Source organism: Equus caballus, chromosome 5 (assembly GCF_041296265.1).
Source record: "Equus caballus isolate H_3958 breed thoroughbred chromosome 5, TB-T2T, whole genome shotgun sequence".
NCBI classification, from domain to species: Eukaryota; Metazoa; Chordata; class Mammalia; order Perissodactyla; family Equidae; genus Equus; species Equus caballus.
This window is the reverse complement of record NC_091688.1, coordinates 39,623,821-39,695,909: the sequence shown is the minus strand read 5'-3', so window position 1 is coordinate 39,695,909 and position 72,089 is coordinate 39,623,821. Positions and strand designations below refer to the sequence as shown.

Sequence of the window (72,089 nt, the reverse complement as noted above, 5' to 3'; positions counted from 1 at the left end):
GAACCCAGCACAGAGAGCATCTAATACCTTCTGAGACAGAACAGGGCAGGCCCCCAGGGAGGCCATTTGAGCTGCTTCTGGAAGGGTCAGCAGACATGTGTCAGGAGACGGGAGGGAAGGGTGTTACTTGAGGGAGAAGGAGCAGGAGCACAGGCTGGAGGCTGACAGGGCATCCTTTCTTAGGTCCACAGGGGATGGGGATTGACTCCTATAAATGGGAGGCCTTTTCCCGGTTCACTGTCCTGCTGAGGGGACAGGGCTCTCCCTCTCCTCTGTTCCTCCTCAGGAGTGAGTCTCCAAGATCCCAGGGCATGTTCTCAGCAGCTGTGCGTGGGGTCTGCAGAGCCCACCTGCTGCCCTGTGGGGAGGAGTTGTGTGGCCTGAGCCCCTGGGTGGGGAGAAGGTTGTGCTGGGTGTTGTGGTCTGTCCTCCCCTACTAGGTGGACGAAAGATGCTGGGAACCCATCCAGCCTAGACCCGTGAGGGAAACCTTGTGATAAAGGAAGTCCTGCAGAAAGGGGCTGACTGATGTGGTTGGGATGAATGTCACTGACAATCTGAGGTTAGACGGGAGCCCTTCAGAGGAGCTGGGCCCAGGCCAGGGATGGAGGTAGTTCCCACCAGTGGGGCTTCTCCAGCTTTAATGGTAATGTAGTTGGCGAGACTGATGGGATGGTTAAGACTAAATGAAAAGACCTTGTGAAAGGCAAACTGAGACACTCCCTAGGATGACAGTGCTACCTGCCCCAGGAAGGTGGGAGGGTTCATCAGCCTCCAGCTCAGAGACCTGAGGGTCCCAGGCCCTGCTGGAGACCAGCTGAGGCTCCTCAGGCCAGCAGGCTTTGCAGGCGTGGGCTGGGCTGGAGGCGCAGGCCCATTTGTGATGCACTGAGTGCAGAGGGAGGTGGCTGTGGTTGGCCAGGGGCCGCCTTGGTTCTCAGAGCTGTGAGATGCAGCCACAGGCCTTGGTTCCCCTGCCTGGGGGTGATGTGAGGGAGGTGAGAGGCTGCTGTGGGACAGGCCTCCCCCCCACCTCCGTGTGGCTTCTCAAGCTCTGAAGCCGTCTTAAGTGTGGGAGATTCATTTCCCTGAGAGAGACCTGGACCCGGAAAGACCATGGGTCTGACAGGCTGACCACCTGGTTCTAGGCCTGGCTCTGCCACCTGCTGGCTCCTAGACCTTGGGTTTATGCATGAAACTCCTTTGATCCTCAGTTTCCTTATCTGTGAAATCTGAAGGTAATCCTAATGGTTCCTGACTCTCACAGATGGCAGTGCTTATAAACTGGAATGTGCTAGACAAGAGGGTTATGGTGATGGTTTAGCTCTGGGTGCCCCTCACAGACTTGAGACCATGGGAATATCTGTTGTGCAGATTCAGCAAGAACAGATTAAGCAGTGTCCCCATTTATCCATCAGTCGGACTTCTCCCATCTGTAACCCTTTAGAACTTAGCTCAGGGCAGAGCTCCCACCTCATTGCCATGGGCACAGGGACCTGTTTCAGTGACCTGAGCACAGGAGCCCCCATTGGAGGTCCCTCACCTCCAGAATAGTGTTTCTTAGGCTGCTCAGCCTCACAAAATAGAGATAATTCAAAACTGTCTCACACAGAACAGTGCAAGTATTTTTGATATTACATATTGTTTGTGTCAAGTGTTTAGTTGTAGACTCAGTATTCTCTTCAGCTACTCCAAGAAGAAAAATGTTTAATAAAGGGTATATATCAAGTCCACAGTGTTCTAATAGGACTGAAGAAACTCAGGTCAGATCCCAGAAATGACTTCCAGAACCACACTGCAGAATTTGGCTGCTAAGAGGGCTGCTGCCTCTGCTGTGAACAGGAAACTGCAGGATTGGGAGCTGTTAGCCTGTGCCCATTCTCTCTCTGCCAGCGTTCCATGCCAACAAAACAGGTGCCCTGCGTCCTGCCTGGACCCAGTGTAACTCAATCTCAAATAAAAGTCTTGTGTGTGTAAAAATGATTGCTGGGACCTTACTCATAATGAATCTGGAAAACATAATTCTTAGCTTGCATCCCCTGCAGCACAGGGAGGATCCTCGATCAGGGACTAAATGGGTGTTGGATGAGCCAGGCCATGGGATCTGCCAATCTTGTCCTCAAAAAGCTGATTGAACTTGGTTTGACCACTTACAGGGTTTGACACAATACAAGTCCCCCTGTGACTTCTGAAATACACCACCTTACCAGCTCATATTCCCCCCCACTTCCTTTCCCTCCCACATTAACCGCATCTTGCCTGCATTCACACCCGCTCTCTTGGTTCTCTTCTACCCTGGTTTCCACAAAAAAAAAACCCAGTTGAGCCAAGAACGCGTTTGTTTGTGGACATTACTGTAGATTCTGGTCTATCACAGGGAGGTGTTATCAGTCTCATTGGCAGCACACGGGCTTTCCACTCTTTGCCATCACCTCCATCACAGCCTCCCTCTAAAGCCTGAGGTCCTCACACATGACCACTCTCTGGCCTGTAGTGTCCTGTGGGGTGTAGAATCCACTGCCCCTCACTCTAATTCGTTCTCTGAGAGAGCGACCTTGTCAGCTTCCAGCCCTCACCAGCACTCCCCTGGGGAATTCTTGTGAGTGAGACTTTCTTGTCTCCTTACACCAGTGAGCACAGTGAGAGCCAGGGAGAGATGTGGGAAAGAACTGAAGAAGTGGAACAAAAAATGTAGACTTTTCTTCCAGGAACGTTGCCTGTGATGAGCAAGAAAGAGATGGATCAGGAGGGAGGTCATAAGATTTAGTAAGTCTTTGACTTTTTTAGTGGAAGAGGTTCAGTCATATTTTTAGGATGAGAGAACAGATTCAGGAGAGAGGGAGAAGTTGACACAAGACTGGGGAGGGAATAATGGATGAAACAATGTGTCTCAGGGGACGAGAGGCTGGAGCAGAGCAGGTTTTGTGGGACTTAATATGTTCAACCTTTTATACCTCGAAGCAGGAAAGAGAGTGAGTATTTATGCTGAGAACTGTCTCTCCAGGGAGTTTGCGCCTCTAGTGTCCTGAGGCGTCCCTCGTCTGCTCTTGGCCTGGACTGTCAGTGACTATCCTGCTATGTGGACCATGGCTGTTGGTGGATGCTTGTCCCTATTTGACATTCTTTCTCTCCTCTCACCTTTGTCCCCTTGACTAATTTTTTATAGCATTTTGTTTTTTTAATTCATGAAAGAGAAATGGGCTCTGACAAGAGACACTAGTATAAATCGTTGTCATTATTCTTGTCCTTACAACCTCTGCAGGGGCTGACGTGGTGAGAGGAACCTTCTAGTTCTCTCCTCATGGTGCCTTCCTGACATCTTTCTTCCCCCTTGGGTCCAGTTCTGGAACTTTAGCCCAAAGGAAACCTTTATCATTGTCGTAAACTAAATGCAGCCCCACTGGGGCATGGAGATAGGAGTGGGTGGGGCCCTGGCAATCATCTTAGGCTGCATGATCCCTGTGATAGCAAAAAAAAGTGATACTCCGTGTGACAGTAAGTGAGAATGGAGAGAAGCCAGGAAGAAAAGAGGGTTGAGAGAGAGGATCTCAGAAAAATCAGCAGTCAGGAAAACCAGGGGGCCTGTGTGGATAGGGCGGTGGTGCAATTTGTGTGGGGCTTTTAACAAGGATCCTGGAAGAGAGGAATAAGAAGAGGCAGAGGATGGACAAAGGGACACCTCAGCCAGGGCAGCAGGCAACAGGACCCCGGACTATAGGGCCCTGTTCAGTCAGTAACCATCTGACATGGCCTTAACATTAATGGTACACACAGGTTAACAGTAAGAGGAGAGAAAACATATGCCAAGCAAACACTAATTCAAAGAAAGGTGGAATTGCTAATTAATATCAGAGAAGGTTGGCTTCAGAGCACAAAAATTACCAGAAATGGTGATGGATATGTAATCAGGTTCTGGTACTGACTTAAATGTATGTAGTGTTTCTCCATACAACAAACAATTCTTGGACATTAGGTTTGTGTTCTACAGTTTAATTCAATTCTGACACTATCCACAAGGAGATAGCATCAGATTCCACTGTCTAAGAGTTCAGTCCTACCAGGTTCTCTCTGCTCCATTTCAAATGCCATCACAAGCCCAGGTTGTTACCTGTACTGCTGACTGGCTGTATATCAGTGATTCCCATGACCCCTTCCTTGAGTTTGATGAATTTTCTAGAGCAGCTCACAGAACTCACAGAAACACTTTACTAGATTACCAGTTATTATAAAGGGATATAATTCAGGAACAGGCAGATGGAAGAGATGCATAGGGCAAGGTATGGGGAAAGGGTACAGAGCTTCCATGCTCTCTCTGAGTGCTTCACTCTCCCCAGTATCACCTGTTCACCAACCTGGAAGTTCCTTGAACCCTGTCTTCCATGGGGACAGGAGAGGAAGTTAGGACAGACACAAGCAGTGCAGGTCAGTTAAGAGTTTGGTGGTAGGAAGTTGAAAGCATCCTTTTCTGCCGTCCATTTTTCCCTGAGAAATAGGAGGCCCTGTCATTTGACAAGAGTGATAAGGTAGCATGGTGTCTTAGTCTACTCATCTGCCATGACAAAGTAAGCCAAATAATTTGGATGGTGCCTTAACTAACAGAAATTAATTTGCCCACAGTTCCGAAGGCTGGAGATCTCAGATCAGAGTGCCAGCATTGTTGGGTTCTGGTGAGAGATCATGTCCTCATTTGCAATCACTTCCTGGCTTAGAAACGGTGTCTTCACATGGCAGAGAGAGATTGAGAGAGAGAGAGAGAGAGAAAGAGAGCGAGTGAGTCTGTCTCATGGCAGTAATCTCACCGTGAAGGCTCAACCCTCAGGGACCTCCTCTAAACCTAACATCCTCACAAAGGCCCCATCTCCACATACCATCACATTGGCAGTTAGGGCTTCAATATGTGAATTTTGGGGGAACATTATTTAGTCCATAGCTGATGGATGTTTTTGAATGTAAGAGACAGCCAGCAGAATGATGAAAGAAGGGGAACATTGGAGCCAAACAACTTGTATTTGAATCCTGGTTCTGATACTTCCCAGCTATGTGGACTTGAACAAATAGCTTAGTCTTTCCATGTCTCAGTTTTCTAATCTGGAAAGTGGGCATAATGATACCTATTTCACTGAGCATTTATGAGGATTAAGTGAATTAAAGCACTCAGAATGATTATAACTGTATGTCACATAGCAAGAACACAAGTGCTAGATATTACAAATTTATATTATTTATATAAAAGTAAATATTTTAGCTATTATAAATTTATATTATTTATATTTAAATAGCTGTCATGCACATGACTGATTACTGAGTGGGCTTAAAGATTGTTTGAGGCTGGATATTGTGAGTTTATGATGGTGTTGTCTGGGAGGTTAGTGATTTTGTGGGGAGCATGAGTGTTGAGCAGAGGTGGAGGACAGTTAGATTGATCCAAGGTTTATCATTTATTGAGTAAGTGCAACTGAGTGGCAAGGGGAAAAGTACATTTAGGAGACTGACCAGAGTGTTTATGAGTCCATCCATGGAATTTTAGCAGGGTGGTGAAGAAATGGTGGTGGATTTGGTATGCAGGCGCTCAGTGGGATTCCTGTACTGCAGAGTCAGGAGAGGTAACCCACATTTCCCATGTTCTCTTGCAGCTAGGGTTCTGGTTGTGACGTCAGGGTGATTTTCAGAGGTGGGCTTGAAAGGTAGAAGTGAGACAGAAGCCACCCCTTTGCTGTTTCTGCGGTTTCTGTGTTAAGGCCAGTCATGGAGTCACCGGATTTTCTGCAGCATCATATCCACAGGTATTGGGGGACAGATTGTTGGATATTGATTTTTTACTAAAGCGTATCTAACAGGTTAGACATGGCTCTGCAGCGAACAGTGCCGGTGGTAGCTCTTGACTGCTGTGTCACAGCTGAGGCATTCTTTTTGCTTGAAGCCAAGCATTCTAATTGATACACACATAGGTACTCATGCCATGCTGAGTGCAGGAATTTGGCTGAAGAAAATATCTGATCCTGTCTTTGATGAGAGGTGATCAGGAGAATGGTTGATGGATGACTGTGATGTGGCAGTTAGGGTGTAATATAGTCAGATGTATCCTCAAAGGATGGAGGAATTGACATGTAGTGGAGGAATTGTGACCTGGCTATAACAGGGAGAAGCAAGGAAGTCTTGACCACCTCTCTCTACTAAGGTATGTGGGTGTGATAAAGAGATCATCCTCTTCTTGAGAGGTTCTGGGGCACAGGGGGAGATAATGATCTGCAATGGGAGAAGCAGATTTCAGTTAAGGCAAAATGTTTATTACATTTAACAACGGGTATCATTTTACTTTTGTGAATTATAACTTTTTTCCTTCAATTTTATGTCTATTTGGTTACAACCGATGTATTATGGCCTATTAATTTCGATACATTGATCCTGAATTCAGCCTATTTAATTGAATTCTCCTATATAAATATTATATATGTTAAAATACTATTAATATTTATTTAAAGTTGGTATTAATACACACTAGATATTTATAAATAAATATGTAAATTGTAATCTGTAGAACAAGCAGTTAGAACATAATGGAAAAATACATAGTAAAAGAAATGACAAGAAAACATAATAGTACAATAGAAAATAACTGTTTAACATGAAGAAGTTAGCAATAGCAGAATAAGGAAACAAAAAATACATGAGACATACAGACATTTTAGAAAAATGGCAGATGTAAACCTTACAAATGGCAGAGCTAAATTTTATGTTAATAATTACATTAAATGTAAATGGATTAATAGTTCTAATTAAAAGACAGAGATTGGCAGAATAAATAAAATAAAACACATGATCCATGTATATGCTGCCAAAAGGGGACATGCTTTAGATTCAAAGATACAACTAGGCTGAAAATAAAAAGATGGGAAATGATATGCCATACAAATAATAACTAAAAGTATTAGAGTGGATATACTAACTTCAGACAAAACAGACGGTAGGACAAAAATTGTTACTAGAGACAAAGAAGTAGATTTTATAATGACAATATGCTCTATCCATCAAGAAGATATAACTATTATAAACCTATATGACCCTACAAACAGAGCCCCAAAATACAGGAGGCAAAAAATGACAGAATGGAAGATAGAATTACACAATTCAATAATAATATTAGGAGACTTCAATACCCCAATTTTAGTAATGTACAGAAAATCTAGAGAGAAGATCATCAAGGAAATAGAAGACAATAGATTATATAAAACAATTAGTGTAGAGTTACATGCAAAAGAACGAAACTAGACCACTGTGTTACACCATACGTAAAAATTAAATCAAGGGAGCCAGCCCCATGACTGAGTGGTTAAGTTCATGTGCTCCGCTTTGGTGGCCTGGGGTTTCACTGGTTGGAATCCTGGGCAAGAACATGGCACCACTCATCAAGCCATGCTCAGGCAGCATCCCACATGGCACAACTGGAAGGACCCACAACTAAAAATACACAGCTATGTACCAGGGGGCTTTGGGGGAGAAAAAGCAAAGAAAAATTCAATCAAATTGAATTAAAGACTTGAATGCAAGACCTGAAAACATGAAAGTTCTGGAAGAAAACATAGGCAGTGCGCCCTTTGACATTGGTCTTAGCAGTATGTTTTTGAATATGTCTCCTCAGGCAAGGGAAACAAAAGCAAAAATAAACAAATGAGACTACATCAAACTAAAAAGCTTCTGTACAGCAAAGGAAACCATCAACAAAATGAAAAGGCAACCTACAGATGGGGAGAATATATTTACAAATCATACATCTGATAAGGGGTTAATATCCAAAATACATAAAGAACTCATACAACTCAACAACAACAAAACAAACAACCTGATTAGAAAATGGGCAGTGGGTCTGAATAGACATTTTTCCAAAGAAGACATACAAGTAACCAACAGGCACATGAAAAGTCATTGACTATCACTAATTTTTAGAGAAATGCAAATGAAAACCACAGTGAGATACCACCTCATGCCTGTTGGAATGGCTATTATTAAAGACAAGAAATAACCAGTTCTGGAGAAGATGCGAAGAAAAGGGAACCCTCATACACTGTTGGTGGGAATGTAAATTGGTGCAGCCACTATGGAAAACAGTATGGAGATTCTTCAAAAAATTAAGAATAGAATTAACGTATGATCCAGCTATGCCACATCTGGGCATTTATCCAAAGAATATGAAAACACTAATTCAAAAAATATATTTACACGCTCACGTTCATTTAAGCATTATTTACAATAACCAATACACGGAAACAACCTAAATGCCCATCAATGGATGAATAGTTAAAGAAGATGTGGTACAGGGCCTGGCCCTGTTGCTGAGTGATTAAGCTCTTGCGCTCCTCTTCAGTGGCCCAAGGTTTCACCGGTTCAGATCCTGGGCACAGGCATGGCGATGCTCATCAGGCCATGCTGAGGCAGCGTCCCACATAGCACAACCAGAGGCACTCACAACTAGAATATACAACTATGTACAGATGTTAGATCAGGTGCCAATCTTAAAAAAAAAGAAGATGTGGTCCAGAATTGAATACTACTCAGCCATAAAAAAGATGAAATCTTGACATTTGTGACAACATGGATGGACCTCGAGGGTATTATGCTCAGCAAAATAAGTCAGACAAAGACAAATACCATATGATTTCACTCATATGTGGAAGATGAAAACAACAACAAACACATAGGTACAGAGAACAGATTGGTGGTAACTGGAGGGGAGGAGTTTGAGGGGAGGACGAAGTGGGTAAAGGGGGACATTTGTACAGAGCCAGATGGAGACTAGACTTTTGGTGGTGAACACAATGTGGCATATACAAAACTCTAATTATAATGATGTACATCTGAAATCTATGATATAAACCAATGTTACCTCAACAAAACAAATACAAAACCAATTAGATCTAACAGACATCATTGAACACACTACGCTCCATCTATAGAACTGATCACTATTCAGTGATTTACACATTCTTCTCAAGTATATGTGGAACATTCTCCAGAGACACCATATGTTAGGCCGCAAAACAAGCTTCATTAAACTTAAAAAGATTGAAATTGTACAAAGCATGTTCTCCAACCTCAATGAAATGAAATTAGAAATCAACAACAACAGGAAATTTGGCAAACTCACTAATACATGGAGAATACACAACACGCTCTTCAACAACCAAAGAGTAAGAGAAAACATCACAAGGGAATTAGAATCTACTTTGAGCTGGAAAAAATGAAACACAGCACACCAAAGCTTGTGGGATATACTGAAAGCAGCACCTAAAGGAAAATGTATAGCTATAAGTTCCTACATTAAAAGAGAAGAAAGACCTTAAATCAATAACCTGAACTTCCAACTTCAGAAACTAGAAAAAGAAGAGCAAACTAAACTCAACACAAGCAGGAAATAGAAAATAATTAAGATGAAGTATTTGACTGTATGGATATATCACATTTGATTATCCACTTATCAGTTGAACATTTCAGTCATTCACACTTTTTGACTATCATAAACAATGTTAAGTTCTTGTCTGAATATGTTTTCAGTTTTCTTGGGAGTATACCTAGGAGTGGGGTGCTCGGTCATACGGCAGCTGTGTGATGAACATTTTTCAGGACTGATAAACTGTTTGCCAAATCAGCTGCACCATTTTACATTCCCAGCAGCATTGAGTGAGGGTTCCAGTGTCTCCACATCCTTGTCAACACTTGTTATTTCCAACTTTTTGATTCAAAAATACAAGTAGACTGTGTCAAGTGGCTATGAAGAGTTGCCTCAGCGTAGTTTTGATTTGCATTTCTCTAGTGACTAATGATGTGGGACATCTTTCCATGTGTTTATGGGCCATTTGGATATTTTCTTTGGAGAAGTGTTTACTTGGACCCTTTCATAATCTTTAAAAGTTGAGTTGTCTTTTTATTGTTAAGGTGCAAGAGTCCTTTATGTAATCTGGATTTCTTGTTAGTGCTGTTGAGTCGATTCTGATTCCTAGCGACCCTGTGTACAAGGAAGTGGAACCCTGCTCGTTCTTTTTGCACCATCCTCTCATCTTCCAGCCTTATGTCAGACAATGCTCTGCCACTATTCATAGGGTTTTCATGGCCAAGTATTTCAGAAGTGGGTGGCCAGGTTTGTCCTCTAGTCTATCTTAGTCTGGAAGCTTCTCTGAATCCTGTCCACCATGGGTGACCCTGCTGGTATTTGAAATACTGGTGGCATAGCTTTCAGCATCACAGCAACACGCAACCACCAGAGAATGACTACAGTTTGATGGAGGGTGTGGTTCCCTGACACGGAAATGAAACTGGGCTGCAGAAGTGAGAGCGCTGAGTCTTAACCACTAGATCACCAGGACTGGCTATGTATTCTGGATATCAGACCTTTAGCAGATACATGATTTGCAAATATTTTGTCCCATTCTCTAGATTGTATTTCACTTTTTTGACAGTGTCCTTTGAAGCACAAAACATTTTATTTTTACTGGAGTCCAATTTATCTATTCTTAATTTGGTTGCTTGTACTCGAGGTGTCATATCTAAGAAACTATTGCCTAATCTAACATCATGAATATTTTCACCTGTTTCTTTAAAGAATTTAGCTCCCATAATTAGGTCTTTGATTAGCTTAGAGTTAATTTTTGTGTATGGTCTGAGGTAAGGGTGCAGCTTCACTCTTTTCCACGTGGCTATCCCATCTTCCCAGCACCGTTTATTGGAAATTGTTCTTTCTCCCATTGACTTGTCTTGGCATCCTTGCTGAAAATCAATTGACCATTGACGTGTGGGTTTATTTCCATTCTTTTGAGTTTTATTCCAATGATTTATTCTCATGTCAATGCTACATTGTCTTGAGTACTTTGGCTTTGTAGTAAATTTTGAATCCATGAAGTGTGAATCTTCTACTTTTATTCCTCTTTTTCAAGATTGTTTTGGTTCTTCTGAGTCCCTTTTATTCCCAAAGGCGTTTTATCACTGGCTTATCAATTTTGGCCAAAGAAATCAGAATGGAATTTTGATGGGGATTGCATTGAATATCTAGTTCAATTTGGGGAATATTGCCAACTTTGCAATATTAAATCACTAATTCATAATCATGGTATGCCTTTCCTTTTACTTACGTACTTTTTAATTTCTTTCAACAATGTTTTGCAATTTTCAGTACACTAGACTTGCATTTCTTTTGTTAAATTTATTCCTAAGTTTTTCCTTTTTTCTATTGTAATGAAATTAGTTTCCTAATTTACTTCTGGATTGTTTGTTGCTAGTGTATACAAATATAACTAATTTGTGTGTATTCATCTTGTGTCTTGAAACCTTACTGAACTTACTTATTAGGTCTAACAGTTTCTTATGGATTCCCTTGGATGTTCTCTATATGAAAACATGTCATTTTCAAATAGAGATAGTTTTAAATCTTCCTTTGTAATACGGGCACATTTTATTCTTTCCCTTACCTAAATTGCTCTGGCTAGAAACTCTGGTATAATGTTGAGTACAAGTGATGAGATCAGACACTCTTTTTTTCATCTTACGGAGAAAGCTTTCAGTTTTTCACCATTAAATAAGATGTTTAGACAAGGATCTTTTGTAAATAACCTCTGCAAGTTTTCCTCAATTCCTACTTGTTGAGTGGCTTTTCTCATGAGACAGTGTTGAATTTTGTCAAATACTCTTTTTTTTCTTTACTGAGGTGATCATGTGGATTTTTCCCCTTTAATATCCTGATATCTCATATTACACCACTTAATTTTCTTACGTTGAATGAATCTTGCATGTCTGAGATGAATCCCACTTGGTCATGTTGTAGAATCCTTTTTTATATGCTGATGATTTCAATTTGCTAGTAATTTGTGGAGGATTTTTGCATGTATAGTCATAAGGATATTTGTCTGTAGTTTTCTTGTGATATCGTTGTCTTGTTGGATATCAGGGTAATTCTGGCTTCATAGACTGAGTTGGTCACTGCCTAAGTGTCATTTCCTATTCCATATTTTGGAAGTATTTGTGAAGGATTCACATTATTTCTCTTTTAAATGTCTGGTACAATTCAAGGTGAAGCCATTCTGGCTTTACTTTGAGGGAGCATTTGGATTACAAACTTATTCTCTTTACTTGTCATAGGTTTATCTAGATTTTCAATTTATTCTTGTCACCTTTTTTCCATTAATTTTATTGAGATAATAATGGTTTAAAATTATGTGTAATTTTGGGCTTACATTATTAATTATCAATTTCTGAATAGACTTCATCATGCTCACCACCAGCAGTCTAATTTTTGTCTGTCACTGAACATATGTGCTCCCTTATCCTTTTCGCCCACCCCTCAAACTACTTCCCGTCTGGCAAGCACTAATCTGTTCTCTTTATCCGTGCATTTGTCATCTTCCACATATGAATGAAATCATGCAGTATTTGTCTTTCTCTGTGTGGCTTATTTTGTTTAAGATCACACCCTCAAGTCCTATCCATGTTGTTGCAAATGGGATGATTTTGTCTTTTTTATGGCTGAGTAGTATTCCATTGTATATATATGCTACATCTTTATCCATTCATCTGTAGAAGGACACTTGGGTTGCTTCCAAGTCTTGTCTATTGTGAATAATGCTGCAATGAACATAGGGGTGCACAAATCTCTTTGGATCATTGATTTCAAGGTCTTTGGATACATTATCCTGTAATGGGATAGCTGGATCATATGGTATTTCTATTTTTAATTTTTTGAGAAATCTCCATACTGTTTTCCATAGGGGCTGCACCAGTTTGCATTCCCACTAGCAGTGGATTGGCATTCCCTTTTCTCCACATCCTCTCCAGCATTTGTTGTTTTTTGTCTTGGTAACCATAGCCATACTGACCAGTGTAAGGTGATATCTCATTGTACTTTTGATTTGCATTTGCCTAATAATTAGTGATGTTGAACATCATTTCATGTGTCTGTTGGCCATCTGTATGTCTTCTTTGGAAAAATGTCTGTTCATATCCTCTGCTCATTTTTTTGATTGGGGTGTTTGTTTTTTCTTGTTGAGTTGTATGAGTTCTTTATATATTTTGGAGATCTACCCCTGGTTGGATAAATGATTTGCAAATATTTGCTCCCTGTTAGTGAGTTGTCTTTTTGTTTTGCTCATGGTTGCCTTTGCTTTGCAGAAGCTTTTCACTCTGGTGTAGTCCCATATGTTAACTTTTTCATATTTTTCCCTGCTGGAGTAGACATGGTATTCAGAATGATACTGCTAAGACCAATGTCAAATAGTGTACTGCCTATATTTTTTTCTAGGAGTTTTATGGTTTCAGGTCTTACATTCAAGTCTTTAATCCATTTTGAGTTAATTTTTGTGCATGGTGCAAGATAATGTTGTACCTTCATTCTTTCACATGTGGCTGTCCAGTTTTCCCAAGGCCATGTATTGAAGAGACTTTCCTTTCTCCCTTGTATGTTCTCAGCTCCTTTGTAAAGATTAACTGTCCATAGATGTGTGATTTTATTTCTGGGCTTTCAATTCTGTTCCATTGATCTGTGTGTCTGTTTTTGTGCCAGTACCATGCTGTCCTGATTACAGTAGCTTTGTAGTATATTTTGAAGTCTGAGATTGTGATGCCTCGAGCTTTATTCTTTTTTCTCAGGCTTGCTTTGGCTATTTGTGGTCTTTTGTTGTTCCATATAAATTTTAGGATTCTTTGTTCTATTTCCATGAAGAATGTCATTGGGATTCTGACTGGGATTGCATTGAATGTGCAGATTGCTTTAGGTAGTATAGATCTTTTAACTGTGTTGATTCTTCTGACTCATGAGCATGGAATATTTTTCCATTTCTTTATGTATTCTTCAGTTCCTTTCAACAACGTATTCTACTTTTCAGTGTATAGGTCTTTCACCATTTTTGTTAGGTTTATTCCTAGATACTTTGTTCTTTTTGTTGCAATTGTAAATGAAATTGTATTCTTGATTTCTCTTTCTTCTAGTTTGTTGTTAATGTATAGAAATGCAACTGACATTTATAAGTTGATTTTGCACCCTGCAACTTTGCCATAGTTGTTGATTATTTCTAATGGTTTTCTGTAGGGTTTTCTATATGTAGAATCATATCATCGGCAAACAGTGAGAGTTTCAACTCTTCCTTTCCAATTTAGATTCCTTTTATTTCTTTTTCTTTCTTAGTTGCTCTGCCCAAAACCTCCCATTCTATGTTGAATAGTAGTGGTGAGAGTGGGCACCCTTGTCTTGTACCTGTTCTTGAAGAGGTGGTTTTTAGTTTTGCACAGTTAAGTAGGTGATGTTGGTTGTGGGTTTGCCATATATGGCCTTCATTATGTTGAGGTTCTTTCCTTCTATACCCGTTTTATTGAGAGATTTTTACCATAAATGGATGTTGGATCTTGTCAAATGCTTTCCCTGCATCTATTGAGATGATTATATGATTCATATTCCTCATTTTGCTAATGTGGCATATCACTTGGATTGATCTGCAGATGTTGAAGCATTCCTGCATCCGTGGAATAAATTCCACTTGATCATGGTGCGTGATCTGTTTAGTGTATGTCTGTATTTGGTTTGCTAGTATTTTGTTGAGGATTTTTTGCATCTATGTTCATCAGTGACATTGGCTTGTAATTTTTCTTCTTTGTATTGTCTTTGTCTGGTTTTGGTATTAGGGTAATGTTGGCATCATAGAATGAGTTAGGAAGCACATCATCTTCAATTTTTTGGAATAGTTCGAAAAGGATAGGTATTAAATCTTCTTTGAATGTTTGATAGAATTCTCCAGGGAAGCCCTCTGGTCTTAGACTTCTGATTTTTGGGAGGTTTTTGATTACTGCTTCAATCTCTTTTCTTGTGATTGGTCTATTCAGATTCTCTATTTCTTCTTGCTTCAGTTTTGGGCAGTTGTATGAGTTTAAGAATTTATCCGTTTCTTCTAGGTTATCCAATTTGTGGGCATATCATTTTTCATAGTATTCTCTTATAATCCTTTGTATTTCTGCAATATGTGTTGTAATTTCTCCTCTTTAGTTTCTGATTTTATGTGAGCCTCCTCTCTTTTTTTCTCAGTGAGTCTGGTCAAGGGGTTGTCAATTTTGTTTATCTTCTCAAAGAACCAGGTGTTAGTTTCATTAATCCTTTCTACTGATCTTTTAGTCTCTATTTCATTTATTTCTGCTCTGATTTTTTTTTTTTTGAGGAAGATTAGCCCTGAGCTAACTACTGCCAGTCATCCTCTCTTTTGCTGAGGAAGCCTGGCCCTGAGCTAACATCCATGGCCATCTTCTTCTGCTTTATGTGTGGGACACTGACCACAGCATGGCAGGCCAAGCAGTGCCATGTCCACACCCAGGATTCAAACCAGCGAAACCCGGGCCACCGAGAAGTGGAACATGCGAACTTAACCACTGCACCACCGGGCTGGCCCCTCTGCTCTGATTTTCATTATTTCCCTCCCTCTGCTGACTTTGGGCTTTGTTTGTTCTTCTTTTTCTAGTTCTGTTAGGCGCAGTTTAAGATTACTTATTTTAGATTTTTCTTCTTTATTGAGGTGGATATATATTGCTATGAATTTCCCTCTTATGATCACTTTTGGTGCATCCTACGAGAGTTGGTATGTTGTATTTTCATTTTCATTTGTGTCCAGGTATTTTTAAATTCCTCCTTTGATTTCTTCATTGATCCAATGAATGTTCGGTAGCATGTTGTTTAGTTTCCACGTATTTCTGACTTTCCCAGTTTTTTTCTTGTAGTTGATTTCTAGTTTCATAGCATTGTGTTTGGAAAAGATGCTTGAGATGATTTGAATCTTCTCAAGTTTCTTGAGCTTTGCTTTGTTTCCTAACATATGGTCTATCTTCGAGAATGAATCATGTGCACTTGAGAACAATGTGAATTGTTGAAATCTTTTATTTCATTCTTGACTTTTTGTCTGGATGATCTGTCCATTGATGTAAGTGGGATGTTGAGGTCCCATACTGTTATTGTGCTTCTGTTAATTTCTCCCTTTATGTCTGTTATTAGTTGCTTTATGGACTTTGGTGCCCCTGTGTGAGGTGTGTGTATACTAATAAGTGTTATGTCCTCTTGGTGGAATGTCCCTTTTATCATTATATACTGCCCCCTTTGTCTCTCATTGTCTTTTTTGACTTGAAGTCTGCTTTGTCTGATATAAGTATGGCAACACCTGCTTCTTTTGTTTGCCATTAGCTTGGAGTATCAACTTCCATCCCTTCACTTTGAGCCTATATTTGTCTTTAGGGCTGAGATGTGTTTCCTGGCAGGAGCATTTTGTTGGGTCTTGTTTTTTAATACATCCAGCTACTGTGTGTCTTTTGATTGAAGAATTCAATCCATTTCATTTTGAGTGATTATTGATATGTGAGGACTTAATCCTGCAATTTTATCTCTTGGTTGGTTTTTCTGTTTCCATTGTTTCTCTTCTTTTGTATTTCTGAGTGCCATTTCATTTTGGAAGTTTTCTGAGGAGATTTTCTCTCTTTTTGTGAATTGTGGCTCTGCTCTGATTTTTTGTTTAGTGGTTACTTTGAGGTTTGTATAAAAGATCTCATAGAAGAAATAGTCCATTTTCTCATAGCCTCTTGTCTGCATTAACCTAAGCAGATTCCACCTCTTTGCTCTTTCCCTTCTAAGTTATTGTTGATACAAATTGTTCTGTTTTTAATGTTGTGAGTTTGTGACTAAATTGAAGTTTTTATAGTTACTTCTGATACTTTCTTTCCCTTTATCTTTTAAGATATAATTGAGTATTTTTTCCACTGTTCTGATAGAGAGCTTCAGCTTTCTGATTTTGTCTGTCTATTTATATCCTTGCTCAAAGCCTTTTTGTTTCTGGTATGAGGGCATCTTTAATAATTTCTCAAAGGGGAGGTTTAGTGGCAATGAACTCCCTCAGTTTTTTTTTTTTTCTTGTCTTGGAAATCTTTTATTTCTCTGTTGTATCTGAAGGAAAGTTTTGCCAGATAGAGTATTCTTGGCTGAAATCTTTTGCTTTCAGTACTTTGAATATATCATTCCATTCTCTCCTATCCTGTAGGGTTTCTGCTGAGAAATCTGTTGACAGCCTGATGGGGTTCCCTTGTAGGTTATTTTCCTCTGTCTTTCAGCCCTTAGTATTTTTCCTCTGTTGTTGACTTTTGCCAGTTTTACTATTATATACCTTGGAGAGGGTCTTTTGCATTGATGTAATTGTAAGTTCTATTAGCTTCACCTATTTGTAAATCCAATCCCTTCTCCAGATTTGAGAAGTTCTCAGTTATCATTTCTTTGAACAAACTCTCTGCTCTTTTCTCCCTCCCTTCTCCCTCTGGAATACCTATAATCCTCATGTTGCTTTTCCTAATTGAGTCAGATATTTCTTGAAGAATTTCTTCATTTAAAAAAAAATCTTAGTTTTGTCTCCTCCTACAAGTGTAGCATTTCTATATTTTTATCCTCCAAATCACTAATTCTTTCCTTCATAACATCAGCTCTATTTCTTAAGGATTTTAGATTATTTTTTATTTCATTAAATGTGTTTTTCACATCCAGAATTTCTTTGACTTTTTTATAGTTTCAATCTATTTGGTGAAATATTCCTTCTACCGATAACTTTGTTTTTGCAGGCCCAGCCCCGTGGCCTAGTGGTTAAGTTCGTGCACTCTGCTTCAGCGACCCAGGATTTCACCAGTTCAGATCCCGGGTGTGGACATGGCACTGCTCATCAGGCCATGCTGAGGTGGCATCCCACATGCCACAACTAGAAGTACTCACAAGTAAATAAAATATACAAATATATACTGGGGGGATTTGGGGAGAAAAAGCAGAAAAAAACATGACTGGCAACGTTGTTACCTCAGGTGCCAATATTAAAAAATAAAAATTTTGTTTCTGAGCTCATTGAACTGTCTTTCTGTGTTCTCTTGTAACCTGAGTTTCTTTATGATGGCTATTTTGAATTTTCTGTCATTTCAATTATAAATTTCTGTGCCTTCAGGATTGGTTTCTGGTGAATTGTCATCTTCTCTCTCTTCTGAGCTGTAGTTTCTCATGGTGTTTGATGAACTAATCTTTGTTGGTGCATTTGTGGTAGCTCAGGTCACAGATTCCACCTGTTACTGCTGAGGGGAAGCAGGAGCTGTGTTTCTGTCCCCACCCTACCTGCAGGAAGTTGTGTGGGTACTATGGATGCCTGCACTGGCCTGGAGAGTTTCAGGTGCGTGTGTAGCCTGTGCTCGGTGGGTGTGGCTTCCTAGTGGGGAGTGAGCCAGGGCCACTCCTTGGGGCTGCAGGGGCATGGTGAGCTCCCCCACCTCCAGGAAAGTGATCACGAGTGGGCTAAGGGCTGCCACTGCCTCTTCCCACAGTTGTCCTGGGGCGCATTCCCTCTTTAAGGGCTCAGTGGTAATATAGGTGCTTGCATGGGCCAGGAGTGCACATGCTCCCATGTAGGTCTGCCACTGTCTTTGCTCGTTCACCTGTTAGGCCTCTGTGCTTTGTGGGTGGAGCTTACTCATGGGGCCCAGGTCAGGGCCACTCCCTGGGGCTACAGGGGCATGGTGGGCTGCCCCAGCACCAGGAAAGTGTTCATGAGTGGGCTAAGGACTGCTACTGCCTCTTCCTACAGTCACCCTGTGGTGCATTCCCACTTTTGAGATGCTTGTGCCAGGCTGGAAAGCACAGGGCTGCTGGTGGAGGGCATGGAGTGCTCGCCTATCTCTACCACTTCTTGGAGGCCAGTCAACCCCCCCTCAGATGTATAGCTGTGTGTCTCTCAGGCACCCTGCTGTGCTGTGTGGGGTTCCTCCATTGGTCAATGCATGCCCGTCAGGTTGTAGTTCAAAGGGGGAGAGACAAAGGGAACAGCTCACTCTGCCATGTTGCTGACGTCACTCTCCTTAAGTCACTTTTGACAATTGTGTCCTTCTAGACATTGGCCCATAATCTATGTAATTTTTTTCCATACAACTGTTCACAGTATTTCCTCATAATACTTTTTATTTGTGTGGATTAAATTAGTTCCCTAATTTCTACAATCATAACGTAATTAATACCAACTTCCTTTAAATAGTAAACAAAACTTTGATCCTATAGAGCTATATTCCATCCTGCTTTGTGCTGTTAATCTTATACAAATTCTGTCTTTACCATTGTGTGCCCATTAATGAAGCTTTATGATTTTTGCATTATGCATGTTTCTTTTAAGTCATTAGGAGAAAACCCTGTAACAAGGAAAACAACAAAAATTCCATTCTTATTTTCTTTATTCTTCATCTATTTAATGATCTTTACTGGTGCTATTTATTTGTTCATATGCATTCTATTTACTGATTAGTGTCTTTTCATTTCAGTCTGAATGAATTCCTTTAGTATTTGTCATAGGACAGGTCTGCTAGTGACAACTTCTCAATTTTTGATTGTCTGGGTATGTCTTAATTTCCCCTTCACTTTTGCAGAATAGGTTTGCTGGATAGTAAATTTAAGTTTGACAGGTTTTTTTCTCTGAAGACTTCAAATATGTCATCCCAGTGCCTTCTTATGTCCATGGTTTCTGAAATCAGCTGTTAATCTCATTGGAGATCCCTTGTATGTGATGAGTAACTTCTCTATTTCTGCTTTCAACAATCTCTGTTTGTCTTTGTCTTTTTTTAGATTGAGATTTAATTGACATATAATATTAGTTTCAGGTGTACAACATATGATACATTATTTGTATAAATTGTGAAATGATCACACAATAAATCTAGTTAATATCCATCACCACACATAGTTACAAATTTTTTGTGTGTGATGTAAACTTTAAACATCTTCTCTCTTAGCAACTTTCAAATATCCAATGTTTTATTAACTATATTCACCATGCTATACATTGCATCCCCAGACTTATTTGCTTTATACCTAGTTTGTACCTTTTGACCACATTTACCTATTCCACCCACCCCCAACCCTTGCCTCTGTCTGGGAACCACCCATCTGTTCTTTGTATTGATGAGTTCTTTTTATTTGTTTTACATTCTACATATAAGTAAGGTCATATGATATTGCCTTTCTCCCTCGGAGTTATTTTACTTGGCATAATGCCCTCAAGGTTCAACTACGTTGTCGCATATGGTAAGACTTCCCTCTTTTTTATGGTTAAATAACATTCCTTAGTATATACACCACATCTTCTTTGTCCCTTTACCGTTCATGGAAACTTAGGCTGCTTCCATGTCTTGGTTATTGTAAATAATACTGCAATGAACATGGAAGTTCATATATCTTTTTGAATTAGTGTTTTCTTTTCCCGTGGATAAATACCCAAAAGTGAAATTGCTGGATCATATGGTTGTTTTGTTTCTAAGTTTATAGGCACCCCAGACTATTTTCCTCTACATGTTTGCCAACACTTGTTATTGTTTTTTTTGATAATAGGCATTTTAATAGATGTGAGATGATATCTCATTGTGGTTTTGATGTGCGTTTCCTTAATAATTAGTGATACTGAACACTTTTCCATGTACCTATTGCCTTTTTGCATATCTTCTTTGGAAAAATGTCTCTTTAGTTCCACTGACCATTTTTTAATCAAATTGTTTGTGGGGTTTTTTTTGCTATTGAGTTGTATGAGTTCTGTACATATTTTGCATATTAACCCCTTATCAGATATATGATTTGCAAAATTTTCTCCCATTCTGTAGGTTCCGTTTTCACTTTGTTGATGGTTTCCTTTGTTGTGCAGAAGCTTTTTATTTTGATGTAGTCCCACTTGTTTATTGTTGCTTTTGTTGCCTTTGCTTTTGGTGTCAAACCCGAATCACAATGTGATGAACTTTATCATTCAACCCTGTCTTATCTCTTGGTTGTCTCTCCAACCCTTGTGTTCAACCAAATAACCTACTCCATTTTTAGTGATTCCCAGTAGTAGAGTCTGTGCCAAGTCCTGTCAGGGTCCCAAAGGGAAGGATCTCAGTCAGCACCTAGATTTAGGCTGATTGGAAGCTCAACTCTCAGGCAACCACTTTTTTTATTTTGCTGAGGAATAGTCTAACCCTGTTGCCAATCTTCCTCTTTTTGCTTGAGGAAGATTTTCCCTGAGCTAACATCTGTGCCAATCTTCCTCTATTTTGTATGTGGCTCGCTGCCACAGCATGGCCACCAATGAGTGGTGTAGGTCTGTGGCCAGGAACCAAACCCAGGCCCTTGGTGTGGAGCATTCTGAACTTTAACCACTGGGCCAAGTGGTGGGCCCCTAGCAACCACTTTTAATGTATACAAATGTGCCTTTGTCAGGAGAAAACTGAGAGTTGGACATTTCTGTCTGCTCTTTCTGTGCTGAGCCCTGGAGTGATAGCCAGTTAAGAATTATTTCTTTCTTTGCTACTGTCCCATTAAACCTTTGAACACAAGCCACTGGCCACCAGAGCCAGGCTATGAATATATCCTCTGGTCAGCAGACACAAAAGCTGGGGTTTCGGACATGTACCCAAGCTCCTATCTTGGAGACACTGACAAACTGGGGTGGGGCAGAGGGAGTTAATAAAGATGGCACCCACAAGCCTCCTTGGTCTCTGGAAAGGTTAGTAGTCCACCCCTAGATGTGTGTTTAATTAGAAGAGTGCCCCTCAGGTCACAGCTATGATGATCAGCTAATAGACCTCTTTCACAGACATACTGGGGCTGCATTTCAATCTGCTGTCTCTGTGCTGTGTCCTGGGGTGGATACTGGTTTAAGAATTGTTTTTCCATTTTTAATAGTCCTGCAGGACTCATAAGTGTAAGGCCCACTAGCCACCAGAGCCAGGTATTCAAGAGGCATCCCCTGGGTGGCAGCTGTAAAAATCAGGGTGCCAGACAAATGCATAAGCTCCCCACCAGGAGATAATAGAGACCTGGAGTGAGGCAGAGGGAGAGTGCAAAGATGGTACCACCCATCCTCCATCCCTGGAGAGCACCTTAGTAGGCCTCTAGACGTATGCCAAACCCAAAGCCCACTCCTCTGGCTGAAGTTCCAAGAATAGCAAATAGGTGTCTTTCACAGAAAGACTGGGATGTCTTTCAGTCTGCTATTTCTGTGCTGTCCTCTAAGATTGATAGTAGGGCAAGAACTATCTCTTCCTTTGTTATGGTCCTATGTGACCCACAAATGCAATCCCCACTTGCCAGCAGAGCCAGGTAATCAAGGAGCGTACCCTGGGCAGCAGCCAAACATACTAGGTACCAGATGTAAAAATTGGGAACAGAACGCATGTACAGGCTCCTCTCCCGGAGCTCTGGATCACGGTAGAGGTGACTGCAAAGATAACAGCTGCCCTCTAAGCTGTCTGGAGAAGATTATAGTTGGCACTTAAATGTGTGTCTAATTGGAAGCCTGCCCCTCAGGCTGCAGCTGTGAAGATAAGCTAATAGGCTTCTTTCACAGAAAGACTGCAGGCCTCCGTCTCTATAGCTTCTCACTGTGCCCTGATAGTGGTAGCTGGTTAAGAACTCTTTCTACATTTGTCACAGTCCCGTGGGACCCACAAGCATGTCTCACTTGCCATGAGAGCCAGGTGATCTAGAGGTATCCCGTGGGTGGCAGCTGCAAAAATCGGGGTGCCAGATGAGTGTACAAGCTTCTTTCTGGGGGATACTGACAACCTTGAGTGAGGCAGATGGAGAGTGTAAAGATGGCACCTGCTGGCCTCTGTCTTTGAAGAGTGTTTCAGAAGCCTCTAGATGTGTGTTAAATTAGATACATGCTCCTCAGGGCAAGGCTTTAAGATAAGCAAATAAGCCTCTTTCATAGAAAGTCTGGGCACTTGGCTGTCTCTGTACTGGTCCCTGGTGGGATGTGAGTCCTCACGCATGAGCCCTTTAAGAACTGTTCCTCAGTTCACTGCGGCCTTGTGAGTCTCATGTGTGCACGCCCTGTTGGTTCCATGTTAGATATTGTATGGCTTGTTTGTCAGACGAAAGTCTTAAAAGCTAGGGTTCCAGATATGAGGTTGAAACCTTTCACTCCTCAGGGAGAAGCTAGGGATTGTGAGTTCCCTCTTGATCATGGGTTTGCTTGCCAAGGGTGGGGTTTATGTGCGATTGTGCCTCAGCCTCTCCTACCCACTTCTATGTGGACTTTGTCTCCTTTCCCCAACGTGTAGGAGCCAATCAACCAGTTTTTTATATTTTCCAGAGGAAATTGTTTCATAAGTAGATGTAGATTTGGTGTGTCCATGGGAGGATGTGATTTCAGCATCCTCCTACATCTATCTTGAACCAGACCTATCTGTTTCTTTTGAGAATCTGATTCTGATATGCCTCAATGTGGATCTCTTTGAGTTTAACCTACTTGGAGTTCATTGAGTTTCTTGACTGCAGTTTACCGGGCTTTTAAAAAATAAAATTTGGGAAATTTGCTGCCAACATTTCTCCATTTTTTTCTGCTCCTTACTTTTTCTCCTCTATTACTAGAAGTCCATTAGATATTTGGTGCTATGCTTGGTGATGTCCAACAGGTCTCTGAGAGTCTTTTCATTGTTCTTTATTTTTTCTTTGTAGTCTTCAGATTGGGATATCTAAATTTACATGCTTTCAAGTTCACTGATTGTTTTTCTGTCAACTCATACCTGCTACTGAGCTCTTCCAGCGTATTTTTCACTTCAGTTATTGTATTCTTCAACCTCCGAATTTCTATATGGTCCTTTCTTACAATTTCTATATCTTTATTGATATTCCCCATTTGATACATTGATCTTATACTTTTCTTTCGTTCTTCCTACATGATTTCCTTTAGTTCTTGGAATATATTTAAAACACCTGACTTAAATTCTTTGTCAAGTAAGTCTTATGATTATGCTTCTCTAGAGATATTGTTTTTTTCCCCCTTGTGAATGTATCATATATTCCTGTTTCTTGGTAAATCTTATTTTTTTGTTGAAAGCTGGTCATTTAAAAGGATGTAATGTGGCAACTCTGAAAAGCAGATTTTTTTCCCTTTCCAGGGCTCCTTGTTGTTACTATTTGTTGTAGTTTTTCTTGTTTGTTTAGTTGCATTTCTGAACGAATTCTGCTCATTTGCATTCTTTGTTGTGTGTGGCTACTAATGTTTCTGCTCATTTAGCCTAATTGTCAGCTAATGTTGTGCAGAGATTTCCTTAAATTCCCAGGCCCAATAAGTCTCCTAGTCTTTTCTGAGGGAAGGTTTCTGTGGGCATGTTGGACTTGTCTTCCATACTCATCCAGGCATTTGACAACTGTGCCTTTAGACTTCAATTTCAGCTTGCACAGAGCCCCAGTGTTAACTATAGGTAAGGTTGAAGGCCTTCTCATGCATTTTCTGACATGCCGACAGCCACATGCATGTGCTTAGACTTCTAAATTCCAGGAGTATGTCAAAGCTTTTCAAATCTTCTATGGATATCTCATTCTCCAGGTTTCCCTTATAAAGTTTAATTAGTCTATTTGCATCAATTGTTATCCACTACCTCAGGCAGCCCTGAAGTTAGACAATTGCCTGTAATTGTTCTTGTCAAATTCTGCTGGGTAAAGGACTGTTCACAGTGGAAGAGATCCAAGTTAAGTTTTGCAAGTGGCGTCTTCAGGGATACCCCCAGACCTGTCAAATCATAACAATTTACTGGGAATGGGGCTTTGAAAGGGCTCTCTCTGGTGGCTGCAAGGCTGCTGGTGTTTGCCAAGAATGCAGACATTTATTTTTCATGTATACAGTGCTGCTAAGGGCAGAGAATAGATCAAGGAAAGTTAAAACACCGCAAAACTCCCCATTCTTATTGCACTTAAGCCATATTGCAAGTCATTAATTAATTTCCGGTGTTCTGAAAAAGTTCTCTAAAAAGTAGGACAGTTTTCTCAGTGCCTTTATGAAGAAGAGAATTTTTGAAGGTCCTTACTCTGACTTTTTTCTACCCTTCACATTTTAACATACATTGTAAATTATTAATGTTTTCTAATTATGGCTAAAGTTGTTCAGCATTAAATATGTCTCCCTGAATGACCCATTAAATCCAAACATTATTGTGTTATTACTTTCTAAAGATTTAGCTCTATATAATTTAAATAAAAATATTAATTTAAACTTTTTTTTTATCAGCGAATAGTTAGTTGGATTATAGAGGAAGCAGGAAGGAAGAAGAAAAAGACAGTGATGACCAATCTGTACCAACTGCTGTATGGCCATCTCCAGTCCACCTCTGGGGCTGCCCTGCTGCTCCACTGCAAGTCTCTCATGGCTGGGCAGGGGCTCTTCTCTTTCAGCCAGGAAGGGCGGTCAGGCAAAAGCATAATTCAGACTCTCTCCTCCAAACTCTCCTTTACCTAAACACCCAGCCCTCCTCCTGGGGATACAGGTTCCCCTCACATCGTAAAACGGCCAATCTCTGTTTCCCAGGGTCTTTCACAGTGGTGACTTGAATTTCTCAGAATCTACATGTTCCTTGTCCTCTAGAGCATCTTCACGGCTGGGATGATGTTGTCAGCTTGTGAGCACACTGCCATTTATTTAAAATGTGACCTTGGACAAGTTATTTAATCTCCTTGGACTTTCGCTGTTCACTTTTCACCTTTCACTTTTCATAGTGTGTGTAATGCCTAGATAATGTGGTGTTTTGAGGATTTAATTAAACATACATTGTGGATTAGTTGAAAGAACACATGGAAAGCCTCTGGCATAGAGTAGATATGCAATAAATGTATTTTTCACATGACCCTCTCTCAACTCGGTGTCCTACCCTTTGGAATTCAAGTAAAATAGACATGACCATCCACCAACTCCCTTGGAGGTCCAAAGAATTCCCTACAATTCCTGTGAATTTGTAGGAACTTCTGATTCCTACGAATCAGAGAATAACCTCATTCTCCTGGTCACCTCTCAGGTCTCTCATTCTTCCTGTGTGCTCAGCTCACTGAACTCTACATTTTTCTCCTACCTGGCCCTTCCTGACACACACATCATGCTGCTGTAGATCCAGGTGTGCCCTCCTTTAATTCCCAAAACGTTCCTGGCATCAGGTAGTTGTGTGTGCACACTCTTACCAAAGCTTCTGCGGCTGGCATGTGTGCTTGTTTGTGTGTTAGACCTTGGCACAGGATGGCTGGGATGTAGAAATGAGGTTAGATATCTGGATTTTTAAAAACTCCCTGATGTTTTGCCAGCATGAAAAAATCTACTGTCTGGCTCTCTGCAGTGTCCCTGGCCTGCACCTGCATTGCTGGTTCCCTGTCTCTAGGCTCCTCCTCTCCATGCCCCTTAAACAATTGGTTTTTATAACCCAACAGTTCTCACACGAAGAGTGCTGTCACAAGAGATGTAGGGACATGGGGGAGGGGCACCTAAAAGACTTGCTCCCCATCACCCTGAGAGTGACCAGTGGAGGAGCTGCCCAGATTTTGTCTCCATATAAGAAGTTTCTGACCACAGGACTCATGCATAGCCTTTGAAGTAATGTCCTCATTACTAGGTGGGGGTGGGGGAATCAAGCCAGCGTTGAATGCTCTCTTGTCTGGGATGCTGAAGAGTAGTTTAGGAGACACATGGACTGGAATCAAGTGACTTGCTTCAGGCCACATAGTAGGATTGAACAGCAACTGTAATCTTAGGGTCTTTTTTCCAGAGTTTGTTGTTAAGAGTCCAGACCCTCATCCTTGATTTGCAACCTCTTGAGTCTTGAGTTTCACATCCGAAAAATGGGTTACTACACAGTGCCCTGACTACCTTGAGTGCATGGTCATGGGGCCAGTGCTGTAGCTGCAGCCTTGGGGTGTTCTACCTGGGCAGCTTAGGGGGAAGCCTCGGTGGGGAGGAGAAGGAGGCACCGCCCGGGAGTCAGGAAGATGGCGCGGGTCCCCTAAGGTAGGGGAGGCAAGAGTTCTTGGATGTTGCAAGTCTCCAGTCTGGGGGAAGAGTCCGGGGCCTGACCGTCAGTAGGGGCAGTGAGTCTGAGGCAGCTGGGGCTGTGGCCAGGAGGAGTGTGCAGGTCTCTGTCCCTGCTGCTCCGTGATGGCGGGAGCAGGGCTGGCAGAGGCTTAGAGGAAAAGCCTGGTTGGGATGCAGCTAAGAGCCTGTCAGTTTCTGTAGAGGTTAGTCTACGCTCTGTGTGGGGAGCATCACTAGCACTAGTGGCTGCTGAGAAAGCCATGTAGGTGCAAGCAACAGGCAAACGGCAATATGTGCATTGGGGGTGTAGGGATTTGACACTTCACACAAAGAGCTTTGCTTTTTTGCTCAGAGCTTCTTACTTAGGTGACTGACAGTTGAAATTTGTGGAAAATCCTAATGGAAATTTGACTCATTAAGGTGAGGCTTAGCCCAGCCTGGCTGTAACAGAGTGACCTCTGAGCTGACCACACTGACACTGGTGGCCAGGGCTGCCTGGGGCAGGCTGTTGAATGGAGAAGCAGGGGAGGGCTTCCAGTGGGTATAGGGCTGGAAAGTGTGAGACCATGGGACTGATTTTGCCACAGGGAGGGGTCTCTCCAACACAGTGCCAGGCGTATCACAGAGTGAGGCTGTTTATAATTGATTCTGCACTCATGATCGAGGTCCTACTGTAGGTGCTGGGGATGATATGAAAGAGCAGAATGAGTTACTCTAACTATTGGGCTGCGATCCCAGAACTAATACTTTGCTCCGCCCCTGGGGAGGGAAGAGCATAAGCGGCTTGTCTGAGTGAAGCTTCTCCTCTGCTTTTGTCTCTGCCTCCTGGATGCTTCCTTTGCAGCGGGACAGGCTGGCAGGCAGCCTGCGATGGGGCCCTGCTCAGAAGACCCCCCCCTCTGCTGGGCCTCCTGGATCCTGGGCTTCAGCAGCCTCCTCCTCAGTGAGTGGTCCGGGCTCCTGGGAGGGAGGGCAGTGGGGTGGAGCAGGGGGGCAGGTTCTCCCTTCCCTGTCTGCTGTCTTTGGTGAACAAAAGACCAAACAACTCTTATAATTTAGCAAATGCACTGTCCATGGGTGAACAGAAGGAACAAATGGCTTTTTGGTTGTGGAGAGTCTGGGAGCCCTGAGCTAGGGCGGCCTTGACCGTATTAAGGGGACCATTAACAGGGAGGTGAGGCCACTTCTGCTGCAATGACAGGGAAGCCAGGGCAGCCTGGAGCTGCCTGAGGAGAGGGATGGAGACATAGAAAGAAGCTGCTCCTGGGGACAGAGGGCGCGGGAACGGGGTACCCCTGGTGTGGAACTCAGAGGGGCCCTGCCAGCCTCTGCAGCTGTCCTGTGGAGTAGGGGCTGACTACTCCTGAACTGGAGGAATCAACTCCAATCTGGACTTGTTGGACTTCTCTTCTGAAAAGGGAGAGTGAACGAGCACTCCGTGCCTGGGTTTGGGGCTTAGCCCCAAGCACCAAGGAGAGAGTCCCTGGGAGTCTCACCTTTAACTTCAAATTGCTTGTGAATTTTGAGTTCCAGTACAGTGTTAGTTTTCATCTTAAATGTTAGGAAGCATTTATCTTAGTGTAAAGTGAATCCTCTAGGACGATGCCTTTTTCCTGCCTGTGAGTTGCATCTTCCTCCCCTGACAAATGTGGCTCAGGTCCTGGAGACCCCAGACTGAAAGCAGTTCTTTAGAGAAAAATCATGGAAACACAGGAGGCACCTGCAGTTTGGGAATCATTGTACAAACTGAGGACTATCTGTACCATGGGATAACACGGAGGATAAAAACCAAATGTACCAGTTGTCCGGGAGGGATTTCCAATTTCCATGAGTTCAGAGGCATGGATTTCCACGAGCAAGATGCAGGAGGATGAATACCATGAAATCTAATTTTGTAAATGAACAGGAGCCTTCAAAATTTAAGGGTGTCTGTGTACCCACATGTTTACAAATGGAGAAAATGTGGAAGGAAACAGCAGACTGCTAAGGTGGGTTTCCAGAGAGAGCGAACTTGAGGAGGAGAGAAAGGAGGGAGAGGGAGAGAGGGGGAGGTTAAGCAAAAAGGAAACTGAAAAAAAGGCTGTCCTAAGGAAGCCCGAGTATCTCATGTATGACTTTATCGGAGATTTTATGTTTTATGTTATGTATACGTTATGTTACGTATAATGAAATTAAAGAAAGAACTAATGGGAAAATAATAATAACTAGTGAATTATGAATTCAGGTTAAAGCTGTGAAAGGTTTACTATATTTTCTTGTTGTAATATCCCAGCCACATCCGAATTTGTAGGGAATTATATTAAATTTAGTGGATTAGAGAGCATTTGGACACAGGCTGTCTTGAATTCGTGATGAGCTTTGCATTAGACCCCTTTACCTAGGTAACGTAGTGTCAACAGTAAAATGTCGGTTTTCTCCACCTCTTCAATTTATTTAAATGGAGAAATATGTTGAATTACATACAGCTTTCTCCATAAGCCCTGGGTTTGGAAGATTATAGAAGGAAGAGAAAGAGAGATGGAGAGAGAGTGAGGGAGGAAGGAAGAAAGGAGGAAGGGTCAGAAAAATGGACAGCATTTTATGGTGATTTTTCAGTGTTAAATTTTATATTATTTCACTGGATTTGAACTCTAGCCTGTTTATTACCATGCCCTCCCCAGGCTTGATTTTCTTCTTCAGGATTAGATCCTTTGTGGCCCAGAGAGCTCTTGCTGCCTTCCTCCTCTTTCTAAGTCTTCATCCATCTTCCTCACAGCTCGTGCTCCCCACGTAGCTTCTGGGGCCAATCCTCCCTGCAGGGTGAGGGCTGAGACTCCTCTCTCCCTGGGTCCCTCCTCTCTAGAAAGTGGAGAGTCAGGCTGGGCTGCTCTTTAACCCTCCCCTAGCCAGAGGCCCCTGCTCTGCTACCCTTCTAAGTCTTGCTTCCCTTTCCCAGGAGAGGGAAGTTGAAGGGTGAGACTCTGGGACCTGCTCAGATCCTGGGATCAGACAGCAGTGCTGGGAGGGAGGAGCCCTGGGGAGGGCAGGGAAAGGGTGGGGGAGTTGGTGGGCAGCTCCTGCAGGGGAGAAGCCCTGGGAGGGAAGAGAGGAGACCCAGGCTCCAGGTCTGGCTCTGCCCTGCGTGACCCAGGACAAAGTCACCCACCAGGGAACCTCCTCCTCTGTGAAAGGAGGGCCTGGGCAAATCCCCTCTAAGGGGATGAGATTCCTGAGTCCATCCAGACAGATCTCTACTGTGGCTACTTCAAGGCCGCTGCTCTGTTTCTTCATCACATCCTGTCCTACTCAAGTGGCCTAAAAGCGATTGCCAGCTGGTGAGCCTGTTTAGGTCACCTTCAAAGAGAAGACCCCGGGAAGTCCCTGTGGTCACCTCCTCAGCCCTCCAAGGAAGGAGTGAATCCTCCTCTTCAACCCTTATCTTTGAGATCCAACCTTGCCCTCTGTTTTCTGTGTCTCTGCTCCCAAGAGGGATCTCTGACCACCCGGAAGGACATCATCTCCTTCCCCACAGTGTGTGGAACTCTGTCTGCAAACCCTGCTCAGGAAAGCTCACTGCAGCTGTGCTGTTCAGAGGCAGCTGACTGAGAACCTTGGCCAGAGCTTCTCAGTTTCTGTCTGTGATGCGAAAATATCAGCTTCTTTCTCTCTGTTCCCCTGGTGCTGGCCCCCTCTTACCCAATGCTGAGGGTGGGGAGGGGGGAATAGATAAACATAATTTGGTCAGAATTACTGTGAAAATCCCTTAGGAAGGTGCCACCCTGGAGACTGAAATGCTTCTCGCAGTTTGTCCATCTGCACATTTCCCCATTGGAACAGGATGTTCCTTTGAGCCCCAGGTTAGATAGACCGCTTATGGTTAGTGTCCGTTGTTGTACCCCAAATTGCATATTTCAACATGAGATTAACTCAGAATGCCGTGATTGACTGAGGTGTTAAAGAGTGCTTTAATTTCACTCATTAATTAATGAGGGAACCAGGAGGCTGTCACAGCCTGTTCAAAGGAAGAGTCTGAGACCACGCCCACACAGGCCATCAGAATGCTGGAATGAATGTACAAACAGGTGCCCTGTGTTTACAGGGTTTATGGCAATTGTGATTACATAGACAAAAGTCTGGAAGGATACATGTCAATAACAGTGCTTACCTTTAAGAGGAGGCACTCTTTGAACTTTTACTTGAATCAACTCCATAATCCATATAATAGTTTTCTATGAACACATATACCTTTACAATTACAAAGCAACCCACTTTCTTTAGTGAAAGGGGAAAATGCCCACACCAAATAGAGTTGATAATACAAATTTTTTCAACCCAAGCTTGGGATAGCATGTAGCCTGTCCTTCCTCCATCTTTACCACTCTCCCCTGTAGCACAGATGTTCTTGGGTACCTGGTAAAATGGGAGTTGACAGTGGCCATGGAAACCAGCTGCTGTCTACACAGCAATAAATTTCCTTTCAGTCTGAGGCCTTTGGTAAACAAGAAGGCCCTGGCTGGACTTCAACTCCCTACAACCACCTGTGGGATTGCACCCACGGGTGTTGAGCCCAGCCCGGTATCTAGGTGGAGACCCCTTAGAGGAGCAGCTGGGGGAGAGGAAAGGGCACCACCCTGGGACCTGGGAATATCTGGTTCTGATCCCAGGTAGGTTTGGTCAAGAATCATTTTCATCATAATGAGATAGAACACATTTATGGAACAATTATTGAGAGCACTGTGCTGAGATCTTCTTAAGGCCCCACAATAATTCTGTGAGGTGAGCACTGTCATCATTTCCATTTCACAGATGAGAAAGTCAAGGCCGAGAGACTCAATAACATCTCAAGTCCACACAGCCAGGAAATGGAGACCTGGCGTCAACTTTAGTCTCGCTGGCTCTGAACTCCAAGCTTTAGACCATCTGTTGTACTAGATCACCCAGTCTGACCCCTCAGCACGTTTCAATAAAACATCCTCTGAGGTGGGACTGAGAGGCTGTGAGGACACTGTGGGTTTCATGTGGTGCAGCTACAAGGTGGTGGAGCCTCCACCGCATGTGACAGGCCCCCTCCCTCCCTCTCTCATGGGACATATGGTGTAGGATATAAACTCCCCTTTTCTAAGACCCTGAGGCACTGTAATTATTTGTTACCACAGCACAGCCCAGCCCATCCTGACTACTACACTGCCTGGAAGGAAGGGGAAGGGACAGCAACCTTCGTTATTGTATTAATTATCCATTGCTGTGTAACCTGTTACTCGAAAACTTGTGCCTTAAAACAATACCATGTACAGCCTCACAGCTTCTGTGGGTCAGGATCCAGGGGTGGTTTAGCTAGTTCTCTGGCTCAGGGTCTCTGAGACTGAAATCAAGGCCTTGGCGAGGGCTGCAGTCAGCTCAAGGCTCAGCTGGGAAGAATCTGCTTCCGAGCTCACTCCTGTGATTGCTGATAGGATGCAGTTCCTGTGGCTGTTGGACTGAGGTCCTCAGTTCCTCCCTGGGTGTTGGCTGGAGGCTGCCCTCAGTTCCTTGCTGTGTGGGCCTCTCCACAGGGCAGCTGACAATATGGCAGCTGGCTTCATCAGATTGAGGGAGAGAGAGAGTGCGAGCAAGATGGGTCACAGTCATGTATAACCTCACATCGCTAGGTGACATCCCATCACCTTTGCTGTATCCTGTTCCTTAGAAGCAAGTCACCAGGTCAGACCACATTCCAGGGCTAGGTGGTTACTAAGGGTGTAAAGCTGAGGAGGGAGGGGTCTTTGGACCCATTTTAGAAGCTGCCTCCTACAGATATGCACTTAGCATATTCTGGAAAATGTGCTGGTGCTTTTTATCCCTGAGCTCATTTAATTCACACTATCATTTTGAGGCAGGTACAGAACCTGCAGGTTAGCACATTTAAGTAACCTCTTCAAGGTTACACTCCACTGGGACCAGGACTTGATTCCAGAGTTGCTTCAAATTCATTGTACTAAGTGTACTAGGCTGCCTTCCAAGAATCAAGGGAGTACATTGGATGGATTTCATGAAAAAGATGGGTTCCGTGGTTCTCTCTTTTATCCTTGATCAAAAAACACTCACGTTCCTGTTCCCAATGCCCTAGGTGTCTGCAGCACTGGGGTCAAGAGTTCTGGAGCACATGGTGCTGGAGTTCAGGATTCTGGAGTCCACGTTCCTTTGAAGGAGATCCAAGGAGGGTCTGTGTTGTTTCATGTGATCAAGGAACCAGGAACCAAGCTGGAGGCGATCTCGTGGGGCTTTGGCCCTGACGTAAATTACACAGTCATCCTGCGAGTCCATAATGGGTCAGAAGGGACTCCAACCTGGGTCTGCTTTGAGGACAAGTACAAGCATAGGGTCCACGTGCCCAATATGACATCCCTGAGGATTGAGAACTTGACGCGTGGTGACAGTGGGCAGTACCGGGCTCGAGCCATCTTAACTGGGGGAATGGAATCTAACCAGATTTTCTACCTCACTGTCTATGGTACGTGACACCCCCTCACCTCAATCCCATGGCTATGACCTTCTTTTGTACCTACGAGTGTCACACGGGCCCCATTTTGCAGCGCTCCTTCCCAATGCCAGCCTTCAGGCTCTATTTTCTCCCTTGAAATTAGAATAAATGCGTTCAGCACAAATGGGGAGCAGAGCTGAGATTCACACCAGGGATAAAGTCACTTCAGTGTTTCGGGAGAGGAAAATGGAAGTTTGGGGGAAATGGAATTTTTCCGTAACACTTATTGTTCTTTAGAGGATTAAGTTGACTTATTTATGTGTTAGTTTTCTATTGCTGCTAGAACACATTACGGTAGTTCTTCCTATCCGTAGGGGATACGTTCCAGACCCCAGTGGATGCTTGAAACCGTGGGTAGTACTGAACCCTATATATACTGTGTTTTCCCTATTCATACATACCTATGATAAAGTTTAATTAATAAAAGAGGCACAGTAAGAGATGTACAATAAGTAATGATAAAATAGAACAATTAGGGCCGGCCCCGTGGCCGGGTGGTTAAATTCGCGTGCTCCACTTCGGCGGCCCGGGGTTTCACAGGTTCAGATCCTGCGTGCGGACATGGCACCACTCATCAGGCCATGCTGAGGCAGCGTCCCACATGCCGCAACTAGAAGGACCCACAACTAAAATATACAACTAGGTACCAGGGGGATTTGAGGACGAAAGGCAAAAAACAAAAACAAAAAAAAGAACAATTAGAACAGCACACTGTAGTAAAAGTTACTGTAGATCTTAGCAACCTGGCATTCTCTTTTTTTCTTTTCTTCATTAAGTCAAGAACTTTCACCTTTTCACTTAAAGGAAGCACTTCCTGACTTCTCTTTGGTCTATCTGAATTGCCAGCACTGCTGCTCTGTGCTTTGGGGTCCTGACTAAGTGAAATACGGGTTACTAGAGCACAAGCACTGCAATAACGCCACAGTCATCTGATAGCTGAGACGGCTACTAAGTGACTAACGGGCGGGTAGCCCATACAGCTACACTGGACAAAGGGATACACCGGACAAAGGGATGATTCACGTCCCAGGTGGGAGGGAGTGAGACGATGTGAGATTTCACAGGCTACTCAGAATAGCGTGCAATTTAAAATATGAGTTTTTTATTTCTGGAATTTTCCATGTAATATTTTCTGACTGGTTGACTGTGGGTAAATGAAACTGTAGAAAATGAAACCAATGATAACAGGGACTTGGTGGCTTAAATCAACACAAGTTTATTATCTTGCTGTGCTGTATGTAGGTCAGAAGTCAGACACGGGTCTCACTGGGCTCAAGTCAGGGTGTTGGCAGGGCGTGTTCCTTTCTGCAGGAGCCAGGGGAGAAACACTTTCTTGCCTTTTCCGCCTTCTAGTGGCTGACTGCATTCCTAGCTCTTGACCACCTTTGTCTGTCTTCAAGGCAGCAATGGTGGGACGAGTCCTCCTCACATTGCCTCCTCTGAACTCTCCTTCCTTCTTCCACTCTTGAGGACCCTTGTGATTACACAGATCTCATCCAGATAATCCAGAATAATCTCCCTATTTTAATGTCAGCTGATCAGCAACCTTAATTCTATCTATTACCTTACTTCCCCTTTGCCATTAACCTAACACATTTACAGGTCCTGAGGATTAGGATGCGGACATCTTTGGGTGGGAGGCCCTGTTCTGACTGCCATAATTCAGAAATCACGTGTAGTTCATCCTCCCTATTCCCTCTACTCTTCCTCAGCCCCAGACTGATGCCAGTGTCACTCACAAAATCCAGCCCTAAGAGCCTCCATAGACGTAGGAGCAAGTCTAGCCTGCCACACTTCTGAAGACCTCATTTAGCCCCTCTTTCTTACCCTACAGCTCCTCTGCATAGAGAAATACCCTCCTATGGAGAGTGGCTTTGACAGCTTTAGGTTCCCATGGGATTTCTATGACTGGCTTGTAAACCTGTCACTTCTGTTCCTCTGTGTACCACAAGTTCAGTGCCACATTCTAACCACACTTGGGGTTGTCATTCCTAGTGGCTACCACTGCATCTCCCACAAATGTCTGCACTTTGGGGTGCATGGGGCCTTTCTCTGGACTCCCAGAGCTGGCCAGATATCCTTGTTCACTGTGGGCTGTGTAGTCCAGGCATCATCTCAGCAGGAGAAACAGGCGAGGGCCCTGGACCAGGACAAGTCCTTCAATCCCGACTTCTCCTTCTAGTAAAGACCCATTTTCTAAACATAAAGGGCCTTGGGTAGGTGGAGTGCTGGCTTTATTTTCTTGTGGGAGACTTTAAGACTTGCTCGGTCTAGTGCAGTCACATAAGGCTTAACTCAGTGGCTCCCTTCCTTCTTGTCTCTTACTACATATTTAGCTTTGGATAAATTCTATTTCATCTGTAAAATGTCTCCCCTTCCTAGAGGAAGGAAGACAAAGCTTTAATGAGATAATGGGTGAGAATGTGGCAATTGTAATGTTCTCCACTCATGTGAGGCTCCATTCTCTTGTCCCTCCTACTCCAGAACCTGTGCCCCTTCCCCGGATCCTGGTCCAGTCACTGTCCATCACACCACGCTGGTGCAGCATCATCTTAGAGTGCAGGGCTGCTGGGGTCACAGAGGACCTGAATGTGACCTGGGAAAGCAAAGGCCTCCCCAGGGAGCTGGAGCAGAAAGGGACACCAGGACCAGCCCCCAATTCCTGGACCCTGGCTGTTAATCTGCCTCTGCACCAGCCCAGTGCCAGCCTCACCTGTGTGGTCAGCAACTCTGAGGACCAGAAAACTGTCACCTCAGCCCTTGGGGAGGTCTGTGCCCATGGTGAGTACAACCTGCCAGTGGTGGTGGGGAGGGGAACTGTCGGAGCTCAGGGAGCTCTGGGGTCTGAGGATTCTGGGCTTTTCTCCCCACCATGTTTATCAGCACCATCCCCACCTGGTCACCCTCTACAGGAGCCTGGGGGGGTGGGGCACATCTAACTTGTTTCTGTTCTTAAATGACTCTCACATCTATGTGTCTCACCTCTTGCCCATGCTGGTGGGCAGCAGCTGTCCAGCACCGCTCCCACTGCACCCATCCTCCACAGGGAATGCAGAGTGGTCTTCAGGAAAGAACCTGGATTGTGTCACTTGTCTGTGTTGCCTGTAGGATTTGTCCTCCAGGGACTCCCTGTAGGATTCAGGCCTCTGACGCTCCTGTGCCCATGTTTTGGTCCCTGACACACTCACACCGACCTGCCTGCTTGGAGTCCTGAACGCCTTCTGCTATCGAAGCTTGTGAGCCTCTGGAGATGCTGTTTCGTCTCCCATCATTCCTCCCACCTTTTCCTTCATTTCTTGCCTTATTCCTATTGAAGGGTTTCCCTCAGGCATGGCTGACTTCAGTAGCCTGTGACCCATGTTGTCACACATGGCCCCGTGCTGGGTTTAAAGCTCTGCGGTGGCCATCTTGAAATTTCTAACAATCTCTGAACACAGGGCTCCTCATTCTCATTTTGCACAGTGCCCTGCAGGGGTTGTAGCCATCCTTCCCTCAGGCGTCACCTTTAAGGAGGGTCCCCGGCCCCCCCATGGAGCAGCAATGCTCTGTATTGTACCTGTCTCCTCCAGAGCCTGGAACACCTTGAGGGCGGGGCCCTGTCTTCTTCTCCTCTGAATCCCTGTACCAAGCACAGCTTCTGGCACAGTTTGTTCACAGTGTTCCATTGAATGAACGGATGACCTGGTACCCCTGAGTGCAGCCTCGCCCTTATACCCTACCCTCCGTGAGCTGCTGGAGGGATCTGATGTGTCAGCATCACAGAAAAACCCCTGTGACCCTCCCCTCCCCTGCATACTGGACCCTCAGATAAAGTTCAACACTCAGCTTCACCCACTAGACCCTCTGAGAGCAGACTCCTGCTTTCCTCTGACCTTTCTTCCTAGCTCCTTCCTGCCCTGTCCCTCTCTTGCCTGCCCCAGTGGGGTGCTGGCTACTCCCAGGGGCTGGCCTTTTGACACGGACATGTCCTGAATGTGGTGCTCCTCCCTCCTGGGATGTCCTGCCCACCCTGAGTATCTGGTAAACTTCTATTCCTCCCTCAAGACTCAGGTTACCCATCACCTCATCTGGGAGGCCTTCCCTGAAGACCTATGTGCAAGGTGTATACCTCCACTGCACTGCGATCCTTCTGGCTGGCAGACTTTGTCATTCTCTCAGTCTTCCCTGCTGGGTGACGAGCTCCAAGGGCATGGACGAAGTCTTGTCCATCTCAACATCCCTGGCACGAAGCAGGAACTCAGAAACTGGTTGAATGAATGAAACTCCATGTTCCTCCCTCTTTAGCTTCTGACCCAGGACCTTCAGAGTTCTCCATCTGGCTATGGGTATCTCAAGTTCCCTCTTGCCTTAACCTTCTTCACTCTCTTTGTGTGAGGGAAACAGATTCACATGGACAAGCCATTGCTGGCCCCCTGCGAGCCATCCTAGGGACCATCGTGGCCGTGCTGTTGATCCTTGGGGCTGGACTGTGCCTTTGGAAGACACTGAGGAGAAGATGACGGAGATTGAAAGAGGCAGGTTGCACTTCTCTTTTCTGGCTCAGTACCTCCCCTCCCCCACTGGGCCCTCGGCTCCCTTTCTCCTGCATTTTACTGCTCAGGGAATGTCCCTGTGGAGGGGATGATCCCTAGACATGGCCTTGGGGTTCGTAGCAGTGGGGGAGGGTACAGGTTTCCAAGGCCTGGATTCAAGCTCCACTCTGTGTATGACTCAGGTGTATAATTGCAGGAGGAACACAGGAACCATGGTGGTGACACCCACTGTGCAGAGCTAAGCCAGCAGGAGTCTCGAGGGGGCAGGGAGAAGATGAGAGCTTGGAGCAGTGCCCAACTGGGCTCTCCCAGGTCCCCATGTGCCTGGGTCTTGGCATTGCTGGCCCTGCTGTGTCTTTAACTCTTTCCGGATAGTCACTGGTATTTAGTAAGAAAATTTACAACTGGGGCCAGTGTAGTGCTGGGTACTCTGCAGGAATTCACATGCAGTTCATGTCAGCGGCATTGGTTCCATGTGGGTCCCTCTGGGGCCTCTCTATCCCGCAGCTGTTCTAGGAACCTTCTGTCTTGCATTTCTAGGGTCTAGATGAATGACATCTAGAAGAAAGGAGCCTTTTACTACTGTCTGCAGTGAGGTCCAGAAGCCAGACGAGGCCATGAAGATAATTTAATTGGAGAAAGCATTCCTTGGACACCTCCACGCTGAGTTTGATCCCTGCAGAAACCTGCCTCTTCCAGCTCTGGTCCAGCTTCTTCTGCCTCTGGTCTGTGTTACTCTGCCCTTTGTGTCCTCAACTCCCTGGGCACATGTGGCCATGCCACTTCCTTTTCCACCTCCACATGCTACCCTCCTACTCAGGACCCTCACCCCTGCAGGACAAGTGTTCATTCCCTGTCATTGACTCGGCTCCTGACCCCTCGCCTCCTGAAGCTTCCCAAAGGAGACCCTCCTGATGGTGCTTGTTAATCCCCACAACGTCTACTGTGTGTCTTTCTGAGAACATGAGCCCAAGTGCAGAGACTCTGTAGAGGTGTTGACCATGCTACAAAGTAGGGAGTGAAGGCCTTGGTGCTGGCTGGGTTGGGGGGTCAATGGAAGCAGCATGGGTGGGTGGGAGCCCACAAAGGGACTGGCCCGAGGCTTCCTCTGCAGCTTGTGGAGGGCTCCCTTGGGGGTGTTGGGCAGTGTGTGTTTGTGTTGGGGGGAGTGTCTAGTGTACATTATATACTGGCCAGAGCCCTTGTTCTTGGCCACCTGTGCTAACCTGGACCTTGGCCTCAGCATCAGCCCATGGGTCCCAAACCCACTTCCCTGTGGAGCGGAAAGAGGAATTGTTACTGTTTCACGCCCTTTCAAGTGTTCTGTTTCTCAGAAAATGACTCCAGAGGCCCAAAGTTGGGAGTGGCATTCTTCAGAAAATAGCTTCTGCTCTTCCCCTGTCTTGGATAGGGGCACTTGGTGGTTAGAATGGATGAGCAGTGTCCTCCCACCCTCCTTGGTGGGGCTGCTGTGGGGTGTGAGGGGTGAAGCTTGTGTGAAGGTCAAAACTAGCCCTCTCCAGACTCTTCTGCTGACCCTCAGCCCCCCACAACTGTGCTGGCCTCAGCTCCTAGGTCAGTCCCTCTTTGCTCACTGACATCCCTGTGTCTAGAATGACAGTTCCCTCTCCCTGTTCCTTGTTCCCATCCCTGTCTGTTGAAATATTACCATTCTACCTGAAGCCTCCTTCCAAGTCACATGTTCCATGGATCCTGTCTGGTTCCAAAGGTTTGGAAATGATTTCTCCAACATCTGACTTTTTCAAATGCTTTGGACATAACTAAGGTCACTGCTACAGTCTGTCCTGGATTAGTCATGAGTCTTCTCTGCTGGACTAACCTGGGGCTCCCCCAGGAGGGTGTCGGGGCTATAGGAGGCCAGCACCAAGAAGACAAGTACCTGTCTCTGTGAAGGGTCTGGGCCACCCTTCCTCCCACGGGAGCTCAGCAGACTGAGACCAAGAGCACAGAGGCTGCCGCAGGTCTTTCTGGTGCTGGGTCCATGTGGAAGCAAGGATGGACATGATGAACTCCCATGACCCTGTCGATGAGCTCTCATGACTCCCTGGCCCAGAGATCTGAGGTGAGGATTCCCCACCCGAGCTCCAACCTCACATTGCCTGAGGACCTGATGCAGCCTGCACTGTGGTGTGTGGGAGCTTCTCCCCTCCATGGGGGTGCTCACCTCTTCAAAGCCTCTGCCTCCTGCCTTGGATCTCAGCTCTTTGGTCATAGATGTACTCACTGGTACTATGACCTCTGGTACCTGATCTGCTGGCCTAGATTCCTGGGTCTCTTGGTTCTCCTCCCCGTAAGCTCAGCTGAGCTGCTTCATCCCTGACCTCAAAGCAAAGTTTTGAGCTACAGGCTTGAGCATTATGAAGCAATGCTAGGAGCCTGCTGGATGGTGCGTGGATAAGGGAGGAATAGGGGGATCCATAATAAGGCTGTTTCTGACCTCTTTTCCCTCAGGCTGAGCAGAAAGCTGATAGAGAAAAAGATGACATTGTGGGGGACTGGAATTGGCCACCCCAAGATATGTCTCTGGCATTTGGATTATTTTGGGCTGGTTACTTTCAAAAACTGCAGACAGGAAAGCAACTCTTAAAAGCAGAATTTACTTACCCTTTGTTAAGAGACACTTACATTGTAAAGGAAATCTCCATCTGTAAAGGTGTCTCCCTCTCTGCACCAGGAAGAAGGGGGGATGACCTTATCTCTAGAAACTCTTAATCAATGCCAAAGGTAAGGACTTAAATCTGCATCTTGTTTACTGTACTTGTCTGGTAACTTACTGTAACTGACTCCCCCAGCCACCAACATCCTCCTTGTCTTTAGCTGAGGGGGATATTTAAGGTGGTGGCTTCGGCCATTTTGGCAAGTTGCTCAGCTTGCCTGAGCCTCTCCCATGTATACATGTAATAAAGCTTTGTTTAATTTTCTCCTGTTATTTTGTCTCATGTGAATTTAATTCATTCTCCAGCCAGAAGAACCCACAGTGGGTAGGGGAAATGTCTTCCTCCCCTACAACATCTCCTTACTGGCATCCCAGGTGACTGGTTATGACTGGGTGTCAATCCCCATCAGCCCAGGAGCAGTGACTAGCCACTGACCCTTCCAATCCCACCTAAAGGAAGGAATTGAAAAAAAAGGAAGAGAACAGGGCTTTCAAAGCCTGTAATGAACCAGGTTTTGTCCTTTTTTATTAGTGTCATTGAAGCAGTTCCAACTCCTATAGACCTTGGTACAGCAGAGTGGATCTCTGCCTGGTCTTTTTTGCACCATCCTCTCATCTTGTGATGCTGTATCAGGCAATGCTCTGCTGCTTTTCATAGGGTTTTCATGGCCCTTTATTTTGGGATTGGGTGGCCAGGTCCTTCTTCCTGGTCTGTCTTAGTCTGGAAAACCCACTGAAACTTGCCCACCATGGTGACCCTGCTGGTATTTGAAATACCAGTGACGTAACTTTCACCCTCACAGCAACACGCAGCTGATGGGATGTTATGGCCACACACTAATCCCCTGAACCTGTGACTTTATGACCTTATGTGGCAAAAGGGACTCAAAGATGTGATCCCTCCCCTGGACTCCACATTATAAATTTCCAACTGTTTACTGGCCATCTCCACTCGCATGTGTAACAGGCATCTCCAGCTTGACACGTCTAACTTAAAACTCCCCAAATATGCTGCCCATACAGTTTCCCATCCCAGAAATGTCACCTCAATCCAACAATTTGTTCTGGCCACAAAACCTTGGTGTCGTATTTGACTTCATTCTTTTCCTCATACCCCACACTCTATCAGCAGATACTGGTATCTTTTCATTCAATATATATATTCAAATATTTATTTTAATATATTCAACACAATACCTCTCACCAACCCCCTGTTCCCAGGACCATCATTTCTCACCTGGATTATTACAGTAGCCTCAGTGTCCTTAGTTTTGTCTTAACCAGTTAATGTATGTTTTCCAAATTTCATCCAGAGGCCTGCCCGGTGGTGTAGCAGTTAAGTTTGCATGCTCTGCTTTGGCAGCCCCGGGTGCACCAGCCCTGATCCCGAGCACGGACCTATGCACAGGATCAAGCCATGCTGTGGCAGGCGTCCCATGTATAAGACGGAGGAAGATGGGCACAGATGTTCGCTCAGGGCCCATCTTCCTCAAAAAAAAGTCATCCAGAGTGATCTTTTCAAAACCTAAGTTGCGTCACATTACTCTTTAGCTCAGAACTCCCCTTGGGTTCAATGTATCTGCAAGGCCCGGTACCATCTGACCTGATCTCTCTTGCTCCCTTCCTCTCTTAATTCACTCTAGGACACTGGGCTTTTTGTCCTTCCTTCAATGCAGCATGCATGCTCCTGCCTCAGGGCCTTTGCTCTGCCTAGAATTCTCTTGCCCCAGCTGTCTGCCTGTCTCATTTCCTGACCTCCTTCAGGTCTTTGTACAAACGTTATGTTCTCTGTAGGGTCTCCCCTGACCTCCCTATTTAAAGCTGCAAACTCCTCCAGGTGCCATCCTCCCTCCTCCAAGCTCTAGTTTTCCTCACTGTTCTTCAAAAGGCTGTGAGTCAGGGGGCGTTTAATCTGGGCTGTAGTTTAAAGACCTTGGGAAGTGAGACTTCAAAGTGTAAACTGCAAATCCTATTATGCAAATCCCATTATTCTTCCCAGGACACTGCAACACTGATATGTTAATGAACTTGCTGCAGGTCACATAACTAGGAAGTGGCAGAGCTGGGATGAAATTTTGGAGTTGAATTCTAAAGTCCCCGATCTTGACAGCTGTACACTGGTTAAATAAGGTGTAGTCTATCCGCATGGTGGAGTTCTATAGACGTAATAAGAAGGATAAATTGCATCTTTATATATTTAAGCGGGAAATTGCCCCTGGAATATTAAAAGAGTTATGGGACAGTGTGTTTAGTATTATCCTGTATTATAAATATATACAAACATATGTTTATGTTGGCATAAAGGAAGTCTAAAACTGATATGTCAAGAAGTTAACAGTAGTTATATTTTGGAACCTGTCTCTTTTTCTGTATCATCAGATTCTCTATAGCACTTATCAGAAAAAGATTATCTATTACAATTTTTGAGCAGGGCAGTGACCTGAGCAGAGTTGTGTTTCAGACAGATAATGCCACATATGTGCCCACAGGAAGCTTATCATCTTAGAAAGTCGTTAACGTATTTATGCTCATTTTCACTTTCTTTTGTGTTGAATTGATGCCTTCAGAATCTTTATTGAAATAACCCCAAATATCACTGGATCTGTCTACACAGTGAAGGCAAAGTGAAAATTTTAGGCTAATTGATTCAAAGGGACACTCCCTCTGACCCAGCTCACAACCCTGGCTGTTCATCAGGTCAACTGGAGAGATTCTAAGAACAGAAGCTTGGACTCTATCCCTAAACTGGGGATCATCTGTGTTTTAAAAAACCGAATAGTTGATTCTGATGTATGATCTGGGTTGATAACTGAAACCTTTGGTCTACACGGAGTATTCATTAAATTCAAATGGGAATGTACAAGAGAGGAGACTGAGAGTCTGTCTCCCGAGATGGTTCTCAGTGTGTGCTCAGCACACAGTGCAGAAATGTTGGTTGAGTGAAAGAATGAGTGAATCACGAGACCGCACAGGTTGGAATTACTTTGATGTGCTCACCAAAGTCCAAAGTCTGACACATGGACTCTGAGCCTGAGCCCAGAAGCTCCATTTCATTCATTGCCCTGTGTGATTTGCCTTGGAGATGCAAAATCTTGCTAAAAAATGTCAAAAGACACTGATAGGCACCACCGGAGTGCTGACTTATTAATTTATAGTAAGAGGGATACTTGCTAACTGGGCTAGATGGTCCTGTTAGCCTGAGCAGTGTGTCCTCTCACAAAGACACGCCACACGGGAAACTACGCTGTCACTGGGCTGCCTGGGGAGCCCTGAGTCAGGAAAGGTGAGTAGACGCTGCTGGTGTAGGTGCCAATGGCTTTCTAGTCTGAGCTCTTCATCTCCATGGTGGGACGTACCTGCCTGGGGCATGGGATTCTCCTGCCCGCCTGACAGAACTGCATTTGTCTCTGTCACTCACCTCTCTTTATGCTCCATTTCTTACTAACCCTCCCTGGATTGACATATTTTCTTTGGTCATGTTCATTTGTGAGATTAAGTATTGCCTTGGTGTCTGATCTTGAATGTCTGCACCTTTCCTGTGATCCAGGGGTGTGATGTTTTATTTAATCTCCAAAAACAACAACAACAAAAACCAGAAGAAATACCCACACGTGTTTCTCTCATTTCCCAGCTGTAGTGGAGGGACTGGAGGGAGATGACACCCCCTCAGCACACCGCATACCACCAGCTGAAGAACCAAACCGCTTTAGCAAACAGACACAGAAAGAAAAGCCGTGAACTGACCAATGGGATTCCAGAGCTCTCAGGGTCGGAACCTTCACCTGATTTATCACAAGCCTTTCAGTGAGATCCTCTCATATTTACAACATCAGAACCACCATAACAACAAGAAAAAACTAAGAGAGTGTAATACGTAATAAACATCTATTCAATTTAAAAATCTTAATGAAATAGATAATTTCTAGAACCATAAGAATTGCTAAAATTGATTGACATGCATGTATAAAGCTCAAAAAATCAACATAGAAAATATTGTAAAACTTATGTAGGTATTTTCTCCTTAAAGGCATAAGAGCCACATGCTATTACAGGAGGATTCCTTCAAACCTTAAAAAATAACACATTTTCAGGCCAACAAATATGTTTTTAAACTTGGCAGAATATAGAAAGTGTCCGTTCATGATTTAGAAAATTTGATAAAGCACAAGAAAAGACAGAAGGCCCCAGTTGTCTGGCTGCTCAGGCACCTCTCTCTTCCCTTCTGCTGGAAACCCTTCTTGTGAGCTGAACTCCTGGCTTCCCAAGGAGCCCGAGGAGAGAGGCCTTTTACCAGCACCGTCCACAGCAATGGGGGGAACAGAGCTCTAGTCCCTGTCAGGTCAGAAATGCAGCAGAGCGAGAGGCTTCTGGGTGATGGGTCCTGGGACTGGCCGCGCTCCCTGCAGTGGGCTGGCTCAGTGCAGGCCCTCCACTCCACCTGGTGGTTCTGGGAAACTGGGATGTTGGGGTTTGCAATAATCCTATTTGATTTTGCTGCAGAGAATTTCCTAGAAGCTAGGAATGTTCATGTTGGAAGCGAACTCACTGTGGAGTCCTGTTCCATCCTCCGCTTTCTAACAACTCACCAGGTGACTTTGCCTGTGGTTACATTCCACCAGTGACAGGGACCTCACTGTGTCCCAAAGCATCTATTGCATGTTTGGATGACTCTGAGTACAGAACTCTCCTCTAATATTGAGTCAAAGGTGCCTTTCTTTATCTTCAAGTTTCCGTCTTGAGGTCGCTTATTACAGAGATGATTCCTTGTCCACTCAAGGGCCCTTCAAGTGGGATTTAGGGCAGAGCAGAGACAAACATCAGTGCCTGGCATAGCTGTTCTTTGCTCTTCCTAAAAGCCCCGATTCCACCCATCCCCCATAGTTTCCTGGGTCACATGCCAGCCTTTACTGTCTCTGATTCATCTCACCTGGTACTGTCCCAATGGCTGGAGATGTTGGATATCACATTTCCTGGGGGTGGTGAGCACCAACCTACCCCACCCCCAATCTCCTGGGAAAGGAGTGTCTCAGGAGTTGGGCACACTCACCCTGCTGGGCACTTTCTTGATCAATAGACTTCCCCAGTGCCGTTGGTGGCAGTGTTCTGGTCCACATGGTTGCTGACCACACAGGTGATGCTGATGTCGGGCTGGCTCAGGGACAGCCTCCCAGCAGGGGCTCAGGTGTAGGGGCTGGTCCTGGTGTCCTTGGCTTTCCTCTTACATTTATAAATGAGCCATGCAGCTCGGTGGGCATCAGGCTCCAATTTAAGGTGAGGACAGGGAGCTGGCTTTTATACTGGGGAACCCCTAAATGTCAGAATGAGGTGGACTTTCCTGAGCCTCCTGTGCCCACACAAGCTGGCCGAGGTCTCTCCAGACAGCGTATTCAGAGTTTCTTGGCTTTGGTTTTGGTTTTGCAAGAGCTCTCCTTTGTCGATGTCTGAGAAAGAAATGCCTGGCTCCATGACGGTCCATGCCCGGAGGTGGACAGAGGGTTGGGGGTTGACTATTCCATGCACAGCCCTCCCAGTATTCTCCCTGTTTCAGCCCCATTCTCACCCCACCCTCCATCGTGCCTGGGCCTGTGAGTTTAGAGCCCCTGTGGGTTCCTCTGGGCGTACATCTCCATCCCCTGCTGTGCCCCTCTGTTTGTATCCCAGGTCAGTGGTTCTCAAACTTGGCTGCACATTGGGCTCACCTGGGCCATTAAAAAAATACTGTTCCTGGGTACTAGCCCAGAGATGCTGACGTCATTGGTCTGGGGTCTGGCTCTGCCCTGCTAGGCTGCCCTCTTCCTTCTCACTCTGAAACTCCAGGCGTCTCTGGTCTGCTGATTAGTTATTCCTGTCTCTCTTTGATGCTGTGATTTATACACTTAATCAAAATAGATTTCATATGGTTTTAAGGTTCTGTGGAAGGGGAGGAAACACATGTGTCTACCTTGTTCATGAACATCTTGAACAAGAAGTGCAAACCTAATTTCCATGACCGTGTCCAACTTATTCTCCAGCCCCTCCTTCTCTGTGCTCTGTAACTTAGCAGATACAAACCAACCAGCAAACTCCGAAATCATTCCCTTTCATCTGTCCACACGCTGCTCCTTCCCGCATCTGTAACATCACTCGTGCTGCTCCCCTGGTAATTTCCAGGCTCAGGGATAAGCTGTGGCTGGGTTTGCATCAGTGCTTAGGGGTGCCAGGGCTCCTGGTTAGACTCTGCCACCTCCTGACCTCTCCTCTGCTCTGAGACGGCTCCAACAGTTTGGAGCACCACATTCTCACACAGCCACATTCAGAGGCAGGAACCAGGGGCAGTGTGGGGCGGGAGCTTCTCCTCAGCCTCCTTCCTCTTGTCAGGGTGGAAGTCATTCTCAGGAGCCCCCAGTAAACTTTTCTTACATATCCTTGGCCAGAACAGTGTCACAGGCCCACCGTGAGGTCAAGGGAGTCCCCCCACCCCACCCCTGATACCCGCTCTCTCTCTTGACAGCTGAACCAAGCAGGGTTCTGTTGGTGAGAAGAGGGGTGGCTTGAGGGAGGAAGTGGATGGTGTTGGTCATGGTAGTTTTTCCTCTCCATTCCTTCTCTCTTCTTGGAGGACACTAGCTATCCACACGTTTGATCTCCATTGTCATTCCATATTGCTCTTCTTTGCTCTAATTGCTTTCCTCTTATTTTTTATATTATTTTCTTATCTTGTCTTCCACGTCATTGATATGGTTCCCTGTAGTGCTGATTTTAGTCTCTGCATTTTTAAATCTGCAAAAGAATTATTTTCCCTTTGATTGTTTTCTTTGCCCCTCCCCCAATCATATTCTGATATCTTAGTTCATCTTTCATCTCTGGTTTCATCAGTCTTTTGAAAACTGTTCTTCCTTTCCTTTATTTTGGAGGATGAATTATTTGTGTAGGTCTTATTGTTTCCTTTTCTACTTTTTCATCTTTGATTGAGGTCTTTTTACTTATTTTTCTCTTTGCCTCAGCAAAGATGTGTTTGGATTCCTTTTGACTTTGCTTTCTGTCAGGACACTGAACTCAGCACAGGAGTCAGAGAACTAGATATAATGGCTGTATTCTTTGTTTGGTCCCACAGCAGCCTGGGCAGCATAGGAAGAGAGCAGGAACTTTGGGCAATAGGAGTTCAAGAACCCCGTCAGCTCCATCCGCTCCAGTTCTGTGAAAACCACATGGAGACAGTCTCCGCTGAGTGGAGTATTCCTGTTCCTCGAGGAATGCCCTCTGGGATTCCATTCCTTTTCCCCTCCTCCCGTCAGCCTGGGCCAGCCATGTGGTGTGTCATCCTTGTGGCTTCTGGGCTTCCCCCAACCCTGCCCCTCTTGCTCTTTTGTCTGCTGTCTTTCCTGTCTGGGTCCGTTGCTTCTAGAATGGTGTTTCCCAAACTGGTGTGTATGGTAGTCTCAGGGGCCTGCAAGTGCTCCGTTAGAATGTGTATATTTCATGCTTTCATTTTGATGATATCTGAACATTAACACATACATGTTCTGGATCCTGCAGTGACTACCTTATTACAGGCATTTTCAGGGCTCTGCTTACTTTCATGTTAAAGCATCTTCATAGGAGGAGCAGATGACGACACAGACGGTGGTCCTGACAGGGACTGTCCAGTGCATGGTTCATGTAGAGGAGACAGTTGGGAGGATCAGCCATCAGGCGGGGAGGGCAGAATGACAGTAATAACATGCACTGAGCACTGGTGACGCGAGTGCTGCTCTGAGGGCTGTGAGTGTGTTAACTCGTTGACTCTTCCAACAACTCCAGGAGGGAGGTCCTTGATTACTCCACTTTGTTTTTTTGGTGAGAATGGTTGGCTCTGAGATAGCATCTGTTGCCAGCCTTCCTGTTTTTGTTGAGGAAGATTGCTGCTGAGCTAACATCTGTGCCAGTCTTCCTCCATTTTGTATGTGGGATGCTGCCACAGCATGGTTGGATGAGTGGTGTGTAGGTCTGTGCCTGGGATCCCAATCTGTGAACCCTGGGCCCCCGAAGCAGAGTGTGGAAACTTAACCACTATGCTGCATGGCCAGCCCCTGATTACTCCAGTTTTGTAGATGGGGAGACTGAGGCTCTGAGAGGTCACGACCCTGCTCAAGAGTAGACAGCCAGTAAGCGGAGTGAGGGCTTAATGCACACAGCTGGCCCCAAAGCCAGATTTCTTATCTGTTAAGCAGTAAGGCTCACATCAACCTGCCCAAAGGTCAACTCATCTAAAACTGGTTTGCTGAAAAACAGTTTACAGAAGAATCCATTTCCTAAACGAGCAAATCACTAAATGATCAACGTGCTGAATTTGCTAACTTGATAAAATCTGTACTTCTATCAATGATTGATAAAGTTTATAACAATGTGAATCGAATGGATCAACAGGGCCTATGAGAACCCTGGGGAGCAAAGACTCCAGGGTTCTGCCTTCAGATTGCCTCCCTGACCCTCAGTCTCCTCCTAGCTCTGCCTGTCAGTCTCCTCACCTCTCTGCCCCTCTTCCCCCATCACCCTCTTTCAGGAATCACCAATTCAGGCTGTCCTGTGAACTGACTGCTCCTTCTTTCTCCTCGCAGGGAGCTGAGTAGAGAAACATCAAACATTGTTTTAGGTGCTTTTAGGAGGAAATAGTGAAAACCTGCCAATGAAAAAGACAGAAATCTTCAAAAGCTGTTAAACCAGACTATCCAGTACGAATTGCTTTAAGCTTTATACACAGTTAAAAGAAAGAAGGTTCTGGTAAATGGATAGATTTGATCACTTTGATGGCTTGATCATTCACTGAATTGGCATCTAATTGGCCCACAGCTCTTCTGAAATAGGCACGTCAAGCTCAAAAGTTCCTGCTTTGTAGCGGTCAGTGGCGTATCTGCCCTGCACGCAGAGGCGCGCAGAGGCGCGGGATTCTGTCTTTGTAGTAACAACTTTCGAAAGTTCATTTGCGGTAATGTAGTAAATACCCGCTACGGTAGCAAATACCCAAAGGAGAATTTTTTTCCATCGAGGGTTCAGTAGTAAGTAGATAGACATATATTGAGTGGAGATTTCCATAATGCTGTAATGTTAATTTTTTTCATGTGAATCAAACAATTTACAGATCTCTCAATTGTCACCTGGCAGTTTTGGTTAAGAATGAAGTTGACTGTCTTGAACTGGTAAACAATGACTTTAATCAAGTGTTGTCCAATAAGTGTACATGAAGTGGCAGTCTTTGTGTTAAAGTTAAAAAAATAAATTAATTACTGAACCTAACGTGAACCTACAGTTTTTTCCTATAATCCCAACATTAATGATTTAATTTCAGCAAAACAAAAACACCCATCACATTGAAGTTGTATGTTTGAATATTAGTTTGAATGACCATTGCTTTACTGTTTGACTGCTTTGTTTTTATTTACTTTATCCACATTTATTTGGTTTATAGTATAAATGCTATAAGCACAAGTCATGTACATATTGTTTGATGTTTATACATCTTTAAGTAAATTTTTAATAAAAATAATTTAAATCAACACTGGGTAATTAGAATTCTTTTCTTTAAATGGAACCTGTTTTGGACTACAAAGCAAATTTTTATTGCATTATTACAAGAAGTGAAGATAAAAGTTGTCTTTAATAAGTCTAACACAAATACCAAACTGACAAAGCAAAGCATAAAAACCATATAGGAGAATTTCATTTATGAATAATGATGCAAAAATCCAAAATAAAAATATTACCAAACAGTATCACATTAAAAGAATAATACATCAACTGGGATTTATTCCAATAGTGCAAAAATAGCTCAATATTAGGAAATCTGTTAATGTTTTATTAACAGATGAAAAAGAAAAAGCATATCAAATTTGCACAGATGAAATGAGAAACAATAAAATTTAACATTGTATTCTCAGTATAACTCTTGATACAATAGGCATAAGTACATGCTTTCCTAACATGATACAACAGATATGCCTTAACCTAATAAAAACATCATGCTTAATGGAGAAACACTAGAAGCATTTATATTAAAGTGAGGAACAATACAAGGACATTTTTATCAGTATTATTTAGCATGGCTTTGGAGGTATTAGCCAATGCAATTAGACAAGAGAAAGGAATGTGGCATAAAAATTGGAAAGAAGGAAGCAAAAATTATAATTAATTGTTGATAATATGGTTATTTAGTCAGATATTCAAAGGGATCAAATGAAAAACTGTTACAAACAGAAAAGAAACTTAGTAACATGACAATTTATATGTTATGTGTGCATTATTTTAATCAACTAGTTGGAAGATCTAATGGGAACAAGACCCCATTTACAATAGCAATAAGATGCTGAAACATTATCATGTCAACAAGACCTGCCTTTTGACTTTTACACTGCATGGATATATTATGTAATAAAAATAAAAGGGTCTGTGAATCACTTGAATTTGAAAAATCCTGAGATAGTTCATTTACTGTGCTTAGATTAAGCCTGGTAGGTGGTGGAACTCAAAAAGTGTTTCCCTCTCTTTCCACCCCTCCCAGGCACAGTTGACCCGGAATCTTGTATCTGCCAGCCTCTGGCTTTTCCATAGTCAAAGGCCATTGCTTTCTCTATTCTTGGGTCCTGGGCTGGGCTGTGACATCCTGAAGTTCCTCCACCCAAGACTCATCATTGTGAGAGGCACCAGGACCCTCCCTATTCCAGGAAAACATCTCTATCCCCTGACCATCCTTATGCACGTCCTGCCTAACCAGGGGTGTTCCCTAAAGGGGTTAAGATGGTCACAGGTCAGAAATCTGGCTGACTGCTGAAAGATTTACCTCTCACACTTGGATATTCGAGTAGCACCATCACTACCCACAGTGTGTGAAGGGAGAAGATGTTGGTGGGAACCCAGGGGAGCAGCTCCTGCTGCTCTGCTGTCTCAGTGGGATGGGTCAGAAAGACTTGGGGTCTAGTCCCAGGTCCACCTTAAGGAGGGAGATCTTAGGATCCTGGGGTGAAGGGTGGGGTGGGGGAGATCTTGTGAAGGCCCCTCACTGCCCCAGTGTCTTCACGGTCTCCGTGTCACCCTGGGGTTCTGGACTTTTCTGGATCTTCTCGTAGATAGTGTGGACTACTGGAGAACGTCAGGGCTGTATGAATGGCAGCTGCCCTTCTCCATGTCTTCCTACAATTCAAGAAGAGTTTAGGAGTGGTCTTGGTCAGTTTCTAAGAATTAGGAACAGGGTTATTCAAGCTACATCTCTTCATGTGCTTCTTGTTCTCAACCAGGTAGTTCTGGCTCTCCATCCTGACAATTCCATAGAATACGGCTTCGGTGCGGACCTCTCCCTTGAACACTGCAGAATCTTTCCACTTGCTCTGTCCTAGACCCAGGATGCTAGCCCTCTCCCCACCCTTCCCACACACTCCCAGACCTCCACTTTGCTCACTCCTTCATCTCTTCTTGGTGAGGTTTTCCCTGACAGGCTTGTTAAAATCTCACCTGACCCCTCCATCCCTCTTCTCTGCTTTATTTTCTGCTTAGCACTTATCGTCATCTGACTCTTCATGTTTTGCTTATTTTATTTGTCATTTTCTCTTCCGACAACCTAGAATGTATATTCTATGAGGCCAGGGATTTCTGTTGTTCTGTTGAATTGTGCAGCCCAGATCAGAGCAATTCTGGGAACACAGTAGACACTCCGTAAATATTTCTTGGACAAATTTGTCAATCACCTTGACTGCTCTCATTGCAAAAGTGCTTTGAAAAACTGCCAAGCATCAGATAAATGTAAGGTGTTATTACTGTAATCCTCACTTTATAGAAGAAGAAACTGAGACCCAGGGAGTAAGGTCGATCAAGAAGTCAGTATCAGGGCTGGGTTTCTCATCCATTTCTCTGGAATCTGCTCCTTACTGCCACCCCCATCTCTCTTCTGTGCTGTCTGCCTGTGTCCTGACAGAGAATTCATTTTCTCCATCAGACTGGGAGTGCCCCAAGGGCAGGGACTATGGTGGCAGGGGACTTCAGGGCCGTGCTGAGTGTCTGGGTCAGATGTGGCCTGATTTGTTCTCTGTCCCAAACTCACACATTGCTCCTTTCTTGTCCTCCTCTGGTAGGGGGAGTTGGGGTTTGGACCCAAGGAGCTCTTTCCTGAATTCCCTGAGGCCAAGGTCAGATGGGGACATAACTCAGATGGGCGGAGACGGGAAGTCACAAGGTGGCAGGCACTAAGGCAATTAGGCACAGTGCACAGAGCACTGGACGGAGAGCGAGGACACCCCTGTTCTGCCCTGTGCTTGCGTGGTTCTCTTCCCAAGCCCCAGTGTTCCTTCTGGGTCCCACTTTCCCAACCTAAAACTGCTTGGACCAGCCCAGGGGATTTCTAAGATGCCGATGTTCTGTGGCATAATGAGCCAGAGTGCTCCCTCTTTAGAGAAGTCAAAGGACAGGAGAAGAGAGGCCATGGCCACTGGCTAGTCCTGGACGTCCAGACAGCGGTGCTACTTGCCTTCCCCTGGATATCTCTTTAGCCAAGTAGTTCTCAAAGAGCGGGACCAGGAGTGTCAGCATCCTTTGCGAACTTGTTAGAATTGGGCAAATGCTGGGGTCTCCCTAGACCTGCTGAATCAGAAACACTGGAGTCAGCCCAGCAAACTTTATTTTACCATGCTCTCCAGGGGGTTCTGATGTGAGCTCAGTTTGAGAACCATTGCTTCTAGGGAAGACCCTTAAGTGTCCTCGCTTCCAACAGTTGTCCTGTCTCTAGCTCTTTCCCTTTGGTGGAATCATTCCATCTGTGACCACTGCACCGATTTCCATCTAAGGGCCAGTGGCCACATGAGATGCTTTCCCTAGGACATGTCATCAGTGGTGACAACAATGCCTTTATCCAAACAGGTGGCATTAATGTCAGGATCTCAGGCAGGTAGGAGGGAGACAGACTGCGGGGAGGAGAAGATTTCCTGATGTTCCTCAGATACTTGGGTCTGCCACACCTCCAGGCCCTGCTGGTCTCCCCTACTTCTGCTTCCTTTGGGTCTATGCAGATGGTAGGTCTTCCTTTGGGTCCTATGCAGATGGCAGGGTCTACCAGACAGCTGCCCATTTACATTCTTGCCTCTCCTGCTCTGTCACCCCTCCTCCCTGGGTGCCAGCGACATATGATGAGATTGTGGACAGATGACCGAAGTGTGCTCCTTATCGGTGGTTTTCTCTCATTGCATCTCAGCTCCCGGCATCCTGTGAGTGCCCGGGCACAGCAACCATATCATCCAAAGCAAGGATTGAACCCAGAGCCCGACAAGGAGCAGAGTACCCTGGACTTCCCGGGATTCATGACCTCTGAGTAGATGTTGGTCAACCTGATTTGATTCCTTCAGACCCACCTCAGGGTGTCCCAGGAGGCTGATCTTCATGTAGGGGGAGTCGTGGCTGTCAGCCCCACCAGGCTGCAGGTCAGCAGATTCTTCTGTGGGAAGGGCCTGGGGAGCAGCTGCTGAGCTGGGCCCCTCGGGCAGGAGAGCAGACCCACCTGCACACAGCAGACACCCAAGGAGGCTGCGTGGAATTGAGGTGACCCCTCATCAGCCCTCAGGTGAGGGCAGCTATTGCTCCCCAGGCTGTAAGCTCAGGTCCCAGACTCCTGCCCTGTCCCTGCCACACATCACCTTCCTTCCTGGGCACGTTCTCAGCTCCCACCCCCAGCAGGCTGTAGCCCAGCCTTCCAGGGATGATTCACAGGAGAGGTCCATGAGCCTCTGTCTGCCCATTGTCCTGCCCAGTCCTGCCCCGCTCCCTGGGGTGTCCTCCAGGCCCCCCATCCCACTGCTCCTCTCAGCGTCTCTCCAGCACCTACCTCTCCCAGTCTCCGTCTTCTTCCTCATCCAGATCCACACTCCAGCGCCCAGGCCCACCATCAGAACCGTGGGACGGATGCCTCTCCAAAGCCGTTTGCTCTGAAGCGAACCTGGGGTCAAAGGCTGGTGTCCGGTCTGCCTCAGTCAGGCCCACTGCAGGGAGGGGGAGGAGGTGGGACCACCCCGGCTCAGGACCTGTATCCCAAGTGGACATCCTTGATGCAGCCCTGACAGGTTTCCTCCTTTCTAGTCTCCCTGCACGCTGGCCACTGTCACTTTAACGTTTCTTCTGCTCGGCTTTCTGTCTCTTCTCTCCACAGAAAACTTGAAGGCTCCTGCTAGCTGGATGTCCCATTGCTCATCCCCTCAACCTGGCTCTCTTTTCTCCTCTCAGAATCCCAGAAGAGAAGTACATCCTAAGAGAGAGAGAGAATGGAAGAATCCGGGGTCACCAGACCTCAGGACATGTTCTGCTCTCTGTTTGGGGTATCTTTCTCATACTCCCACAAGAAAACTCCTATTCATCCTTCAAGGCCCAAGTCAGGTGTTCCCTTCTCTGTGATGCCTTTCCCAACTCCTGTGGCAGTTACTCAGTTTCTTTCTTTCTTTTTTGTGCTTGAACCATATCCTCTGTATTTGCTGTGACTTCAGCACTTACTGTGTGGCTTTATATTTAGAAATTTACTCCTCCTCTTCTTTGAAGTATTTTGTAATAATTATTGACACAATCTATGCCACACACTGTGTTGATAGCTTTCCATAGATTTCCCTTTGAATTCACACAACAGCCCTATGAAGTAGATACAATTATTGCACATCTTACAAAAAGGCACCAAAAGTCTAGTGACTTGTCCAGGGTCACACAGCTGGTGTGTGATGACGCCCCACTGCACTGTGATCTCCTTGAGGGCGGGGGCTCAGCTACTTCTCACTGATGCCCCCCAGCATGTAGTAGGCCCTCAGTCCTAGTGTGAGGGTTGAATGCTGAGTGGCTGAGTGAGTGAGGAAGTGACACGGAGGAGACTGTTCAGACGGGAGCCCCACCTGAGCAAGCAGAGCTCAGGGGGACGTGGGTGGGAGGGGGTCGCTGAACTCTTCCTCCTTTTTTCCATCCATGTTCCCGTTGCATAGTTCTAGGGAAAGTTGGAGGTTTCGTATTTTATGAAACCAGGTCCCAAGGCTCCTTCGTAAGGGCTTCCACCCCCTAACCTACCCTGGACTGTCCCTTTATCTAGGAGGGTGACCCCTTAGGTTGATGGGGGAAGTGGGTAACTGGCTGTAGTGACCACAGGTGCTCTCACTGCTTAGTGGGTGGTTCAATTGTGGTTTACTTACTCAGAGGTGCTAATCATCTCAGAAATGGCACATCTTCATGAAGCAAAAAAGGGGCGTCTATCAGCCTGAGTGTGCTAAGCATGTCCAGCCCATCCAGGGAGGGGCCTGAGTCTGGTGAACAGGAGCTTTCCAGGTCTAAGGAATCCTCAGTCCTTAATCCTCAAGTCCTCCTCCTCCCCTGCTTGGATTCTGATGACTTATTCAGCCTTCCAGGTTCCTGAAGGCTGGGAAAGGGGGTGCCTACATGCCAGTCCCAGATTTATGTCCTGGGTGATGCGGCAATCTCCACATATTGATCCAATTTCTGGAGTTGCAAGTTTAAAGACTATAACGAGGGTGTGGCCATTCACTGGGGTGGGGAACTTTTGGTTGCTCCACATCAAGAGCCTTAAATTATTCCCCTGTCCCACCACATTCCCTGAGCCCGCCCAGTCTCGTCCATTCCCCGTTCTCTGCTAGCCCATTTTCGTCATCCTTTCCAGCAGATCACACTCACCCGTCGATGGACAGATATTCTCCAGGTGTAAGGTTGCATTCTTCTCGTCCACAGGGTTGCTGACCACACAGGTGAGGTGGCCATTCAACTGGCCCAGGGCAAGGCTCAGGCTTAGATTCCTGGAGTTGGGGGCTGGCCCCAGTGTCTCTCTTGGCTGCAACTCCCTGGGGAGGCCCTTGCTGAGCCAGGTCACTGCCAGGTTCTCTGTTGCTCCTGGGGTCCCACATTCCAGGCTGATGTTGCACCAGCCTGATGTGCGAGATGATGGATGAATCTGAATCTGGGGCTGGGGGATGGGCTCTAGGGCAAGGGGGGACAAAAGAGAAACTGACCTCAGGACTGGAGGCCCCCCCAAGTACATCATCCGCTCTCACTAAGGTGATGTGGCTGTGTGAGGTTCCTAACTGCAGCCCTGGGGAAGGACCCTTCTCCCTCTGGCCCAAGGGGTTCTGACTCCAGCCCAGGGGCAGATGGCTGAGGCCCTCCCATGCCCAGTTAAGCCTAGATGATTAAATAGACATGATGTATATGATAACCACACAATGATATGTACCCATGATAATCATACGGATGTTAAAAATTTTATATATTGTTATATAGAATAACTATAACATGGCAGGAGTTGAGAATAACGTGGAAAAATATGTTAAAGTTCAAGTTTTGTTCAGAGAAACAAAAGGATACTGATTATCTTTAAATGGTGAAGTAAAAATTTAATTTCTGTAAACTGTAGGATAAAAATAGAAGGTGGTATGCTGGAGAAGATCCAAGATGGCGCCGTAAGTAGTCCTCTTTGTCTCTCCCCCTTCGAGTCTACAATTATTTGGACACTTATCGCTTGACAAAGGATATCCAGACAGCATCTCAGGACGTCTGAGAGACCCACGCAACTATACATCGGAAGGCGGATGGACTTTCCTCTGGGAGGATGTGGAAATAGGTGAAAACTCTCCGACCCCGACGAGCAGCCTAGTACCCGCAAGCGGCTTTCTTCCAACGGACGCCCCCAGAGGATCTACACACATCTAGGGCAGGAGCGAGGACACAACAGAGGAGCGACGGTGGAAACAGGTGACCAGAACCCTACCTAAACCCCCTGCAATTACTCCTAAACGCAGAGGGAAACTTTGGAGTTGCACACCTGAGCCCGCGGGGAGAGTCTCTCCCCACCATTGGCAGGGAGTCCCCGCCGGGTGTTCGCGGCGCCCGGAGGGTCCCAGAGAGAGTCGCTGAGGGTAAGGAGGTCTCCCAGCTGCCGTTGCCCGCCCCATGGGACTAGGGATTGCTGGAGATCTTGGAGAGGACCGGGGCTGGGGGAAGTTTCAAAGGCCGGCTCTGCGACCCGGACGGGAAGCGCCGGAGTTCCGCCCGGGCAGCAGACAAAACTCTCTGTCTGCCATTAGCAGAGGGGCCACGCTGAGCATTCACGGCTCCGGGAGAGGCCCGGAGAGAATCCCAGAGGGTGGGGCGACCCCCAGCTGCCGTTGCCTGCCCCGTGGGACTAGGGATTGCCGGAGATCTCGGGGAGGACCGGGGCTGGGGGAAGTTTCAAAGGCCGGCTCTGCGACCCGGATGGGAAGCGTGGGAGTTCTGCCTGGGCAGCAGACAAAACTCTCTGTCTGCCATTAGCAGAGGGGCCACGCCGAGCATTCATGGCTCTGGGAGAGGCCCAGAGAGAATCCCAGAGGGCGGGGTGACCCACAGCTGCTGTTGCCCGCCCCGTGGGTCTAGGGGTAGCCGGAGATCTCGGAGAGGACTGGGGCTGGGGGGAGTTCCAGAGACCCAGCTTCGTAGCCTAGGGGGAAACCCTACAGGCTCACAGCAGCCTTAGGGAAAGCCTCTGCACAGCACCAGTAGAAGGCACCCAGCCACCAGCCACAAGGCTGGAAGACTGCAGGGCAAAAGCAGCATAGCTAGGTGAACTAACCACAGACTGTAGAAGATGCCAATAGCTCTCCTACGACCCATAGAGGACAAGTGAGATTTTGTGGGTGCCGACAGCAACGGAGCAACAAATATAAGTGATCCCACCCCTGGCCACTGGAAAAGCCCATAACACCATTGCAGACCCCAAGGAGAGAGCACATCTAGGTGGGCTGCAACAGTAGGCACCAGCAGCCTGAAGACCCCCTGTGACGGCCCCCACAGCAGAGGAGGGAATCCAAAGGGCCACTGTGGCTACGAGGAGGGGCCCAGGCCCAGTTAGCAACTGCGGACAGGGTTCCTGGTTGGTGCAGTATAAACAGCTGCTCCCCCACCGCAGCAGCTGAAACAAGTGAAAGGAGCAACTAAACTCTATCTCCATGCGGAGGCACAAATCAACAACATCAAGCAATATGAAAAAATACATTAAATCTCCAGAACAGAAAGAAAGTAACAAATACACAGAAAACAATCCCAAAGAAAATGAGATATATAACCTAAATGATGATGACTTCAAAACAGCCATCATTAAAATTCTCAATGAGTTAAGAGAGAGTTCTGACCGTCAACTCAATGAGTTCAGGAGCTATGTCACAAAAGAGTTTGATACGATAAAGAAGAACCAAACAGAAATATTGGAAATGAAGAACACAATAGAGGAGATTAAGAAAAATCTAGATGCTCTGAACAGTAGGGCCGATAATATGGAGGAAAGAATTAGCAATTTGGAAGATGGCAATATAGAATTGCTGCAGGCAGAGGAGGAGGGAGAAGCAAGACTAAAAAGAAATGAAGAAACTCCCCGAGAATTATCAGACACAATTAGGAGATGCAACGTAAGGATTATAGGTATACCAGAGGGAGAAGAGAAGGAGAAAGGGGCAGAAAGCCTATTCAAAGAAATAATGGCTGAGAACTTCCCAAATCTGGTGAGGGAGATGGATCTTCAGGTGACAGAAGCCAATAGATCTCCAAACTTTATCAATGCAAGAAGACCAACTCCACGCCATATAGTAGTGAAGCTAGCAAAAGTCAATGACAAGGAGAAAATACTAAGGACAGCCAGGCAAAAGAAACTAACCTACAAAGGAACCCCCATCAGGCTATCAGCAGATTTCTCAGCAGAAACTTTACAGGCTAGAAGAGAGTGGAATGATATATTCAAAAATCTGAAGGACAAAAATCTACAGCCGAGAAGTCTCTACCCAGCGAAAATATCCTTCAAATACGATGGAGAAATAAAAACTTTCCCAGATAAACAAAAATTAAGGGAGTTCATTGCCACAAAACCTCCTCTTCAGAAAATCCTCAGGAAAACCCTCATTCCTGAAAAATCCAAAAAAGGAAAGGGGCTACAAAACCAAGAGCAGAGGAGATAAGTAGAAGGACAACAACAGAGAGTAGCAGCTCTACATCAGAACAGATTAAACCATGGGACGAGAAACAAAGGAAACTGAAGAAAACCGGAAAACAAGACACAAAATGGTAGTGGTAGGCCCCCACATCTCAATAATCACTCTAAATGTAAATGGATTGAACTCCCCAATCAAAAGACACAGAGTGGCAGGATGGATCAAAGAACAAGATCCAACAATATGCTGCCTCCAGGAAACACACCTCAGCCCCAAAGACAAACACAGACTCAGAGTGAAGGGATGGAGAACAATACTCCAAGCTAATAATGAACAAAAGAAAGCAGGTGTCGCTATACTAATATCAGACAAGGTAGATTTCAAAGCAAAACAGATAAAGAAAGATAAAGAGGGACAGTATATAATGATAAAAGGGACTCTCCACCAAGAAGACATAACACTTATAAATATATACGCACCCAACACAGGAGCACCAAAATTTGTAAAGCAACTCTTAATAGAACTAAAAGAAGACATCAACAACAATACAATAATAGTAGGGGACCTCAACACACCATTAACACCAATGGACAGAACATCCAGACAGAAAATCAACAAGGAAATAATAGAATTAAATGAAAAATTAGACCAGATGGACTTAATAGATATATATAGAACACTTCATCCAAAAACAGCAGGTTACACATTCTTCTCAAGTGCACATGGAACATTCTCAAGGATTGACCATATTTTGGGAACCAAAGCAAACATCAATAAATACAAGAGAGTTGAAATAATATCAAGCATCTTTTCTGATCATAATGCTATTAAACTAGAAATCAACTACAAGAAAAAAGCAGAGAAAGGTGCAAAAATGTGGAGACTAAACAACACGCTTCTCAACAAACAATGGATCATTGAAGAAATTAAAGAAGAAATCAAATTTTATCTGGAGACTAATGAAAATGAGAACACGACATACCAAAACATTTGGGATGCAGCAAAAGCAGTCCTAAGAGGGAAATTCATCGCAATACAGGCTCACCTCACTAAACAAGAAAAAGCTCACATAAGCAACCTCAAACGACACCTAACAGAACTAGAAAAAGAAGAACAAACAAAGCCCAGAGTCAGTAGAAGGAGGGAAATAATAAAAATAAGAGCAGAAATAAACGATATTGAAACAAAAAAGACAATAGAAAGGATCAATGAAACAAAGAGTTGGTTCTTCGAAAGAATTAACAAAATTGACAAACCCCTAGCCAGACTCACAAGGAAAAGAAGAGAGAAATCGCAAATTAATAAAATTAGGAATGACAGAGGAGAAATCACAACAGATACCAATGAAATACAAGAGATCATAAGAGAATACTATGAAAAACTATATGCCAACAAATTGAACAACCTGGAAGAAATGGACAAATTCCTAGACTCCTACAATCTCCCCAAACTGAATCAGGAAGAAATGGAGAATCTGAATAGGCCAATCACAAGTAAGGAAATAGAAACGGTAATCAAAAACCTCCCCAAAAATAAGAGTCCAGGACCAAACGGCTTCTCTGGAGAATTCTACCAAACATTCAAAGAAGACTTAATACCTATTCTCCTCAAACTGTTCCAGAAAATTGAGAAAGATGGAGAACTCCCTAACACATTCTATGAAGCCAACATCACCCTGATCCCCAAACCTGACAAGGACAACACAAAGAAGGAGAACTACAGGCCGATATCACTGATGAACATAGATGCAAAAATCCTCAACAAAATTTTGGCAAACCGATTACAGCAATACATCAAAAAGATTATACACCATGATCAAGTGGGATTTATACCAGGGACACAGGGATGGTTCAACATCCGCAAGTCAATCAATGTGATACACTACATCAACAAAATGAAAAACAAAAACCACGTGATCATCTCAATAGATGCAGAGAAAGCATTCGACAAGATCCAACACCCATTTATGATAAAAACCCTCAGTAAAATGGGTATAGAAGGAAAGTACCTCAACATAATAAAGGCCATATATGATAGACCCACAGCCAACATCATACTCAATGGACAAAAACTGAAAGCCATCCCTCTGAGGACAGGAACAAGACAAGGGTGCCCACTTTCACCACTCCTATTCAACATAGTACTGGAGGTGCTGGACAGAGCAATTCGGCAGGAAAAAGAAATAAAAGGAATCCAAAAAGGTAACGAAGAAGTAAAACTCTCGCTGTTTGCAGACGACATGATCTTATATATAGAAAACCCCAAAGAATCCACAGAAAAACTATTAGAAATAATCAACAACTACAGCAAAGTAGCAGGGTATAAAATTAACGTGCATAAATCAGTAGCATTTCTATACACTAACAATGAACTAACAGAAAAAGAACTCAAGAACTCAATCCCATTCACAATCACAACGAAAAGAATAAAATACCTTGGGATAAACTTAACCAAGGAAGTGAAGGATCTATACAATGAAAACTACAAGACTTTCTTGAAAGAAATTGACAATGACATAAAGAGATGGAAAGACATTCCTTGCACATGGATTGGAAGAATAAACATAGTTAAAATGTCCATACTACCTAAAGCAATATACAGATTCAATGCTATCCCAATCAGAATCCCAAGAACATGCTTCACAGATATTGAACAAACAATCCTAAAATTCATATGGGGCAACAAAAGACCGTGAATTGCTAAAGCAATCCTGAGCAAGAAAAACAAAGCCGGCGGAATCACAATCCCCGATTTCAAAACATACTACAAAGCTACAGTGATCAAAACAGCATGGTACTGGTACAAAAACATGTCCACAGATCAATGGAACAGAATTGAAAGCCCAGAGATAAAACCACACATCTATGGACAGCTAATCTTCGACAAAGGAGCAGAGGGCCTACAATGGAGAAAAGAAAGTCTCTTCAACAAATGGTGCTGGGAAAACTGGACAGCCACATGCAAAAGATTGAAAATTGACCAGTCTTTTTCACCACACACCAAAATAAACTCAAAATGGATCAAAGACCTAAAGATTAGGCCTGAGACAATAAGTCTTTTGGAAGAGAATATAGGCAGTACACTCTTTGACATCAGTTTCAAAAGAATCTTTTCGGACACTGTAACTCCTCAGTTGAGGGAAACAATAGAAAGAATAAACAAATGGGACTTCATCAGACTAAAGAGCTTCTTCAAGGCAAGGGAAAACAGGATTGAAACAAAAAAACAGCTCACTAATTGGGAAAAAATATTCACAAGCCACTTATCCAACAAAGGGTTAATCTCCATAATATACAAAGAACTCACACGGCTTAAAAACAAAAAAACAAACAACCCGATCAAAAAATGGGCAGAGGACATATCTTCTCAAAAGAAGATATGAATATGGCCAATAGACACATGAAAAGATGTTCATCATCGCTAATCATCAGGGAAATGCAAATCAAAACTACACTAAGATATCACCTTACACCCGTTAGATTGGCAAAGACATCCAAAACCAAGAGTGACAAATGTTGGAGAGGTTGTGGAGAAAAAGGAACCCTCATACACTGTTGGTGGGAATGCAAACTGGTACAACCACTATGGAAAACAGTATGGAGATTTCTCAAAAAGTTAAAAATAGAAATACCCTATGACCCAGCCATCCCATTACTCGGTATCTATCCTAAGAACCTGATATCAGAAATCTCAAGAGTCCGTTGCACCCCTATGTTCATTGCAGCATTATTTACAATAGCCAAGACGTGGAACCAGCCTACATGCCCAGAAACTGATGATTGGATAAAGAAGATGTGATATATATACACAATGGAATACTACTCAGCCATAAAAAAAGACAAAATTGGCCCATTCACAACAACGTGGATGGACCTCGAGGGTATTATGTTAAGCGAAATAAGGCAGTCAGAGAAAGACGAACTCTATATGACTCCACTCATAGGTGGAAGTTAGTATATTGATATGGAGATCTGATCGGTGGTTACCAGGGAAAAGGGGGGGTGGGGGGAGGGCACAGAGGGGGAAGTGGTGTACCCACAACATGACTAACAAAAATGTACAACTGAAATCTCACAAGGTTGTAATCTATCATAACATTAATTAAAAAAAAAATAGAAGGTGGTATAACTTCCAAACTACTAGAAAAGTTTACATCAAAGAAAAGTCTACTAATCAAATAAAAGCCAGAAAAAATAAGGAAAAAAAGGTAAATAAAAAACATTAGGGGCCAGCCCCGTGGCCGAGTGGGTAAGTTTGTGCGCTCTGCTTTGGCGGCCCAGGGTTTTGCTGGTTCATATCCTGGGCCCAGACTTAGTACTGCTCATCAAGCCATGCTGAGGCAGTGTCCTACCCAGCAGAACAAGAAGGACCTACTACTAGAATATTCTGCCATGTACTGGGGGGCTTTGGGGAGAAAAAGGAAAAAACGAAAAAGGAAGATTGGCAACAGATGTTAGTCAGGTGCCAATCTTTGAAAGAAAAAGAACAATTCCCCCAAAAAACATCAAACAAGATTTCAGGAGTTTAGGTCCATACCTGTATAAAAAATGAAATACCTTGGAATGCATTATATCCCCCTGTTAAAAGCCAGGACTCAGATGAGGCAAAGCCAGCGGCACACTATGTCCATTACCTGATGACACGGAAAGATTAAAAAGAAAGAGATGGGAAACAGTAGATGAAGAAAATGTCAAGAAAATGACTGCAGGTGTGGCAATAGTCATTACAGACCAAATAAAATTTAAGATAAAAAACATTAAGCAGGCCAATGAGAGATATTTTAGATTAATATGCAGATACCAACAGGGTTTGGAAATGCATAAATGTTATAAAGCAAAACAAAACAAAATCAAAGCCAAAACACTGTTGGAAATTCAAGGAGAAATTTTCAAATCCACTATTACTCCAGTGGATTATTTTACTATGGTGGGTAGACCAGAGCAAAGGATGTAACACAGGTAAAAGCAGTCAGTAACAGCCACGTATGTGGCCAATCTGAGTGGTGGCTCATCCACACGCAGCCCCACTTCCCTCTCCGTCCTCGCTTCCTCTGCTGTGGAATCTAGAGAGCCAAAGTCTCGGTTTCGGTCTTTCTTGCAGCTGCATTGGTGCTGACCAGGGAAGTACGGGGATCTGCTGGGGGAGGAAAGGTCTTCACTCCTGAAAAGACAGAGCCCCAGACCGAGAAGTACCTTCCCCTTGTCCTTCTCTCCTTGCTGCCTTTATTGTGGAGTGACGTCTGGAGCAACAGCCACCTCTGGACCACGAGGCAACAAGCACGAGGACAAAAGTCTATGTGCGGAGGATGGCAGAGCAGGAAGACAGAGCGAGCCTGGGTCCCCATGACAGTGCCGAGCAAATGGCCCAACACCAGCAAATGCTGTCTCTTGACTTCTTGTTACATGAGAAAAACGAATTTGCTTAAACTTTTGAAAATCAAGTTTTATGCTAATTGCAGTCAAACATATTCTTAAATTATATGCACAGATAACAATAAAAAAGGAGATTCGATCAGCAAAATCAAAAGTTGATTTTTTCAAAACAGGCCAATCAAAAGAGAAAATAGTGATATTTAACTAAAAAAATTAAAGCTATAATAAATATCACTAGGAATGAGCATTTGGGCATAATTACAGATAAGATATTAAAAAAATTTAAGGAAATCCTGTGTACAACTACATGCCAATTAATTTGAAAATGTAAATGAAATAATGTTTTTCCAGGAAAGTGTAAATGATCAAAATTCTGTTACGAAGCAGCAGCAATCCTGAATACACCCACAGCTTTAGGAGAAAGTAGAAAGGTGGACAACGATCTGTCCTTACAAAGGGCACGAAGTGCATATGGTTTCAGGGGTGAGTGCTACCCAATGGCCAAGGAAAATGGAATTCCTGTGTTATAGACACTGTTTCAGAGCTTAGAAAAAGGCAAAACGTTTGTCAGGTCATTCTGAAAGCATAGTTGAACTTGAATGCTCACATCAGACATGGAGAATACCACCACCAACACAAGACAAAACACACTTGCAAATCCATGGGTTAATGTCAGTGACAAACAGAGAACTTAAAATTCCTAAATTAAATGTTAGCAAATACAGTCACACAATACATTACGATCAAGTTGGGTTTATTATAGGAATACAAAGTTAGTATAATCAGGAAGTTTATTAATGTAATTTACTCCATTAGCAGATGAAAAGAAAACCACAGCTAGCCCTTATTGCGAAGGTATGCATTTCCAGTCATGGCTCCAAGGGTTTACATGGACTCATTTAGTCCTCACGTTAACCCTCTGAAGTTACGCGCATCAGCTGTCAGTAGATTCATCTAGGCAGGGGAGGCAACCTTTTCTGGAAAGGGGTCAGATAGCAAATATTTTAGGTTTCACCAGCCATATGGGCTCTGTCACAACTACACAACTTTGATGTTATAGCACGAAAGGAGCCAAACACAAGATGTTAATGAATGGATGTGGCTGTGTTCCAATGAAACTTTATTTACAAAACAGACACTGGGCTGGATTTGACCAATGGGTATAGTTTGCCAGCCCCTGATCTGGGGCAGTTATTAAAAATACAAATGTGTGGGCCCTCATCAAGACTGTTTGAACATGTGTCTGGGGAAAATGATATTTATTTAGCTTTTTGAAAGATCTGATTTAATGAACAGATAATAATTTAAATATAAAACCAAATAGACTGTCTGTTACACAGAGTAATGAAGCACAGACGGGTGTTTAGAAAGCTCATGCTCTCAGGCATTTAGAGTATTCACTCAATAATTGGTTTATATGAACCTTTATTCTGCTCTTTTCAAGAGGTGAAGGAATAGTAATCAGGCTTGAATAATCAAAAATCCTAGAAAACATAGGTGTGTTTCTGTAGGTATCCTTTACATATTGCTTAACTCTATCTGGTTAAAGGAATACAGTACTTCCTGAATGCCTGCTGGGAGCTGTAGAAAACACTGGGCAGATGCCAAGGGGAGCAGGGCACGGACCCTGCTCTCAACTGGAGAGTGGACCACACACAATCAATGGTAGTGCAAGGCAGAGAGAAACACGATCTGCAAAAGAACTAAGAGAAAGAACCTTGGGACTTCACAACGGAAATATTCATTTAATATGGATCAGAAAATCGTTTTCGTAGGCCATGGCAGTTCTGAAAGCCATGAGGGAGAGAGAGGCTGTATTTGAGGAGCAACGTGTTTGACTGGAAACAAGGCTGGAATGACGGCATCAGTTGGTCGAGGGCCTAATGCTGTGATGAGTACTTAGTCCTACAGGCGATGGGGAGAGAGCGAGTGTTGTTGGGAGATTTAGTTTGGGCATTGATGGATGGTCAGGGAAATGGAAAACAAGGCCAAAGGAAACCAGCTAGTAGGACTTCTTCTTTTGGCAACTTCTCTTCTGCTGCAATCTTGTTTTTGATATGATGTCAATCACAGCACCCTAATCCTGGTTACAAGAAAGGGCACAAGTCCCCGGCCTTGCCAATAGAATGTACTATTCCTCTGGCCAGTGAGCCATCTAGGGGCGGTCTTGTGACCCAAGCCCAGCCAACAAGGGTCCTTCCCTGGAATTTTCCATGTGGACTGCACCAGGAAAGTCCCTTTGCCCTCTGATCCAGGGGGACCCATAGCTGCAGAAGGCCATGTTCCCTACTGTGTGGAGATGCCTAGGAGAATAAAGCTGACAAGAGAGAGAGACAGAGAGAGAGAGAGCGCGAGAGAGCGAGAGAGCGAGTGCAAAGATGAGAGACGATACGGTCCCTGACAGAGAGAAGAGAGAGCCCATCACCTTTCAAGTCCCTGAGCATGAGGGCCAGAGGAGCTCCTGTATGCATCTTCCTCCTGGAGATCTATGTATCTTTGTTTCGAGGAAGATTAGCCCTGAGCTAACTGCTGATAATCCTCCTCTGTTTTTGCTGAGGAAGCCTGGCCCTGAGCTAACATCCATGCCCATCTTCCTTTACTTTGCATGTGGGATGCCTGCCACAGCATGGCTTGCCAAACGGTGCCATGTCCACACCCTGGATCCAAACCGTCGGACCCTGGGCCACTGAAGCGCAACGTGCGCACTCAACCGCTGCGCCACTGGGCCGGTCCCTATGTGTTTTTATAATGAAAACACTCTTAATAGACCTAATTTGAGTAAGTTTCCATTTCTTGCTGCCAAAAGAGATAGGATGAGACTGTACCAGTATGATGTCACTGAGAAAGGTATTCAAGGAATTTATCAGCCAAGGAGGACAGAGACAAGATTGGAATCAAGAGCTGGAGGCCAGGGTCAGCGGGTGTATTCCCCACCCTTCACCAACTGAAAACCCCAGTTTGGACAGTCAAGCCAGTCTCCCCAGTCTCTTCTTACAAGCGTTCCCATCCCCCATGTTGGAGTCCCTCACCCCTCCCCTGCTCCCACTAGGTGAGGATTTGCTGGTTGTGCAGGGGAAGCGTCGGAGATGGATGTCCCCTGGAGAGCCACCAGCGTATGTCAAGGAGAAGAGAAAGGGCCTGGTGGGTGAGTGAAGGGTAGCTCATTTGGAGCATGGCCCTGCGGGAATGTGCTGGGAAATGAGGCTGGAGAGGTAGGCAGGGACCAGATCCTGTGTGGGGTTGGACTTTTCCTGAGTGCCATTATCCTGTGGGGGTGGGGACAAGAAGCATTATTTGGTTTTAAGCAGGGGAATAACAGGCTGAGACCTGCATTTTTAAAAAGATCCACATATGAGCTGGTTGGAGGGTGATTTGGAAGGAGGAAGAGACGAGAGGCAGGGAGGCCCGTTAGGAGGCTGCTGGGATCACCCAAGCAGAGGAGACGGAGGGTGGAGGCAGAGAGCAGCAATGGGCGAGAGCTCTGGCAGGTTGGATGCCCCCAGGCTCTGCTCTCCCTCCTCTCTTTTTGCTGCTTTCTCCACTGCACATCTGCCCAGGTTCTCTGCTTCCTGGGGCAGGGTAGTGGGCTCCTCATTGACCTGGGAACTCCAGGGCACAGTGGCTGGGTCTCCTTCTGCATCTGTGACTTGGACAGAGCAGGACAGAGCTTTGCCCTGAGATCTCTCCAGCTGGACTTCAGGTCAATTGGTCTCAAAGTGTTTTACCTAATGACTCATCCTATCATCACTCTCCTTCTTGGTGTTTTCATTTCATCTTTTTGGTGTTCTGTTTTGTTGTTTTGGGTCATTTAAGAATTTTTAAATCTGATTTTCAATCAACCAATTCAGGACATATTGGATATAATTACATATTCTTAGTAATCAATTTTGCAGTATTTTTATGATTGAAGAAAGGTTTTTTTATCCTTTTCAGTAGGTCCTTCTCTGTCCCCATTTCATGTACACTTTATACTTTTTAAAAATTTATAACTAGTTTTTCCTGGGATGTAATCTTTGAAATCTAGTTTTACCTTTAGTGCATCAGGAGAAATGCAAAAACTCCTAGAAAATGTTTTTTTCTTTACACGCTTCTAGTCTAACTTACTTTAGATAAAGTCCTTGTTGGAATGCCTGTATGGGGCATGGTCCCTATAAACCTTACCATATAAACAGAGCTTGAAGGCTTCCTCCTGGGATTTTCCTGACTGGAACTTGATTTTCGTTGTATACACTCCACTCATTTCCATACTGAGATTTCTGATGATCAAGAACTCCAGCTCTGTTAGGCTGAATCTGTGCTTGTATTTTTCTTCAAGGCCGTACCATTCAGGAGCATAGGTATTAGGTTTCCAGGACACCAGAAACAAATCTCTCTCATCACCAGAATCCCGAAGCCACTCAATCTCTCGGATGTCAGTAGATGGGGAGAAGGTCAGTTGTAGCTGCACAGACCCACCCCCGCCCCCTGCCACGGTCCTTTGCAACGTGCAGGATGAGCTGGGGTCTTTGACAGCCTGGGAACCTGGGGAAAGAACAGCTGAGAATGAGGAAAGAAAGAAGCAGGGCAAACACCATACTGCATCTCCTCTCTGCTTTCACATCACATTAACTTTGTATTCATACAAAGAGAATTCTCTCTTTTTACGGACAGGGAAACAAATCTGAGACAACTTGCCCAGGCCTTGGTCCCACCTAGAACATGGCAGTTTTGATTCAAGCACGTGTCTGTCACCCTCCCATACTCACGCTCTTTCCTTTTCTTGCAGCTTGCACCTAACATGGTCTTTGGTCATATGGCAGAAAAAAGAAACTGAAAATATTAACGCTGCTAAACAATAATCCAGTTTCCCCATTAGTCTGTACACACCAGAAGAAAATCATTCCAGCTTTCTCTGTTGCCACCGTTTTCCCCTCAACCCACTGCAGGGTGGCTTCTGGCCCATCACTCCTCTGAAATTGCTCTTGATTGGGTCACTAACAACTCCCTAAAATTAGCAAAGTCAACTGTCACTGGTCAGTTCTAGTCTTACAGGACCATCTTGTGCCATTTGACACTGAACTGTTCTCCCTTCCTTGAAATTCTACTTATTTGGTACAAATTTTTCTCCCTCTGGGCCCTCAGCCAGCCTTCATTCAGTAAATGCTTAATGAGCTCGGAGCTGTTGAGGTCGCTGGGGACACAGTGGTGGATAAGCAGACCAGGTCCCTGCTCTCATGGAGCGTCCATTGTAGCGAGGGACAGTGCTGAAAAAAGCAGGGAAAACAAATGACTTCAGACAGTTATAAGTGCTATGAAGAAAATAAAAAGGATGCGGCACTGATTTCATCTCTGTTCCCTGGCATCTGAACTTCTTTCACATATCTGTGGAATTTCTACCTTATGAGGCGGAGCCCACCTCCTGCTATAAATGCCAGATACTTTCCCAGCCTCCTTTGCAGCTGAGACAGCACATGACCTGGGCTCTTCCAATTGGATGCACCTACCACAGACTTTCAAACACAAGCTGATGACATGAAGGGAGGTGACCCACAGAATCTGTGCTGTTGACAATGACAGTCATGGCATCAGCCACCTGCAGTTGCCTGAGGCAGTGGTGGCAGCAGTTCTGGGGCAGGGCAAGTATCCAGAGTCAGTGGAATAGTGGTTTGAGCTGTGATGTTTGGCCAGGATTAATGGACCGGCTTCTACTGGACCAGCTCTGGTGGTGTGACTCAGGGTGTGGCTCCTGGATGAGTGGTCTCAAAGCCTGGCCATCCGGACCCCTCAAAGGCCTGTGGGCCACCTGCTAAGCTCTAATATATACATATTCAATTAGTCAGCTGCTTTCCCTTGCTCATAACCAAGAACGCTGACTGACACTTAGGATAATGTGATAGAAGAGTCTTGGTTTGGTGGAGATGTGGGGGTGTGAGTGGTTCATCAAGAAAGTCCCCTGTGAGTGGATGACAATTAAGGTGAGTCCTGAATGACGAAAGGACAGAATGAATTATTCTTTCTTTCCTTTTCTTTCTTTCTTTTTCTTTCTTTCTTTCTTTCTTTCTTTCTTTCTTTCTTTCTTTCTTTCTTTCTACCTTCCTTTCTTACCTCCTTCCTTCCTTTCTTTCGTCTCTCTCTCTGTCTCTTTTTCTTTCTTTCTTTCTTTCCTTCCTTCTTCCTTCCTTCCTTCCTTTCTATCTTTCTTTCTTTCTCTTTCTTCCTTCCTTCCCTCTTCCCTTCCTTTCTTTCCTTCTTTCTTCCTTTCTTCCTCTCTTTCTTTCTTTTTGATGAGGAAGATTGGCTCTGAGATAACATCTATTGCCAATCTTCCTCTTTTTGCTTGAGGAAGATTCACCCTGGGCTAACATCTATGCCAGTCTTCCTCTATTTTGTATGTGGGTCACTGCCACAGCTAGGCTAGCAATGAGTGGTGTAGGTCCACGCATGGGAACTGAACCCTGGCTGCCAAAGCAGAGTGCACCAAACTTCACCACTAGGTCCTAGAGCCGGCCACATGTAATTATTATTAAAGTGTAGAGAGGAGCAGGTTTGGGGTGAGAGGAAGCATAAAACAAGAATTTGGTGTTATACATGTTAACCTTGGCTTCCAAGATGTTAAATAGGCCGTACAGTCTGGTCTGAAGCTCAGGGGAAGGTCAGGGCTGGAGATGTGGCCCTCAGCACAGCCATGCTACTAAATCCATGGGATTAGCTAAAATCACCTGGGGGGATTATAGCTAGGGAAGAAAAGATGGCATAGCACCAACCACCATTAAGAGAGAGGGAGAAGGAGCTGACAGTGGGAAAAGGTGGTGAGCACAGTGTCACAAAAGCCAACGAAGGAGTTTCAGGAAGGGAGGGGAGGCCACTGTGACAGCCCTGCTGAGAGGTGAGGCCAGGCTGCCCTCTGTTCTTTTCTTTTCCTCCTGAGTACTTCCAAAGTTCTTTGGTGCTTCTCCATTCCACTGGTGCTTACCCCCATAATACATACATTTCTCTGCTATTATATTAAGTATTCAAATTATACCCCTCTGCCCTCCATGTCCCACTGCTCACCACCCCAAATAGGATGAGAATGCGGAACACTCAGCAGCCCATGTTCTCTGCCACCTCACAGTCTTGTAACATTCTTACCCCTCTCCCTGCAGCAGCCTTCCAACCTAGAGGCTTTCCTGAAACAGTCAAGTGTTCTATTTCCAGACCTTGTTAGATTTTCTCAAAATGTGACTTTGTTCTGGGAATCTTTACTTTTACCTCAAATCACAAATTCCCAGTCTCG

General features: G+C 44.6%; 1 protein-coding gene across 1 annotated transcript; it reads left to right on the top strand.

The window, feature by feature from the left end:
• Positions 1-27,587: 27,587 nt before the first annotated feature.
• On the top strand, positions 27,588-40,812 carry LOC102150064 (CD48 antigen). The gene is made up of 5 exons (XM_005610227.4): positions 27,588-27,774; positions 32,917-33,300; positions 35,815-36,111; positions 37,714-37,844; positions 38,403-40,812. The coding sequence occupies exons 1-4, from the start codon at positions 27,702-27,704 to the stop codon at positions 37,827-37,829; spliced, it is 870 nt and encodes a 289-aa protein (XP_005610284.3). The 5' UTR covers positions 27,588-27,701; the 3' UTR covers positions 37,830-37,844; positions 38,403-40,812.
• Positions 40,813-72,089: the final 31,277 nt, after the last annotated feature.

Bases quoted from the DNA above. Each gene is read 5' to 3' on its own strand.
- LOC102150064 (XM_005610227.4), top strand. From the start codon at position 27,702: ATGGGGCCCTGCTCAGAAGACCCCCCCCTCTGCTGGGCCTCCTGGATC. The intron at 27,775-32,916 runs GTGAGTGGTCCG...CCAATGCCCTAG, and splicing joins CTTCAGCAGCCTCCTCCTCA to GTGTCTGCAGCACTGGGGTC. The intron at 33,301-35,814 runs GTACGTGACACC...CTCCTACTCCAG, and splicing joins TTTCTACCTCACTGTCTATG to AACCTGTGCCCCTTCCCCGG.